The 72,089-nt window shown below is 41.0% G+C and overlaps 2 protein-coding genes across 2 annotated transcripts in view; one reads left to right on the top strand and one right to left on the bottom strand.

Moving 5' to 3' along the window:
* Nucleotides 1-14,778, bottom strand: part of LOC133621174 (PDZ domain-containing protein 4-like) — a 40,913-nt gene extending 26,135 nt beyond the window's left edge. The window contains exon 1 of the mRNA XM_061983122.2: nucleotides 12,985-14,778. Within this exon, the coding sequence (XP_061839106.1) occupies nucleotides 12,985-13,044 (60 nt within the window). The 5' untranslated portion in view covers nucleotides 13,045-14,778. The remainder of the gene's footprint in view (nucleotides 1-12,984) is intronic.
* A 40,203-nt stretch (nucleotides 14,779-54,981) lies between these two features.
* On the top strand, nucleotides 54,982-70,053 carry LOC133613718 (uncharacterized). The gene is made up of 4 exons (XM_061971453.2): nucleotides 54,982-55,336; nucleotides 55,416-55,509; nucleotides 64,708-64,960; nucleotides 68,993-70,053. The coding sequence occupies exons 1-4, from the start codon at nucleotides 55,138-55,140 to the stop codon at nucleotides 69,944-69,946; spliced, it is 1,500 nt and encodes a 499-aa protein (XP_061827437.2). The 5' UTR covers nucleotides 54,982-55,137; the 3' UTR covers nucleotides 69,947-70,053.
* The last annotated feature ends 2,036 nt before the right edge of the window (nucleotides 70,054-72,089 follow it).

Raw genomic sequence — 72,089 nt, 5'->3', positions numbered from 1 at the left:
CCAGTGCCACTCACACTGGTGAATGAATGATGGGTGGTTGTCGAAGGGGCCGTAGGCGCAAATTTGCAGCCACGCTTCCGTCAATCTACCCCAGGGCAGCTGTGGCTACAAATGTAGCTTACCACTACCAGGTGTGAATGTGGAGTGAATGAATGTTGGGTCCTCACTTCTCTGTGAAGCGCTTTGAGTGTCTAGAAAAGTGAAGTGAAGTGAAGTCAATTATATTTATATAGCGCTTTTTCTCTAGTGACTCAAAGCGCTTTACATAGTGAAACCCAATATCTAAGTTACATTTAAACCAGTGTGGGTGGCACTGGGAGCAGGTGGGTAAAGTGTCTTGCCCAAGGACACAACGGCAGTGACTAGGATGGCGTAAGCGGGGATCGAACCTGCAACCCTCAAGTTGCTGGCACGGCCACTCTACCAACCGAGCTATACCGCCCCCTATAGTGCTATATAAATATAATCCATTATTATTAAGACAGATGTAATGTTTTTTTATGCATTAATGCATTTTGTAATGCATTCGTAAATAAACGTCAATAAAGGTCTGCTTGCAACAGAGTCAATGCGAGGGCCTCTATTCCGTCCATAAAGCCCTCTAAATCAGTGTTTTTCAACCACTGTGCAGCGGCACAAGTGCCGTGAAATACAGTCTGGTGGGCCGTGGGAGATGATCTAATTTACACGGTGTGTAAAATAGAGCGTTTAATTATTCGTGCTCTGACTTCCTGATTTTAACAGACGTGCGGCATCGCAAGATAACACCATTCTCAAAAAGTGCACAAACCTTTTACAAGGCGAGAGTTGGTATCAAAGTTTCATTCAGTGAGACATATTTGGGAATTTAACTTAACATGACGTCCCACTGGGGTGAGTTTTTCCTTGCCCTTATGTGGGCTCTGTACCGAGGATGTCGTTGTGGCTTGTGCAGCCCTTTGAGACACTTGTGATTTAGGGCTATATAAATAAACATTGATTGATTGATTGATTGATTGATAATTTCAGCTATTTGGATTTAAAATATTTTCTGCAAACCAGTAATTATAATCCGCAAATAATGTGCCGTTGTTGAGTGTCGGTACTGTCTAGAGCTCGGCAGAGTAACCGTGTAATACTCTTCCATATCAGTAGGTGGCAGCAGGTAGCTAATTGCTTTGTAGACGTCGGGAACATGGTTTGCCATGATCATATAATGAAGACAACAGCGGGAGGCAATGTGAAGGTAAAAAGTTATCTAACACTTAAACCAAAAATAAACAAGAGGTGAGTGCCCCTAAAAAAAGGCATTGAAGCTTAGGGATGGCTATGCAGAACAAAACTACAACTGAACTGGCTACAAAGTAAAGAAAAACAGAATGCTGGATGACAGCAAAGATTTACAGCCTGTGGAGCAGAGATGGCATCCACAAAGTACATCCATACATGACATGACAACAATGTCCACACAAAGAAGGATAGCAACAACTGAAATAGTCTTGATTGCTAAAACAAAACAGGTGTAAGGAAAAGCGCTGAAAGGAAGACATGAAACTGCAACAAGGATGATACCAACAAAACAGGAAAAGCGCAAGACACTACACACAGGAAAACACCAAAAAACTCAAAATAAGTCACAGCGTGATGTGACAGGTCGTGACAGTACTTTGAGACAAGTATAGTAAAGCATAGTCGGTTATGGTCTACATTCATATTCAACAATTGCGACGAATACTTTTTATCGTCAATATTGAGTACAATTTTTGAATTATTTCTGCTGGGGGTGTGCCGTCGGATTTTTTCAATGAAAAAAATGTGCCTTGGCTCAAAAAAGGTTGAAAAACAATGCTCTAAATAACAATCCAAAAGTGGCAACAATAATCCATTTATATTTTGTGACTTGAATATTAACCAAGTATTGGTCATATTGTTATTATAAGCACTAACACAGACAAACTTTTTTTAGTGCTGCCGTTATGATTCACGTGTGTGCGTATGTTGACATTATCAGCTGGTGAGCTGCTTTCTCGCCTCGGAGCTTGTAAAAGTTTATTCTAGATCATAAATAATGCCTTTCACCTTGATAGTAGAATGTTGAGGACATAATCTGACTAGTTGGTCAACTTTGTCATCCATTTTAGACCTGGGAATGGTGAGAGACACAAAAAGACGCTTGGTTCCACCAATCTTTTTTCTTTGCAAGGATTATGAGTCATTCTTCATCTAAACGAGAATATATGAACATCCTCTCAGTCGCCATCTCAATGACAGCAGACATTGTAGAGTTAGTTATGATTTATTATGTTTCGGTGGCTCTCATGAAGTCTGAGTGAATAGTAATTCCTCAAAGCGAATCTCATGTTTTTTTTTAATTATTGTGCCGCCGTATGTTTAAAATGAGCAAAATACGTAAATATTACATGTTATTATGGATGTATACAGTGTGCATATAAAACATTAATGGAGGTGTTTGGATGTTTTAAGCGCTTCATAGGCAGAATAGAGCGACTCCCATAGGCTCTATTGTACGGGAATTGATTCCATCCATCCATCCATTTTCTACCGCTTGTCCCTATCGGGGTGGCGGGGGTGCTGGAGCCTATCACAGCTGCATTCGGGCGGTAGGTGGGGTATACCCTGGACAAGTCACCACCTCACCGCAGGGCCAACACAGATCCAAACAAAGGAAAATGAAATAACAATCCGAACCAATCATGTCAGATCATGTAGCTAAATAACAAAAACATACATATGCACTGCAACAATACATCCACAAAACTAAACATTAGGGCTGGGAATGATAATCTATTAGGCAATTAAATCATTATTCATTGAATTATGCTTTGACTGGTATAGAGAGAGTATGGCCAACAGTGTCTCTGCTGGTTGCACCCAAGCAGTGCACTGTCTTTTGCCTCAACCATCCATCCATCCATTTTCTACCGCTTATTCCCTTTGGGGTCGCGGGGGGCGCTGGAGCCTATCTCAGCTTGGAGGTGGGAGGAAGCCGGAGTACCCGGAGGGAACCCACGCAGTCACGGGGAGAACATGCAAACTCCACACAGAAAGTTCCCGGTTCAATCCTGGCCTTGGGAACTTTCTGTGTGGAGTTTGCATGTTCTCCCCGTGACTGCGTGGGTTCCCTCCGGGTACTCCGGCTTCCTCCCACCTCCAAAGACATGCACCTGGGGATAGGTTGATTGGCAACACTAAATTGGCCCCTGATTTGTGAATGTGAGTGTGAATGTTGTCTGTCTATCTGTGTTGGCCCTGCGATGAGGTGGCGACTTGTCCAGGGTGTACACCGCCTTCCGCCTGATTGTAGCTGAGATAGGCTCCAGCGACCCCGAAGGGAATAAGCGGTAGAAAATGGATGGATGGATGGTTGAGGCAAAAGACAGTGCACTGCTTGGGTGCAACCAGCAGAGGCACTGTTGGCCATACTCTCTCTATACGCAGTTCTGAGTCTCAAGTCATGTTCTTACTTAGTAAGACCATGGCACAAGCTTTGCTATTTCTTATAAAGGATTTACTGTTTAAAACAGATGGACAATCTCTTGTATAATTGATCCTGTAAGGGACCTGTGATGATTTGCGATGATTTTTTCTTGACTTATAAATGCTGCTACAATGTTAGATATACTTGCGACAAACAATGCCAAAGCGTCACATCATACGGTTCATGCATTGGGGAGTGAGCTTGCACACAGTTTTGGATGCCTTTAAACTCTTTTTTTAAAACTGTGGGCCATTTGTGACGCCACAGATTGACAGATTGTCAATACGTGGTCCTTTGGGTGTTGTGTTTCCCCGTAATGCAAAGGAAAGTTGGCGCGGGCAAGGCGTGAATGTAAGTACATATTTTATTTTAAACATTAACAGACTACAAAAATGGAAGCAAACAAAAGGCGCCCACAATGGCGGAGAACAAACTTGACTAATGAAACCAAAAGACTAGCACAAAGGCAGAAACTATGAACAATAAACAAAAACTTACTTGGCATGGAACTATGGTAGCATGAAGACAAAACGAGGTAGCAGGGGTGTCAGAAGAAGCATGGTATGAAAGGATAACATCACCAGGACGAGCAGCAGAAAAAGACAGTCTTAAATAGCAGTGACATGATTAGTGACAGGTGTGCGAGTGCAAAGCGTAGGACAGGTGCGTGACATGACAGGTGAAAACTAATGGGTTGCTAGGGTGACAAAACAAACAAGAGTGCACAAAGAGTCCAAAAACAAAACCAAACATGACTAAAACAAAAACATGATCAACAGACATGACACAGATGTACTTATATGGCCAAAAAACAGGTTAGAAACTGAGTTTACACAACATTTACACTGAGGCATATCCAGTATGTTTTATCTGGACCACAAGGAAGTATTTTAAATGTAGATTAGAAAATAGGTCCCCTTTAAGTTTTCCCCATGGTGCATCCTTCCAAAACATATTACTGAATTAAATCCAAAGTGAGCATTATGATACAGTTCTTGTATATATTGTATTGTTTGTGTCCAGCTGTACCTAATATTGTGGGTGTACAAGTGATCATGCCATACCCACATTCCATTAGTTTTTTGGGATACAACTTGCAGCAAGAACAATGAAAGTATTCACAGCAGGAGGTGGGTGGTGGCTATGTGGGCTGTGGAGCTACAGGGTGGAGGCGATGCAGATGGAGATGAAAGAGACCAAAATATAGACTGCTATAGGAAAGAGAGATGCTTATGGTGGAGGGAAATTGTGGGTAAACAAAACAAGCTCTTGAAATTGTTTGTTTGAATGTAAACAACGCGTGAGGTTCAGGGTTCTTGTATAGGAACACAATAGGAGCTCCTGGGAAATAACTAAGTGGCTGATGCATAATTAGTTTTCATCAGACAGCCCTTCAAAGAGAAAACGAATGTTCTGTACAACGGGGGAAGGAAAGGACTATGGAGAATTATGCTGAATATCAATGTGTACATAAATACATACATTGTTTCCCAGGTTCACATACATCTGTGTGCAACTCCGCGGTGTCCATTCAGACTAAACATGCCCTCTTGCCCACTTTGATTGCACAACAATGGATTTTTTTTCTCTCTCTCCCTCGATGCATTGCGGGCGTGAGCAGTCACCTTCTCAGAAAATCAATTCGAGTGGGAACTGACCTAGTGCAGTGCTAAGCCCTGTTGTCTGACTTCACCCAGCCTCGCAACCACGCTGATCAGGCCCACAGAGGATAGGAAGAACATTCAAAGATCCAATACATCCAATGTAATATAGGACGAGCAGTTAGTCTCCACAAGGTAATCATGTACTCTGTTTGCACCAGGTGAAATTAAATGAACGGCCAGTCAGGTGTATTTTATTTGAGAAATAAATTGTAAATGCCATGAGCCATTAAAGGTATCAACTAATTGAAGAAATGTATTATATGCTCATATAGAAAAGCACTAAATGTTGTCCAAGATGAAGTGCCACATTTTTTGGGCCGTAGGGCGCAACGGTGGTGTGACAAAATATGATTGCCTGCCAAAAATGTATATCCTTCCTTCGCGGGAGCGCGCACCGCTCGCTAAACCTGCATTGCTTGGCTTCGTCTGTCCACAGTGGATTACTATGTGTAAGACAAACACTATATATTCGTGGTTATTGTAACGCTACGTGTTTGGCATTATCTAGGCCAGGGGTCGGCAACCCGCGGCTCTAGAGCCGCATGCGGCTCTTTAGCGCCGCCCTAGTGGCTCTCTGGAGCTTTTAAAAAAATGTATGAAAAATGGAAAAATATGAAGGGAAAAAAATCTATTTTTTGTTTTAATATGGTTTCTGTAGGAGGACAAACATGACACAAGCCTCCCTAATTGTAACAAAGCACACTGTTTGTATTAAACATGCTTCACTGATTCGAGTATTTGGCGAGCACCGTTTTGTCCTACTAATTTTGGCGGTCCTTGAACTCACCGTAGTTTGTTTACATGTATAACTTTCTCCGACTTTCTAGGACGTGTTTTATGCCACTTCTTTTTCTGTCTCATTTTGTCCACCAAACTTTTAACGTTGTGCATGAAAGGTGAGTTTTGTTGATGTTATTGACTTGTGTGGAGTGCTAATCAGACATATTTGGTCACTGCATGACTGCAAGCTAATCGATGCTAACATGCTATTTAGGCTAGCTATATGTACATATTGCATCATTTTGCCTCATTTGTAGGTATATTTGAGCTCATTTAGTTTCCTTTAAGTCCTCTTAATTCAATTTATATCTCATGACACACTATCTGTATGTAATATGGCTTTTAATTTTTTGCAGCTCCAGACAGATTTGTTTTTGTATTTTTGGTCCAATATGGCTCTTTCAACATTTTGGGTTGCCGACCCCTGATCTAGGCCTTTATCGTGTCCGAAAAGTGACAGTTTGCCTTTTCTGTGGTATAAATGAAATTTAAAGGAGTGTTGTTAGTCTGTTGTTGATGTGATATAAACTCTTACTTGTTTGGTAGATACATACAATTGTAACTGTTATTTATTCGTGCACATAATAAATATTTATAAAGTGTTTGGATGTATTAATTTATGTCAAATTTTCATCAAATGTATTATTGCCTGACAAAATGTGATTCAACGTCATATTTTGATATTTAGACATTGTATATTTACACGTGCATATTCTACTAGAATACCCTTATGAGTTTTACATATATTAAAATCAAGTACCTACTGTACTTTGCTGCTGCCAAAAAATGATTTAAAGTAATATTTTGAAAGTGACACATCTCATCTCTGCATATTTTACTAGTATAACCTTATGAGCATTACATATATCAAAATCAAGTACCTACTGTGCTGTTTACTTGTTGAAATATCCTTTACAAAGCTAAAAATCTACCCAAACGACTACTTTGCTGCTGCCAAAAATTTATTTCAAGTCATATTTTGATACTGACACATCTCATCCCTGCATAATGTACTAGAATACCCTTACATTTTAAATAAATGAATACATCCAAACACTTTATAAATATTTATTATGTGCACGAAGAAATAACAGTTTTAATTGTATGTATCTTCCAAACAAGAAAGAGGTTTTATCACATAAACATCAGACTAACAACAGTTCTTTAAGTCTCATTAATACCACAGAAAAGACAAACTGTCATTTTTCAGATACGATAACGGCTTAAATAATGTCAAATACGTAGCGTTACAATAACCACAAAGATAAAGTGTTTGTCTTACACCTCGTAATCCGCTTTGGACAGACGAAGCCAAGCAATGCAGGTTTAGCGGGCGGTGCGCGCTCCCGCGAAGGAAATACATTTTTGGCGGGCAATCGCATTTTGGCACAACACCTGATTATAAGGAGCACTGTCAATGAGCGGGTCGATAATGATACAAAAAAAGATTATAAGGCGCATTAATGGGGTCATGTTATGATTATGAGCAGGTCGATAGCGATACAAAAAGATTATAAGGTGCATTAATGGGGTCATATTATGATTTTTTTCTACATTTAAAACAGTCCCTAGTGGTCTACATAACATGTTATGATGGTTCTTTGGTAAAAATGTTGCATAAATTATGTTTTACCGACCATCTTCAAAGTCGCTTTCTGACCATCTCTTCAGGATACGCCGTTTTGTGAGCTGATCTTAATTACGTGGATCTTAATTACCACTTCGACACCGTCTTCTCCCCGTGACCCGTCATATATGTTTTACCGGTGTAGCGTGTAAGGACAGGAGTCGAAGGAGAAGTGTCAAAAGATGGGGGTAACTGTTTGAATGACATTGAGACTGCTTAAATCAACAACAGAGCATTATCTCGTGATCCGTGGATCATTACTGCAACAACACCGGAAATGTGTCCCGTGAATAAACGTCCGACCGAAAATAACTACATTTCCTTGGGTGAATTATGTAAACCCACGACACCGGTAGTTTTTTTTCTGAGGTGGTACTTGGTGAAAAAAAGTTTAAGAACCACTGTTCTATATTCTCAATGAAACATCAGTTTTGGGATTGCTTGCTAGTGTCATCTGGCAGTCCACAGCTATCTCTTATGTCTGAGTGTCACACTTACAGTATCATTACACCATTTACCAAATAAAATTGCTTCGAGGTCAGTAAGCACAACCTGAAATAATCTGTTCATTAGGCACACTGTCAATTTTTGAGAAAATGAAATGATTTAAAGTGTGCCTTATAATTAGAAAAATACTGTATAGGTAACACAGGACATGAACAAGCAATAATTCATGTCATGCATTTAAAAATACTGAAAAAGGTGTTTTTAAAATAAATACCCTGACTAAAACAACTAAACCCTAAACTCAATCAATCAATCAATCAATCAATGTTTATTTATATAGCCCTAAATCACAAGTGTCTCAAAGGGCTGCACAAGCCACAACGACATCCTCGGTACAGAGCCCACATAAGGGCAAGGAAAAACTCACCCCAGTGGGTGAGTTTCTAATACTCAAACCCATCAGTTTTGCCCAAAGTGCGGCCCGGGGGCCATTTGTGGCCCCTCAATTGTTTTTCATTGGCGACACAAAACTAAAGACGTACAAGATTAGAATATTCAACAAAGAAAAGAAAAAATCGATCTGGCCCAAATCCCCCCTAAAATGAGACATGGAAGCCAAAATAGCCGACGACCTGTGATTATTTTTCGTGCATTCCATCATGATGAACGTTTGTACAAAGTAGGTGAATAATTAGATGAAATATTACACTGATTTGCTTTGTTACATATAACACAAAGCTATAATGTAGGTGTTTTGTTCAGATAGTTTAACATATATTGATTGACCTACATTGTATTGGTTTTACTATCCTTAATATACAATGCATCAATGTTGGCCCCCTACATCCTTAAATGTTTATGTATGCGGCTGGAAAAGGTTTGGACAGCCATGGCCTACAGTATAATGGAGAAAGCTATATTTACATGTACGCAGTGAACTCAGTGTGTAAGTTACATGTTTTATTTGGATAAGATATTTGTAAACACCACAATATAATATCTGATTTAAGGTCCACATTTCAACATCACAACAAGAAAACGTAACGCTAACACTCATATATAATTTGAAAATCCTTAAAACAATGAGTAAAAACATGAATGTTTCCCTTTAAATTCAAGACAGACAACTTATCGGTTAATTGAAATGGCATTTAAAAAATAAGTATATTAATTATTATGAGTGATTATCATTTACAAATCCACTGTTTGGAATTCTCAGTTCATTCATGATATTTTGATTTGAACTCACACATGCACACACAGGCGCGCACACACACATTTTTTTAAAGACACTGGTTGCCATGGCAGCAGCTTCCCTTGAAAACCGGTAGAACCGTGTCAGGAAATAAAGGTTTACTCTTTGTGTTAAGTCTAGCCCAATTCACAAGTCCACCATTCAACAGCTGACTATAAATTTTGCAAGTGGCTTGCAGCATGTTTTTGTAAGCAAGGAGGCCTTTGGTTGGCAATCGATTGGTGTGTGTGAGTAACAACCACCACCAGTGTACAACATTGCTGAGTCTAGATGTATAATGTATGAGTTTTATATTTCTCTGGCAAAGGGGCCAACTGATTTAAAACGGTTGGAATTAACCATCTCTGCACTGCTGCTGCTGGGTTGATTTCATTTGAAGACATAATTTCACATAAACACAGAGATGCATGTGTTTGAAGGGAAAACAGTGAGCACTTCAGTGATTTGATGAGCAGGATGTAATTGCCATCCCTTTATTATTGTTTAAGTAACATGACGTTTGGATTAATGATCATTTCACTGTGTATTGATGTCAAGACTGAAGTTGTAGAAAGAAACAGTCTGGTTGTGTTGCGAATAATCCACCTTTTGCAGCATAATAAACAACTCTTTTCACAAGCCATAACCTCATAACGCTGAGCTTGTCACCTTACCAAAACAATAGCTAAACAAGGTGAATTTTATTCGATGACAAATCCTTCAGGCTCAACACATACACAGTCTTCCACAGAATCCTGTTGATTTTTACAGCCTGTCTGTACGCCTCTGCTCCATCAAATCAATTGCTTCTGACACATGAGGCCAAAGAGCAGAACTAGAAGACTTTCCTGATAGTCTCCTTTTCCCTGCTCATCTCATTAGCATGACTTTGGAAGGGCTAAGTATTCCTCTCTCTTGCTTCTGGCACCAGATGCAGCCCCATTAAGTAGTCTGGGCTCCTGTGATGCTCTGGTATCCCAAATGGCACACAAAGCATCACAGATAACAACAGTGTTGCACTGCTGAGGATTGTTCATGCCTCGTGATCACAAGGCTTATGCGGGGTCACCGCATGTATTACCGAGTCGCCATCAGGAGCTTCCTCGGGCACTGCATCGCCAGACGAGCTTAGATAAGCTCTGGGGTCCCAGTTGGCAGGTGGTGCTGAGGCTGTAACCCTGGCAACCTCTCTCTCACTCACTTTCATTTGAGTGCATCTTTCACAACATAGCTATCCTGCTTCCTCTCTGGCGCTACATGCTCCATCTCCACCTTTTGGGACTTTGCTCTGCTTGCTCTGATCTTAATCCGTACAATTAAATGCTGGAAATAGACATCCCTAATTTACTATTTCAACTTGGAAATGCAACAACATGAATACAATACACAGAAAGTTAGGTACAAAAAACAAACACTTTGATCCATTTGATTATAACGACTTTAATTCAAATGTTTAATCAATGTTGCTGTTGGATAATTTTGATGAATTGTCATCAACTATAATTGTTTTTTGATCAACCCTCGCCACATCAGATATCAAATAATGCGGCTTCACCATATCGCAGATTTTTTGTTTGTTTTATAAGCATATTTTACAACATGTTTGCCCTAACATATTCTAGCATAAAATGGCTAAAATGGGTAAAAATATCAATACTACAGTAGCTTTGGCCATTAGATGAGACCAAATCAATCAGAGTGCGCTATTCAGTAACGTGGTTGGCTTAGCCTCAGGCAGCATTACTATATTGGCTTAAAAGAGCGTAAAGGTGACTGAAGGGTGTTACTTCATGTCCAGGAGGCTCTCATAATGTAAAAAAAAAACATTTAAAGGGCAGCAAACTGTTTTTTATGCTCAAGCTACGAAAATATGTCATTTATAATAAATGTATAATAAATGATTCCTCGGTGGCGACTTGTCCAGGGTGTACACCGCCTTCCGCCCGAATGCAGCTGAGATAGGCTCCAGCACCCCCCGCGACCCCAAAAGGGACAAGCGGTGGGAAATGGATGGATGGATGAATGGATGGATGATTCCTACTTCACGAAAATTCAATTATCATGGTCAAGTCCCGAACCAATTACCAGCCATAAACGAGGGATTACTGTACATGTATCATGTTTTATTTTGCATGAGCAAAATTACTCAAGAAAGAAGGGAATATATATGCACTTAAAGTACCAGTAGAGTGGAAAAACAAATTGCCTCTATATTAAAGCTAATATCAGATTTATGACACCGAACATCTTCCAAAGTTTGCGAGTCAATAGTTATGATCAAAATAGTATCAATCTCAGGGAGATTCCCGAGCCATTTTGAGCAAAAATGAGGAAGCCAGCCACGTCATTGCGTGACGTAGAGGTAGGGACTGCAGATCACTTCATCACCAAAAACAATGCGAATCATGCAGACTTTGTGAAAGCCAACAACAATTACTTTGGGAAAAATATGATCCATCAGCTTATATTGTTGATCCTGAATATAAGGAGGATGAACTACAAGTTTTAGAAGCTCTGCTAAACAGATCCAGCTTTAGTGAAACACTAAGCATTATGTAGCAGTATTACTAACTGCTAAACAAGAAATACAAATTACAAACATAATAAAATGATAGGTTACTGTACAATGTCTGCTCTTACTTCGATGACGACTGATAGGATGTCCATATCTTCCAGTTTATATGAACAATTAATCATGATGCACACAAAGGGTTAACAAGGAAACGTTTCTCTGCAGACACTGTCTTCGGTAGAATGGTTGAATGTCAAAGATGAACAATTTTTAGATTTATGGCAAAATTTTCTTAATATCCAGATGAGAGGCATATAACCAAATTACCCAAGACGTTCGGAGCGGAATATTCAAAATGGCTGACTGAATTTGTGGCATTTTGTAATAATTAGATGGTATTTCCACATACTTTGCGGATTGTAAATATAATTGGATATGGTTTGATTGGATACAATGAAACACAATTAAGGATATAAAGTCAACTTGTTCTGGTACTTTAATGTTTATATATATATATATATATATATATATATATATATATATATATATATATATATATATATATATATATATATATATATATTAACTTATTAAACACCTTTAACATCAGTTCACATTGATAAAAACACCTGTCTTTTATTTTAATATTTATTCACTTTAACATGCACTTGTTACTCCTTTTGTGTTATTTATGTGCTTTTTTTAAGATGTTAGTGCTTTGCTGGAAAAAAAAAAAACATTCGCCCAGCAGAGTGTGCATAAAAAAAGTGTATAAATGTCAGCTGTTCTATGCCATCATGTTTTTTTTCTGTGCTCAAATTTCTCATCAATTTTACCGTCTTGCATATTAATGTTTGCAGCCGGTCACTACCACATTAACCATCCATTTGTGTATGCGCGACGTGACACTACTTGGACAAACTGCTCGAAATGTGTTGCCAGGCGTTTCAAGGAGTTTGAGTCATTCTGCGCTGCAGATGGGTTAATTGCATTTAATCAGATTAATAATGACTAACGTGGTCCTGCTAGAATGATTTTGATAGGATGATACAGTGCAATGAGGTTGATGTGCCAAGTTTCTGCAGTTAATATGTGCAAATCAATTTTGGATCCCTGGGACAGAAAGCTGAAATGGTACTTCTAGGGATCCTCCCAAAAAAATATATTTAGTGATCTGTTCTTGAGAAAGAAAAATAAAATGTCAGACAGACATTAGGAATGATTACAAGTGTGAGAGCTCACCTGGAACATGACCCTGTATTGTTCTTCTGGCTTTTGGACCACACACATGTTGCACCCCATCGTGATGTCTAACCCACTGCAAGACAGCGGAGGTCCAGAGCAGTGATCTGATGAGCGGTTCTTACGCCAGAACGATTTCTTCCGAGGTCTTTGTCCGTGTCAGGGGGAGGCCCCACCCTGGCTTGCAGCGTTGTAACACTCCTCTTCCTCACCTTCAAAAACTACTCATGTGTTTTGTTCGGAAGTCAAATGCGTGATGGCACACTTATTTGTGTTCTTCGGAAAAACATGTCACTCATGTTAGTCCACTGTGGACGTGATCTTCTGTGTTATCAAAGTTTGTGCTCTTTTCAGACACATCCCTTTCCACCTTTTCGGCAAAACTGATTTGACAGTACACTTGTTGTGCTCCGCTTGGTGCAGCCCTGTGCTCTTTGCCAAGTTTGTACACTTTAAACTCTAAAAAGTCTCAAGCGGCACTTTACGTGCTGTCAAATATTTCTGTTTTCCAACAATTTTCCTATTACTCATGCACTCCTCAAAGCCTCTGGAAGAGGATGGTGAAGTAAATGTGCTCTTTTACCCTTTGGCCTTTCAATTCAGGGTGAAATGTCATGCTCTCATCTCATGTCCTCATTTTCTGTAAACACCAAATATGAGAATAATGAAACATGCTCAACCATTGTATATTTAAGCAGAAAATCCTCTTTTTTTATCATATCTGTTGTCAAATACCACCAAGTTGGTGATTATAAGGGCCTAGCTGACTGCTGCAGGGTGAGACTGAATGACACTTAATGAAATCAGTGACCTCTTGAGATGACAAATGAGACAAGAAAGTATCCTGTCTGGCCATAGAAATCAATATCTAATCACAGCCTGATTTGATTTTGTGATTGATAATTACAGAGGTCAAGTTTCTTCTGTGTATTATTGTCTGCTCTCTTCTCTCTCGTTTAATAGTCCTCACTGATATTACATTCCATGAGGATAACCTGGATTACAAGGAAGCACAAACTCAATACAACTTTCCCTGTTATCTGGGTTTTGCCCTCTGAGTCAAATCATGTTGCTTTAACCTTTTATCTATAATCCTCCTGCAGCAAGTGTCAATGCAGTCGCAGCTTGAGCCGTGTGTGAAGTGTCCCTGGCTCCGCAGGCTGCCAGGGACAAGCTATTACAGCAGTTAAGCCTTGATCAAGGCTTCACTGCACCTGTATTCTTTTCCAGAGGTGCTGTAATCCCGAAGCCTGACAGACAACCACACTCTGAGGCGCACATGCAGGAGCAAATGGGAATAACCCTCAATGAACCTCTGAGAGGAGCATGACAGCCGTAGTCAAAGTGAAGACGGAACATGCAACAGTGTCAACTTGAAAATGACTGCAGTCCAGCACCTGATTGTGTCTGCTTTAAGGAGAGCACAAACTAAATAAGGGATCAACTAAGAACATGTCCTCGCGAAGTACTTGTGCAGCTGGTAAAGTGAATCCCCCTTTCGGTTTGCAGAAGGAAAAGGTAGATCCATGTTAGTCCTGCTCTCTTCTGCCACTCAGTCCAGGTGGCAGGATTGTGTTGGAGCAAAGAAGTAAAAAGCACCATCCCTGCATGTCAGCAATAAATTTGCATCAGCAGAAGCCTCACGGGAGGAGTGAAATCATCCTCTACTGATTGGAGGATAGTTCTCTGCTTCTCGCCTTGGGCGCGACGGTAAATGCCGCCCCGTGCTGCAGCGTGGGGAACACAATAGGCGGCTGGTCCCCACTGATGGGAGTCTGCTGCCCATCAGGACTCTGCACCGAGCTGCTACTATACTGAAGCTGCTTTCTACACTACAAACGTCCTCTCTTCTTACCCCACCCTCTTTCTCTGTGTTTCCAGGGATGGGCTCTCTTTGCTAGTCCCCCCCATAATTTTGCCCACACCTCATTTGCTGTCCTCTCCCTCCTCCTTGCTCCCTCCTGCCTCTCTATGCTTTGCTTGTCTGCAGGCAAGCGAGCCAGTGCAGGGAAGCCTATCTGCTTTGTGTTCCAGCAGGACTGCACATGGAGTCACGTAGCACTGAATGAAATAAGGAGCAGTGAAGACCCAGACAATGGAAGGACAAGTTCATTGGTCTTAGTAGGACATGTTAGCGATCTACCCTGACGACAAATGGAAAATGGAGGCCTCTTGTTCAGATGGAGAGCTCCGCACTAACTCTGCATTTAGATGAGGGCGTGCACTGCCTCCAAGAAGCAGACAGAGGAAACATGGGGGGAGGCACGGTGGGGAGGAAAGTGAATAACAGGTGTGACAAACAGAATAGAAAAGAGGGAAGAAAGCCAAGTGACAAAATGCAAATGAATGTGTGGGAGAGCAAGCAAAGATGGGGTAGAAAAACACTTTATCCACAGTAATCACTGTGATTGCTTAGGGTGTGTGTAGGAGAAGGGGGTGTCGAGAAGGTGGAAGCATATCGAGAAATGTCATCCCAAGTATCTGCTTAGGCCCTGTTTACACTAAGCCGGCTAAGGTTATCCAGGGTAAATCCTACCTAACCTTATCCTTGTCCACCCACACACAATGGTCATTTAAGACCCCCTAACCCCCACCATCAGCCGGCGCAACGCAACCTAATACGCATGCGCGGAAAATGCGCACGTCATAGTCACCTCCAGTGTTGCTTTGTGTGCAAGTTCTTAAATTTAACTTATCTGAACAATATCCAGTGTTGTGGTATTTCAATTAACTGGAATCCAGTGCACTGTGGGGCTCTATAGTGAATCACACCTGAGGCATCATAAATTAATCAAATCTTTAATAGACACATGAAAGTGCACAATGTGATAAAGAACATTTTACATCAATCAAACTAGTGATTTAGGTATCTGATCAGGACACTCCTCACTCTTTTGCCTTCACTTTCATTATCCATTCGTTTTTGGTGACTTTGTATACTCTGGACCTAGAAGTTGAGTCCGCGACATACATGGCGGACAATAACTGATACAATATGTTATGTTGTCTGCTTTGCCAGTCCAAATGCATTCGCTGTTTTCCGTAGTTTTCCCCCGTCTTCCCTTGACGGCCAGGTAATACAAAGCACACGCAAATTTTTTTTAATCACATCCACGGGAGCTCGCCTTCTCGTTGTCTCTATTTCGACAAATAGACAAAGTTTTTCGCTAAGTAGAATCACAACTGACATTGGAAAGTTCTCTTGCCGTCTGAGAAGTGTTGTATCCGAAATAGCTGCAATCGCTTTCTCTTAAGGTATTCATGAGTAATTTCCACAAGCCTCTGTACATGTAGAAGAATGAGAAACACGGGAATGTCTGGATGACTTGCCTTCATATTTCCAGTGGTTAGCTCCGAGCTACGAAACCGCTTTATTGTGAAGATGGCTGTGGCGCTTTCTTTCTGATGTCACTTCCATTGTGGGCGCGGTTTTTATGGCGTCACTTCCCCAGTTTGTAAGCGATCAATGAGTCCATACAGATGATTCAAGAAATACACGGCGCACTTACCCGTGTAAAAAATTGTCCAAGGAGGGAAACCCTAAATGCTGGTTTAGTGTGGCTGAAACGGGGCTTAGACTAAATAATTATTCGTTTGAAGGGTTAAACGACTTAGTGTAGACATGGCCTAAGATTATAGTCGGATATTTATGGGCTAAATCACTTCCTTTATCTTTCCTGTGTAGGTTAGGTTGGGTCATTGGGTCATTATTTACAATTTTAGGATGCACTATTGCTGTAAGTATGTCCACACTGGAGACACCAGAAAAGTAATAGATAACATACAAAACATATATGCACTGAAAAATGATCCTATAGGCAAAACACGCGCTGTGTGTAGAGCCCCACAATCAGTGAAGAAGTGGATGTAAAATGTCAAATAATGAATGACAGGGCGATTCATGATGCCATTTTACCACAAACATATGCTTAGCCCCTTCCTGCTCCGTTATGGATAAGTACACATTTAACTATACATTTTCATTGTCTCCCATAGTGCACAATCTTAGTGCTAGGCTGGTCATTTAATATACAGGGATCAATTCACAGTGGAGGTTGTGCCAGTAACATGTGCAACTTTATTTTTTTTATCATGTAAAGTGTGTTATTTTACACAAAAAACATACATTATTGGACATTTTATTCCCGACAAATTCAGTTTAGTACAAAACATGCATCATTTAAATACAATTTGATTAAAATGTATAAAAATAGTTTGACAAAAATGAAAAAGTGTGACCATATTTTATAATTGTGGGCAAAAGAGCATCAAAATAAAAGTTTTCTTGGGGCTCCAATTTAGCCTGAGGTAGTCCTTAAAATTATTCTCACAAAAAGGAACTCACAGAGTTCATGTCTGACCTTTCTGAGGTGATTATGTAATTGTCTACCTGACAACTTTGAATTTCCTCTGCTGGATCAGTCATTTATCAGGAGTCAAGGCGAAAACATCACACATCCTGACAGGATTTATTCTTGTCTGCTTCATTGTCTGACATCTACAGCAACTCTACTAATTGTGTCACAATCTGCTATCGCCGGAGTAGGACCCCAACGCAGAGAAGAAATAATACAAATAAGAACAAAAAATCACACTCAAAAAGGAGTGAGGAAAAAACAACTAAGGATGCACACAAAAAGTGAGGAGAAACGGAAAACGCACACAAAAGGTGCGGATAGGAAACAGTTAAAACTACAGGTGTAACCACAGGAACAAGAAGCGTGAGTGGAGCCAGAGATGGTGAGAAGAACATGACTGGAAAGGTGAACCATCAGGAATCAACTTGTGCCGAGTGAATAGACTGGAGAGCGTAAAAGGGGAACTGCACTTTTTTGGAATTTTGCCTAACGTTCACAATCATTATAAAAGACATGACGTTTTTTTTTTTTTTTAATGCATTCTAAACAATAAATAAATGCGATCAAAAGTCCGCTTACAATGGAGCCTCACGATTGTTACTTTCTTTTTTTTCATCATGGATTTCTGCTCACTGCAGACTTGATGAGAGCCAACAAACATAATAAAACATCACATACTGTGCAAGGTTTGTTGTCATTAGGATGCCGACTGCTGGGATGTTCCTATATTCCCATTTAGATTAAAAATGTCTCATAATCCTCACAAAAAAACGGGGTGAGTAGAAGGGGGTAACAAGCGTTTTTTGTGTCCAGGTCCTAAATGGCGGTTAAAGTGTCCCAACTTGTCGGATTATATTCTCAGCCATCTACTTTTATGGTGAGAGGCATGATTCATGGTCTACAATACATTTGCAGGGAGCAGGAAAGCGGGGAAACAGCAGACCACTCGATGATGTAAACATATGGACAAACAGAAGTGATTACGTCGCCACTGTAAATAGGTTGTCTGCATTAGCTCTTATAATAACAATATCACTAATACTTGGTTAATATTCAAGTCACAAAATGTAAATTGAGTATTGTTGGCGCTTTTTGAATGATTATTTATCTGATTTTATGGGCGAAATAGTGAAGCTCCTTTTGGCTCCGCTGTAAGCGGACTTTTCCATCCATCCATCCATTTTCTACCGCTTAATCCCGTCGGGGTTGCGGGGGGCGCTGGAGCCTATCTCAGCTACAATCGGGCGGAAGGCGGTGTACACCCTGGACAAGTCGCCACCTCATCACAGGGCCAACACATATAGACAGACAACATTCACACACTAGGGCCAATTTAGTGTTGCCAATCAACCTATCCCCAGGTGCATGTCTTTGGAGGTGGGAGGAAGCCGGAACACCCGGAGGGAACCCACACAGTCACGGGGAGAACATGCAAACTCCACACAGAAAGTTCCCGAGCCCAGGATTGAACCCACGACTGCTCCGGACCTTCATATTGTGAGGCAGACGCACTATACCCTCTTCCATCGTGCTGCCCTAAGCGGACTTTTATTCATGTTTATTTAATATTTAGAATGCATTAACAAAAAATCCATTCGTCATCATGTCTTTCACAATGATTGTGAAAAAGCAAAATTTAAAAAAAAGTGCAGTTCCCCTTTAAGTAGTCAGGAGGAAATGGGTGTCAGGTGTGCTAAGGTGGCTCCGCCCTGTAACCCATATCCAGGCACTGTGACAAAAAGCAGAAAGGGGGCAGCAAAACTGCTAGATCATGACAGAATGAACACATACAGTAGCCAGAATAGTGTCAGGCTTGTCCCTGACAGTTTGGTTAAGTTTTAGTTTTTCCTCTGTTTGTTTTATTTCCTGTCAGCACTCTTATTTTGGTTCAGTTTCCTGTTTGTCTCTCTGAGTGCTGTCCCCTCAGCTGTGGCTGATTGGCACCTGGCCACACCTGGTGTCAATCAGCCAGCTGCTATTTATACCTGCCCTGCCCACCAGTCACTGCTGGATTATTGTCATGAATACTTGTCAGTAATACTTGTAGCTCCTACCTGTTACTTGTCTCTGTATGCCGTGGACTGGGTTCTGTCTTTTTGTTCCTAGTTCCTGTTTGCTGGATCCTGTTTCCCGTTTTCCAGTTTGGCGTTCCTGGTTTGTGTCTTTTCTTTATTTTTACTTTTGGACATTAAATAATGTTTTACCGCTCAATGCCTATCGTCATCTCTGCATCTTGGGGTTCGTCACCAACACAATGTGACAAATAGAATACAAGAATGCAGTGTTGCAGCCAGGATAATGAGACTGTGCTTGTTAATGTAATATTAACAAAATGACTTCAAAACATGACAAGTGCGCATATTTTTGTTTGCATGACAGGCAACTTTTAAATTGTACTGTTGCTCATATTTGCGTTTTTGCATCCGGTCATCTGATGCACTTATCATTCCTGATCTGTTATGTCTTCATCCCAACACAACAGGCTGGAGATAAAGTAGTGATCAGTTTGAGATTAATATGATAAAAGTAATAAATCTGCCACATCATCCTCTATCAGAAATAGCAACACATAAAGCTGCCACTCTCAAGCAGGGAGGGGTCTTCAATATCCCCCCCCCCCTAAGACAAGCAAACATCTTGTAGCACCCATGCTGCAAAAATTTGAATGAACAAATATTATGCATTTGTGAAGAAAGTAAAGATAAGTAATGTTGGACAGAGCCTGAGCAGAGAAGTTCTTCAGGGTTGTAAGGAGAGCGTTGGGGCTGATGCAGGTTATGAGAGCTGAGGAAGATTAAAGTAGAGGTTAAAGAAAAGCAAGAAAACAGTCACTTTCTTCCCAGCCTGCTTTACAGAAGCAGAGGGTGGAAACACTGGCAGAATCTTAACATCTTTCTCATTATTTATTAACAGGCTGCAAAGTACATGATACACCACAGGAAGATGCATGTTTTGTTTTTATTTTTTAAACACAATTTCCGTTTGCGTGCTGGTGTATGTGCATGTCACATGAACAGGGGTCTTTGGACTGAGCTGCAGACAAGGAGCCAACGAAGGGGCTTCATTCACATTCTGGGAGAGTTGCTGAAAGCCATTTCACAGTGGAAACTATGAGCTGCCTCAAAGCAGAATTGAGCTGCCTCGAAAAGGAGAGTGCGAGTAAATGCAAGAGTCAAAGACAGAAAAGGAAAGCCAAACAAGTGGACAATACAGTGAAAATTAAAAAATCACCAAAATGATTCCCGGGCGCGGCCACCGCTGCTGCCCACTGCTCCCCTCACCTCCCAGGGGGTGATCAAGGGTGATGGGTCAAATGCAGAGAATAATCTCGCCACACCTAGTGTGTGTGTGACAATCATTGGTACTTTAACTTTAACTTTAACTTTAAAAGGTGACTGGTGGAAAGTTGATGCAGCAGTGCTAAGTTAAAGGACTTGCAGGGTTTTTGTAAATGACATGAATTTTCACATTTGCCCAAGGCTTATTTTATGATGAATATAGTCTCCCAACATTTAGCTCTTATACAATGCATCCATTGTGTAAGAGGTAAGGTCTATTCAGGTGTACTGGAGAGGAGGCTACGCCGGATAGTCGAACCTCGGATTCAGGAGGAACAGTGTGGTTTTCGTCCTGGTCGTGGAACTGTGGACCATACTCTCGGCAGGGTCCTTGAGGGTGCATGGGAGTTTGCCCAACCAGTCTACATGTGTTTTGTGGACTTGGAGAAGGCATTCGACCATGTCCCTCGGGAAGTCCTGTGGGGAGTGCTCAGAGAGTATGGGGTATCGGACTGTCTGATTGTGGCAGTCCGCTCCCTGTATGCTCAGTGCCAGAGCTTGGTCCGCATTGCCGGCAGTAAGTCGGACACGTTTCCAGTGAGGGTTGGACTCCGCCAAGGCTGCCCTTTGTCACCGATTCTGTTCATAACTTTTATGGACAGAATTTCTAGGCGCAGTCAAGGCGTTGAGGGGATCTGGTTTGGTGGCTGCAGGATTAGGTCTCTGCTTTTTGCAGATGATGTGGTCCTGATGGCTTCATCTGGCCAGGATCTTCAGCTCTCACTGGATCGGTTCGCAGCCGAGTGTGAAACGACTGGGATGAGAATCAGCACCTCCAAGTCCGAGTCCATGGTTCTCGCCCGGAAAAGGGTGGAGTGCCATCTCCGGGTTGGGGAGGAGATCTTGCCCCAAGTGGAGGAGTTCAAGTACCTTGGAGTCTTGTTCACGAGTGAGGGAAGAGTAGATCGTGAGATCGACAGGCGGATCGGTGCGGCGTCTTCAGTAATGCGGACGCTGTATCGATCCGTTGTGGTGAAGAAGGAGCTGAGCCGGAAGGCAGAGCTCTCAATTTACCGGTCGATCTACGTTCCCATTCTCACCTATGGTCATGAGCTTTGGGTTATGACCAAAAGGACAAGATCACGGGTACAAGCGGCCGAAATGAGTTTCCTCCGCCGGGTGGCGGGGCTCTCCCTTAGAGATAAGGTGAGAAGCTCTGCCATCCGGGGGGAGCTCAAAGTAAAGCCGCTGCTCCTCCACATCGAGAGGAGCCAGATGAGGTGGTTCGGGCATCTGGTCAGGATGCCACCCGAACGCCTCCCTAGGGAGGTGTTTAGGGCACGTCCGACCGGTAGGAGGCCGCGGGGAAGACCCAGGACACGTTGGGAAGACTATGTCTCCCGGCTGGCCTGGGAACGCCTCGGGGTCCCACAGGAAGAGCTGGACGAAGTGGCTGGGGAGAGGGAAGTCTAGGCTTCCCTGCTTAGGCTGCTGCCCCCGCGACCCGACCTCGGATAAGCGGAAGAAGATGGATGGATGGATGGACAATGCATCCAGCAAGTATATTCACAACGCTTCATTTTTGCCACATTATGTGGCAATAAATACTGATAAAGTTGAGGAATGCTCATCAAACACTTATTTGGACCATCCCACAGGTGAACATGCAAATTGGGAACAGGTGGGTGCCATGATTGGGTATAAAAGTAGATCACATGAAAAGCTCAGTCATTCACAAACAAGGATGGGGCGAGGGTCACCACTTTGTCAACAAATGCGTGAGAAAATTGTTGAACAGGTTAAGAAAAACCTTTCTCAACCAGCTATTGCAAGGAATTTAGGGATTTCACCATCTACGGTCCGTAATATCATCAAAGGGTTCAGAGAATCTGAAGAAATCACTGCACGTAAGCAGCTAAGCCCGTGACCTTTGATCCTTCAGGCTGTACTGCATCAACAAGCGACATCAGTGTGTAAAGGATATCACCACATGGGCTCAGGAACACTTCAGAAACCCACTGTCAGTAACTACAGTTGGTCGCTACATCTGTAAGTGCAAGTTAAAACTCTCCTATGCAAGGCGAAAACCGTTTATCAACAACACCCAGAAACGCCGTCGGCTTCGCTGGGCCTGAGCTCATCTAAGATGGACTGATACAAAGTGGAAAAGTGTTCTGTGATCTGACGAGTCCACATTTAAAATTGTTTTTTGAAACTGTGGACGTCGTGTCCTCCGGACCAAAGAGGAAAAGAACCATCCGGATTGTTATAGGCGCAAAGTTGAAAAGCCAGCATCTGTGATGGTATGGGGGTGTATTAATGCCCAAGGCATGGGTAACTTACACATCTGTGAAGGCGCCATTAATGCTGAAAGGTACGGAGGTTTTGGAGCAACATATGTTGCCATCCATGCAACGTTATCATGGACGCCCCTGCTTATTTCAGCAAGACCAAGCCAAGCCACGTGTTACATCAACGTGGCTTCATAGTAAAAGAGTGCGGGTACTAGACTGGCCTGCCTGTAGTCCAGACCTGTCTCCCATTGAAAATGTGTGGCGCATTATGAAGCCTAAAATACCACAACGGAGACCCCCGGACTATTGAACAACTTCAGCTATACATCAAGCAAGAATGGAAAAGAATTCCACCTGAGAAGCTTAAAAGATGTGTCTCCTCAGTTCCCAAACGTTTACTGAGTGTTGTTAAAAGGAAAGGCCATGTAACACAGTGGTGAACATGCCCTTTCCCAACTACTTTGGCACGTGTTGCAGCCATGAAATTCTAAGTTAATTATTATTTGCAAAAAAAAAAAAAAGTTTATGAGTTTGAACATCAAATATCTTGTCTTTGTAGTGCATTCAATTGAATATGGGTTGAAAAGGATTTGCAAATCATTGTATTCCGTTTATATTTACATCTAACACAATTTCCCAACTCATATGGAAACGGGGTTTGTATATCTAAATATATATATATGTATATACATATATATAGCCCAGCCCCCGGCCACATTTTTTTATCCTAATGCGGCCCCGAGTCAAAAAGTTTGGGGACCCATTGTCTAGATTCAGGACTTTTTTACTATTGGTAGGAAGGCCCTGGCAAAAGTGTACGTTTTTTGAGTGCAGTTCTAGTTTTTAATGCGGTCAGTCCAAAACATGTAGTTGCAGTTTCTCAGGCTGAGGCAGACTGAGCCCATGTGAGTAAATAACAGTAGGCCCTTAGCATTTAATGTTATATTGTACAATTCGTTCATCTGTTCCATTGGATGTGGAAGTCATCCTTGCTTCCTCAATGGACTAGAGTACAATATTATATCAGAATCAGAATCAGAATCAGCTTTATTGTCATTACGCAAGGTAACGAGATTGAGGCCATTCCATACAGTGCGATGTGTGCATGCTAGAAAAACAATGTGCAAATATATAAAAATTTAAAAAATGTAGAAGTGCAATGAATATGGTGTGAAATGAATATATACATGAAAAAACAAAACAAAAACAGGGTGGTTGGTGGAATGGGTTATTGCACCGAAGAGAAGGCAGTTATGAGGGACAATGGGGCAGTCCGTTCAGGATGGTTATGGCCCTGGGGAAGAAGCTGTTCTTTAGCCTGTTTGTTTTGGTATCATTGGTATCGCAATGGTGAAATTCCAGTTCTGCAATAGTGTTTGAGGTTATGTTTACATTTCTTACTTTTACGATGTAATACACGATTATGTGATGTACATCATAAACAATTGTATATTCTAGAGGCTGTTGCAGGCTGCGCACAACAAAGAGTAATTCTTCCAGTGTTAAAGAGGTGTGAGAAGAAGAGTTGCTAAACAAAAATAATTAAAGGATATATCAATAACAAGAGACACAATGGCATTTGAATGATGCTTGTCCTTCTCGGGGTCACACGCGCGCACGTGGTTGGGGAAGAATTTGAAGGCAGGGTCAAAACAGATAGACAGACACTATTCACACTCACATTCACACACTCTAGTTTAATTATTTCTAAGTGATTTAATGACTTTTCGTGGTCGTCAAGGTCACGAGACTGCGCCTGGCGGGGCTTTAGTCCCTGTTGCCAACCCATCTTTTTGTCAAATCCTCTCTTACTGTATGTTCTCTAAACCAAAGAGTTTTAAAAAGAAGGCATTGGGGTTAAGAGGGACTGAGAGACATTACATTTAGAGATCAGGTTTTAGAAAAATAAATAAGAGCAAAAAGAGTTATTGTGGGTTTTCCAAATGGAAAATTAAATCCAATGGCGGAAGGACCTGATAAATTTGAGTAACAACACGTACTTGGCTGCGACGCGTGTGCCACGTGTCACATCGTAATTTCAGTATAGTAGCAGAAATCAACAACAGCTGCCTTCGGGCTTAGTATTCAGCAGGACTGTGAAGTCACTTAAATATTCGACTGAATTAATCGCATGACTGTCCATGAATGCAATTAATGCAAACTTGGTTGCTCATCATCTGTTGCTTAGTTGTGTCAAAAATGGACAAATAGGCCAGAGTAAGACACAAATGACACTTTTTTTCCCCACTCCATCTATCCTTACTGCTTGTCCGCATTAGGGTCCCGGGTTAGCCGGAGCCTATTAAAGCTTGCTCTGAGTGAGAGGCAGGGTTGGCCCTGGACTAGTCATCAATCAATCACAAATGGAATGTAGGATCAGTGCAAGCATGACAAGAACATGCAAATTCTTTACACAGATGGAGATTCGAACACTAAATCTCCTCAATGTGAGCTGACATGCTAAACACTGGGCCACTGTAGAGCCATTTTCTAAAGATATATTATTAATATGTGAGCAACATGACAAATGTGTCAATAAAAAGGCTCAATTTGAATATTATCATATCTCCTAAGATTCTGTGTGACAATCTTAGCTGTTAGCAATTCAGGTTTCAGCTAATGGACTTTATCTTCATTGACTTGCCAGATCAATAATTCATATCTGTAAGACAGCATTGTATTTATCAATCAACAGAGTTCACCTACTTGCCCACAGGCACCAAAGTGTACAGCATACAAGCTGTGCACACCTTGATGCACTTTGAGGAGCGGAATACCGAGAAGTCATCTCAGGCTTTGTTGACTGATATGCACGGAATCACCTGCACTTGAACACCAGTAAAACAAAATAACTTGTGATTGACTTCCGGCAGTCAGATCCACCACCCACACCGGTGAACATCCAGAGATCAGACATAGAAAAAATGGACTCATTTAAATACCCGGGTGTTCACCTCAACAATAAACTGGACTGGGCTCCCAATTTAAACGTTGTGTACCAGAAGGGTCAAAGTCGCCTACAACTCTCGAGGAGACTGACGTCCTTTGGGGTGTGCGCACCTTTTACGACACTGTGGTGGCTTTTGCGGTGTTCTATGTTGTCGTTTGCTGCGGTGGGGGCAGCACGGTCAGAGACAGGAACAGACTTAATGAACTGATTAAGAGAGCTGACTCTGTCCTAGGCTGCCCACTAGACAGCATTGAGGAGGTGGCTGACAGAAGAATGCTGACCAAGTTGACATCCATAATGTCCAATCCCTCTCACCTCATGCACAGCACTGTGGGGGCCCTGAGTAGCTCCTTCAGCATTAGATGGTTACATCCACAGTGCAAGAAGGAGTGCTACCTTTTTACCCACAGCCAGAGGTGGGACCAAGTCATTGTTTTGTAAGTCACAAGTAAGTCTCAAGTCTTTGCCCTCAAGTCCGAGTCAAGTCCCGAGTCAAGACAGGCAAGCCCCGAGTCAAGTCCAAAGTCAAGACTGGAAAGTCTCAAGTCAAGTCCTAAGTCCTGCATTTTGAGTTTCGAGTCCTTTCAAGTCCTTTTAACCACAGACTAATATATTAACACAGATTGTGTATGCTTTTCAAACACTGTATTTATTTATTAAAACAAGTGCATTTTAAATTGCAGGAAAGAAAATTGTGCTGACATTGCACTTTATAATAGCACTATTAACCAGTCATTTTAAACATTAACTCATTCCTTTACAGAACAAACCCATTAAAAAATAAAGTGCAAATGTACTTATTTGTACAAAAGTGTTAACATTGAAAAAACATGACATATACGTGAACATAACAAAAAAGTTGTACTTTTTATATGTCAGGGCCCTATGCTGCATTGCATTTGCAAAAGACCAAATTAGCCAAGAGTCTGTCAGTCATTTGTGCACGATGGGGGCGTAGTATTTATTTTACCTTTATTTTACTATTTTTGTCTTTTTTTAGGTGGCTAAAATACGCGGTGCTGCTGACCGCCGTCTAACGTTACGTGTGATATATTGACTAACGTAACCCTGCTTAAAAAAAAATCACTGAACAAAAAGTATGAATAAGGTAGTGAACTGCAACAGATTCCCGTGTTTGCAATAACGTTATAACGTTAGCAGTGAGTTTACAGCCTCACTGATTTAACTACACAGCAAATAAAAGTCACGTTACTTAGCCAATAAACGTTATCTTACATTCAAAACTTACCGTTCTTTGTGCAACTTCAAATGCCGGACGAAGTTGGAAGTTGTTGCCTCTCCATCAGTAATTTTCGAACCGCATGTGTTGCATACTGCAAACCGTTTTGTGTTGACCACCTCGTAATTTTTATACCCAAACGAAATTATTTTAGGCATCATTTTTTGTTCACTGGCGTGTGGTTTGGACATGTCTTCTTCGTTGGTTGTCCTGCAATTTGATTGGATGAATGCTGTGTGATGAAAACAAAGTAGATCTAATTTGATTGGCTGCTGTACTGACAGCACACCAGCTGACACACGCAACGCTGATAGACAAGTACACAATGAAAAATACAGAGCGCTCCCGAATAACTTTTTCATCTTTGGGTTTTGGGGAAAGTAGCAAGTCATGTCAAGTCATGTCAATTCAAAAGGCTCAAGTCCAAGTGAAGTCACAAGTCATTGATGTTAAAGTCTAAGTCGAGTTGCAAGTCTTTTTACATTTTGTCAAGTCGAGTCTAAAGTCATCAAATTCATGACTCGAGTCTGACTCGAGTCCAAGTCATGTGACTCGAGTCCACACCTCTGCCCACAGCCATAAGAGTTTACAACGCACTCATGTGATTAGTGCAGTGGTTCTTAACCTGGGTTCGATCAAACCCTAAGGGTTCGGTGAGTCGGGCTCAGGGGTTCGGTGGAGGTCAAAACACACCCGACTCATTGTGTAAATAAAAACTTCTCCCTATCGGTGTATTACGGATACGACAACAGCAGAAGTCAGACTGATTTGCAGGTGTGTAATTTGTTGTGAGTTTATGCACTGTGTTGGTTTTGTTCTTTGAACAAGGTGATGTTCATGCGCGGTTCATTTTGTGCACCAGTAAAAAAAACATGGCAACACTTTAGTATGGGGAACATATTCACCATTAATTAGTTGCTTATTAACATGCAAATTAGTAACATATTGGCTCTTAACTAGTCATTATTAAGTACTTATTAATGTCTTATTCGGCATGGCCTTATTATAACCCTAACCCTCTAACCCTGACCCTAACCCTAACCAAATAACTCTAAATTAAGTCTTTATTACTTAGCATATGTTCCCCTAGTGTCCAAATAACTCTAAATTAGATGTTTGTTACTTATAATATGTACCCCATACTAAAGTGTTACCAAAAACATATAACTTTGTCTTGAATTTGAAAAAAAACAACAATTTTATTTTTCACTAAAGAAAGGTTCGGTGAATGCGCATATGAAACTGGTGGGGTTCTGTACCTCCAACAAGGATAAGAACCACTGATCTAGAGATATAGTTTAAATGGTAAATGGGTTATACTTGCATAGCGCTTTTCTACCTTCAATTTACTCAAAGCGCTTTGACACTATTTCCACATTCACCCATTCACACACACATTCACACACTGATGGCGGGAGCTGCCATGCAAGGCCCTAACCACGACCCATCAGGAGCAAGGGTAAAGTGTCTTGCTCAAGGACACAACGGACGTGACTAGGTTGGTAGAAGGTGGGGATTGAACCAGGACCCCTCAGGTTGTTGGCACGGCCACTCTCCCAACCGCGCCACGCTGTCCCTTTTACATTGTTTTATAGTGGTTGTAACTCCCTCCAAATAGCACAGACACAATGGCTTTCTTGAACTGATTTATTTGAAGGCTTCCTTTCCCTTCAAATTCACCGTGAAAACTCGTTGGCCTGCATGCTTCTTTTAGGAGGAAATTGGGATCTTCAGGCTCTTATAGCCCAAACGCTTGAAGTCCTTGTGACACTTTTTAGTCTTTGGGACAGTCAGTCTCTCTCTTTCTGCCTTCACATGGCATGAAAAATGTTTACTCATACCCGGAAGTAGCTTCCTTACATCAGACGACAGACCAAACGAGACACTTCAAAATAAAAGTATGCCCACAAACTTAACAAAAAGGCATGACATTACATTTTTAACCATAGTAATTTAAATATAGCCTTCTTATGAACTTTTATGCATTTTGATTTGAATTCCCTTTTATGAACTTAACTTATTATTCTGTTTTTAGAGAAATAAAACAAATGATATTAATTATTAGTAGCAACAGTTACACTCCCACCAAATCACACAAATCTTAATGTGGGATTTCTTTTAAACATTTTTAACTTCAAAATAAACTTCTTCTGTTCTTATACATTTACAATGAAATTGCACTCAAGCAAAAACATGAAACTTAAACTCACTCTGCTTCAAGCAGAATAACCACCTTCTGTACAGGTCTGTCAAGAAACACTGTTTTAGTTGTGGGCTTTCCCCTTTTATCAAATGTGGTTTCACTAACCATCAGTTTTAGTTTCCTCACCCTACCATCTGACCCTGGGTAGACATCGGTGATTCTGGCCAGCTTCCATTCATTGCGTGGTGCCAGGTCGTCTTTCAGAAGGACAATGTCATTGACCTTCAAGTTCCTTCTGTTCTTGTGCCACTTTTGCTTTGATTGTAGATTCAAAAGATATTCCTTTTTCCAACAGGTCCAAAACTCATTGGCCAAATACTGGACTCGACGCCACCTCTTCTTAAGGTACAAATCTTCTCTGACGAATTCTCCAGGTGGGGGCAGTATTATTGTTGACTTCATCGTGAGTATATGGTTTGGGGTTAAAGGTTCAGGTCCGGATGGGTCATTTAAGTATTCAGCGGTAAGTGGTCTACTGTTAATGATGGCCATGACCTCATTCAGTACTGTTCGTAGTGAGGTACTGTCGAGCCTTTGCGCCGACTGGTCGAGAACAGCCGTAAGAACACTTCTTATAGTTCTAATTTGCCTCTCCCATATGCCGCCCATGTGACTAGCCGCTGGAGGGTTCATAAGAAACTCGCATCCGAGAGCCTTCACTCTTTCTTGATCCATTCCTGTCATGACTTCAGCAAACTCTCTCCTTGCACCAACAAAATTGGTGCCTTGGTCGCATCTTAGCTGACGAACATTTCCTCTTATGGCAATTAATGTTCTTAAAGCATTGATGAACGCATCAGTTGTCATATCATCAACGACTTCAATGTGTATGGCTCTTGAGCATAGACACGTAAGTATGAGACCATATCTTTTCATGTCCTTCCTTCCATCTTTAACATAGATCGGACCGAAGCAGTCTATGCCGGTGTAAGTGAAAGGTGGAGTAGTCTCTGTTCTATCTTTAGGTAAGTCACCCATTCTCTGTTCTTCAGTACTCCTTCTGTACTTTCGACACTTGACACATTTGAAAATGTGTGACGAGACGACACTGCTGCATCCTAGGACCCACCATCCATTGGCTCGCAGTTCGTTCATCGTCATTCCACGTCCTTGATGATGCACCTTCTCGTGGAAGTGCTTAATAAGCAAGGCTGTGATATGGCTGCTCTTTGGGAGTATTGCCGGATGCTTCACGTGTGGGTGCAATGCGGCTTGACTCAAGCGGCCTCCAACTCTTAAGATGCCTTCTTCATCCAAGAATGGATTTAACTTGCACAGCTTACTGTCTTTCGTCTTGAGAACTGCTTTCTTACGTTCCAAGCTCTTTATCTCATCTGAGAATACTTCTGCTTGAACTAGCTTGATGATAGCAAGTTCTGCTTCTTTTCTTTCTTCCAGACTTGTACTTTCATTAGTTCTTTGTTTCACACCTTTGTGTTCTTTTCCACGTCGTTTCAATCTGGCAATTGCTCTTACTACTCTTGACCAATCAGAGAATTTATTCAGGCGATTCAGCAATGATCTATCTTCTTCTGCCTTGGTGTTACACATGACAGCTTTGCGGAGTTCAGGATCATCTTCCTTGATTTCTCCCACCGTGCACTCTCTTATGGGTAGTTGTGTTTGCATGTTTCTTTTAGAGAAGTCTGATTCAAGGACCTTGATAATGTCCGAGGGAGTAATCTCCTTCATTTTGGTTCGACACACATAGTGTACTTCAGTTTTGAGGTTGAGATAAGGCTCCAAACTTGGTGTCACTTGTCTCAATACAATGTGATGGCTGACTCCGATGGCATCGCCGCAGTCTACATAGGGATTTCGGTGACCAATAATACTCCATCCAAGGTCTGTACGGTGGGCGTAGGGCTGGTTTTCTTTGCCAGACACGACTTCCCTGGGAAGTAAGGCTTGTGAGCAATTGTACCCGATGAGCAAACCTACTCCGCAGTCTTGCAGAGGTGGTATCTTATCTTGGAGATGCTCTAGATGGGACCATGCTTTTGCGGTTTCACCTGTAGGTATATGAGTTCTGTTCGTCGGAATGAACTCACGCGTGTAGACTGGTGGTAAGGCAATCTTCTCACCTGAATAAAAGCCTCTTACTTGCAGGTTGGTTACTCTTTGGGAGCTTACTACTGTAGTTCTTGCAGTCATAGTAGAAAGGTTAAGCTTGACTTGCTCTTTGTCCACTTCCAACGCATCTGCTACTTCACTCAGAACAAAGGTTGTATCACTTTGAGAATCCAACAGAGCATACACAAGGACCTCTTGCGTTGGTTGAGTTGTGGATGACAGCCAGACTGGGATTATTGCAGCCGTTTGTATGTTAGCTTTATGAAGTATTACTCTACATGAAGTAGCATCTTTTGTTCTTTCTTTGTTTTGGGGTGCATGAGGTCTTTCATTAGGATTTTCTTGACTTGTACTTGGTTCGGCTTGCGGTGGCTTTTGTTCATCTTTGGTTCGCTCCTCATGCAGACAAGTTGGATGCTTCTTTTCGCATGTGTCGCAAACACTCCTATTGCTGCAGTTCTTTGAGCGGTGTCCAGACTGAAGACAACCAAAGCATAAACTTTCAGCTTGGATGAACTTTACTCTGTCCGCCACAGCTTTCTCCATGAACTTCCTGCATTTATGCAATGTATGATGGTTCCTTTTACAGAAAATGCATGTCATGACATTATTTTCCTTGGAGTTTGTAGTCTTTTCATTGAAATTTGTCTGTGTCTTTTCATTAGAACTTGTGTTCAACGTATTTGCTCCAAAGCTTTGTTGTCTTTGGGACCTTGGCTTGTCGGTCTCACTTGATTTCAGTGACTGCACTGAAGTGATAGGGTTGCAGGCGACTTTAGCTTCCCAAGTTAGAAATCTGACAAAATAACTGAAAGAGGGGAATTGTTTTTTCTCTCGTTCCATTTCCATAACCTTTCGATTCCAAGCTGCGATCAGCCAATCTGGTAACTTAGAAAGGATCTTCCTGTTTTCATTACAGTCATTCAGAATCTCCAATGCCTTGATGTTAACCATGGCAGCCTCACAACTGCGGAGAAAATCTGTGAACTCTCGGAGCTCAAGGCTATCCTTAGAACCCATCTTAGGCCACGCTTGGAGCTTGTCTCTGTATGCTTTTGCGATTGTAAATGGGTTTCCGTATCGCTCCTCTAGAATCTCCCATGCAGCAGTATAGGCAGATTCAGTTCCGAGCAGGAAGTAACCATCAAGAGCTTTCTTGGCTTGACCACCTATGTATCTTCGTAGGTAGTATATTTTCTCATTCTCTTGTATATTCTTCTGGTCTATCAAAGTTTGAAAAGATAGTTTCCAGTCACTATATTTCAATGGATCCCCACTGAATATTGGAGGTTCAGGAATTGGGATTCTGTTGGCACTTAAAGCACCTGCTAGCATCTTAACGAGCTCTGCTGTACTGTCATTAGAGGTTTTCTTAACCTTTGTTACGGAAGATCTATGTGTAGACAGATGACTTGGGGGTGCAGATACTTGGTCATCTTCTTCAAATTCATCTCCTAGCACGTCACTCCGCTCTTCTTTGACACTCCCTTGATCATATATCAGCATTCTCGCCTTTGCTGCATTAAGACCTTTCACTGTCTCCAATTTCTTTATCTTTCTCCGTTTTTCCCCTAGAGTCCTTTGTAGAGCTACATGCTCTTCTTCTAGTTGAGCTTTTATTTTAGCTTCCTCTTCTTCTTGCTGTAAGCAACGTTTTCTGGCTGCTGCCTCTTGTTTAGCTTCCTCTTCTTCTTGCTGTAAGCGACGTTTTCTGGCTGCTGCCTCTTGTTTAGCTTCCTCTTCTTCTTGCTGTAAGCGACGTTTTCTGGCTGCTGCCTCTTGTTTAGCTATCTTCTTTCTAGCTTCTTCTTCAAGAAGGTTTAATTCCAATTGTTCTCTTTCTTGCTCTTGTAGCACTAGAACAGCTTGGCTTGCAGCAGCTTCAGCAGCAGCTTCTTGGCGACCCACAGAAGACTTGGTGCTTCCTTGCACTGGGTAGCCTTTCCAAATAGACATGACAGAGCTTTTACAAGTTGAGTCAAATATAGAACCAGCTTCTGGCCATTCTGTCTCTTCTTCTGGAATATTTCCATCCAGACGGTTTGCAGCTACAGAGAGAATAAAAATGGAAGTCTGTGCACACACGTCCACTTTTCGTCGTGTTTCCTGTTCTGGAGTTGAAACTTGGCGTAGCTCTTCATAAGCACTCATGACATCTGCAGAAAGACGTTTGATTTCACCAATAATGGAATTAACTAATGACTCATCCAAAAGCTCTTTTGATGATAATGGTGTCTTAGCAGCTTTAGCCTGAGCTCTCCATCTTCCATAACTGGCGTTGAACTTAAACTGAAGTGCGTTGATTTTCATAATGTGCATTCCTTTACCCTTTTCTGTTAGGGTTCTTGGTCTTGCACCTCTCCTCAGCTCTTGATTTTCCTCTTGCTGCTTTTCCTCTTCAGCACCACTCTCATAAGCCTGTACAGGTGTCAGTAGGACATCTTCCTTGTCCCTGTCACTGTCCCTTACCTGTTCTGTAGGCCCACCTGACTTTGACATTTTTAATCAATTAAATTAAACACACTTTTAAATGTTTTTAAATTGTCCAATATGTATCAACAGAAAATATTAGCAATAGAAGAAATTTTAAATCACCCTTAGATGAACTTGTCCAATGCAAATATCAATAAAATGTAGATACCTTAAATGTAAATACCTTAGAGCTTAAACAAATACAAATCTTAAATTTAACCTTTGAATATCACTTTGCAAAACACTCAAAAGATATGCAGTTTAGATCACTTCAAAATATATGCAATCAAAGGCAATTAGGAAAATATTAAAGACAATAGGAAAGCTTCAATATTAAATTAAATGGCCAATAAACTACTTTCACTTATTTAGCAAAACGCCCTTTTAACTTGGAGTGATATCAAAAAATGAAATGAGAAAAAAGTGTAGTGTCCTTAATCTAGTGTCCTTTAAATGTCTCTTGTATGACAAGGTTCTTTTAACTTAAATGAGCAGATAAGTCCAGACGTTTACCACACACTCTACAGTATGTTCATACATTTCAGTCTCTTCTTAATCACTCTTTAAGTGTCCAGTGTTCCTTATTGGCTTCTTAACAGCCCACTGAAAACTCTGTGATTACCTGTTTCTTCCTTTTGAGTGTGTGCGCGAGGGGGGAAAGGGAGGGGGGATGGGCTCTTCTACTCCGTGCTGATGGCTGCTCTGCCCATGTTGTTTTATGTTGCCGACAGTCTCAGCGTTGTCCACTGCGTCGTTGAACAGTGCGAGTTTTCACTGTAACTCCCTCCAAATAGCACAGACACATTGGCTTTCTTGTACTGATTTATTTGAAGGCTTCCTTTCCCTTCAAATTCACCGTGAAAACTTGTTGGCCTGCATGCTTCTTTTAGGAGGAAATTGGGATCTTCAGGCTCTTATAGCCCAAACGCTTGAAGTCCTTGTGACACTTTTTAGTCTTTGGGACAGTCAGTCTCTCTCTTTCTGCCTTCACATGGCATGAAAAATGTTTACTCATACCCGGAAGTAGCTTCCTTACATCAGACGACAGACCAAACGAGACACTTCAAAATAAAAGTATGCCCACAAACGTAACAAAAAGGCATGACATTACATTTTTAACCATAGCAATTTAAATATAGCCTTCTTATGAACTTTTATGCATTTTGATTTGAATTCCCTTTTATGAACTTAACTTATTATTCTGTTTTTTAGAGAAATAAAACAAATTATATTAATTATTAGTAGCAACAGTTACAGTGGTTGTAGTTTGCAGGGGATAACACAGAGGTGTTTTTTTATTGTTTTGGTCATCTTATTTGAAACACATTACAGTCTGGGCAGTCACGTTCAACACCACAGAAATCACAATCTATAAAAAATGAACATAGATACATTTCACATACTAGATTGTAGTGATGTAGTGAGTCATGCCATTACCTGTGATTGCTCATTGTTATAAATGTAAATATACATTTAATTAATTAATTAATTAGTTAATACATTTAACACTATGTGAGTTGTGTGGTCCTCTGTGTTTTTAAATGTGTATTTCTGTTTATTGTTTTAATTGGTTTTACCCTTTAAAATCGTTTTTAATCATATTTATTTTTATATTGGTTTTATATTGGTTTTGTATTTATTTATTTTGTTTTTATTCAGTCATTGGTGGAGCTAAGGATAGTATTTGAATCTTGTTTTTAATAAACATGTTTGTTGTTTAAATGTGCTATGTAAATGAAGTGGATTGGATTGAAATAGTGCTTTTTTGCAACTCTTGGACTACTGAACCACTTTTCCTGAGTGGGAGCATACTGTAAAACCAAACATATTCCAGCCAGGTGTTTTCAGCCATCTGCAAGCTATGTGATGCTTCTCCTCCCACACACACCTACTCATTTGCCCCAGGCTCAACCAAATCAATATATCATTAGCTGGGCTCTATTCTACCCCCGCTTGCTTTACCTCCCTCACATTTCATGCTGTGCAGCTCCCTTTACCTCGTCTCTCATCTTCACCCCTCTGGCCTCCCCACTCTTGCTGCAGCTCTCTGTCCTTGGAGTATTTCTCTGAGCCCAATGCTGCAAATATGAAAGCAAGGTAAAAAAAAAAATGGGAGGGTTAAAGGTGTGTCTGTATTGGGGAGGGGATGTGTGTCATCTCAGGTGTATGGAATGAGGGGCAGGCTTCGCAAAGATGTGAGGAAATACAGAAAAGTGGCATAAGGGGGGATGGGATCTTGTCTGGCTGAAAACAAATGTGTGATAGTGACTAAACCTCCACCAGGCGAGTGAGTAATAGCAGAGGCCGTCATGTCAGAAACTCTCTCTCTTGATGCTGAGCCTATGAACTCATGAAAGGCTGTCAGCATCACTGCATACTATCTGCAGGTAGCACCACGCCCCTCACCTAATGCACAACAAAGTATGTAAGCCAGGGGTGTCAAACTAATTTTAGATCGGAGGTCACATGGAGAAAAATCTACTCCCAAGTGGGCCAAACTGGTAAAATCACAGCACGATAACTTAAAAATAAAGACAACTTCAGATTGTTTTCTTTGTTTAAAAATAGAACAAGCACATTCTGAAAATGTACAAATCATAATGTTGTTGGGGGTCGCGGTTAATAGTATTCTATCTTTATGTGTCGTTATTTATACTTTCTGAATACATTATGTGACAATGTTCATCAGTCAATTCATTGGTGTTCATTTTCAAGCCTGAGGGAACTCTCCTGAAGTACTATCTATCTATCTATTTATCAAGATAAAAAAATAATATCAAAATAAAATTACAGGATGTTATTTATGTAGTTTGCTCATTTTCCTCGACTGGTGCACTAACATCATGTGTTTGTTTGTTTTTTTACATATTTAGCATCATCTATAAAAATACAAACAATTGCAATTGTGATGTCTAGTGGACACATTTAGAACAGCAGTTCCTTTTATACAAAAATTTCAGCTTTGATTGATTGATTGAGACTTTTATTAGTAGGTTGCACAGTGAAGTACATATTCCGTACAATTGACCACTAAATGGTAACACCCGCATAAGTTTTTCAACTTGTTTAAGTCGGGGTCCACTTAAATTGATTCATGATACAGATATACTGTATACTATCATATATACTATCATCATAATACAGCCATCACACAAGATAATCACCAGGGTGTATACATTGAATTATTTACATTATTTACAATTTGCTCATTTTTATACTTAGCAAACTCATCCCTACGGGCCGGATAAAACCTGTTCGCAGGCCGTACGTTTGACTCCCCTGATGTAAGCAGACATTTTCAGATTTTTTTAAAAATAACATTTTCAATTTATGGACCGCAATAGTTCCAACACCCTAACCCCGCAGCCCCACCCCCCATTGTTGTTAATTGTTCATATACTCCATCATCTGATTTTTTGCTCACTCTTTTTCCCCACTCAGAATGATGTGAGGAGGGGTGAAGAAGAGGGTAATTAAAATGGGGATGCTGTGCAGTCAAGTGTAACCAGCAAGCGGGCAAGAAAGAAGAGATGAACAAGTGCAGAACGGGCAAACTGTAATATGTTGTTTCATTTTCAGCAGTTTCCTGGGTTGAATCATTCAACTTATCTGTCCCCATTTGAATCACATCAGGCCCAGAGGTGCAGTTCTGGGATGCATGAGGGATAGAGGCAGATGAGCACTATATCCCACCTGTGTGGTTACTGCAGAAAAAAGGGATTGGCAACACCTGGGAGGGTGCAGATGGAGGAGTCACCTTGAGGGAGAAGCGGTGAGAGGAAGGAGAAAATGGACACAGCGACAATTCCATCTAATCTTTTCAGGTCATGCATGAGCAAATAACTGCTATGAACAGTTTGTAATACTGTACATCCAGCCATTGTCTATAACACTTATGCTCATTATGGAATGGGTAAGATGGTGCATATCTCTGTTAAAAATGGGCAAGATGGTCACCAGTCAATCACAGGGTAGCCTACAGACAAACAAGCAGTCCCACTCACATTCAGTACATGGAACATTTTAGTTTCCAATTAACCTAACAATCATGTTTTGGGACGTGGGAGGATTTCACATGTACCCCATGCAGACATTCAAACTCCATGACGTGTGGCCAACATAGGTCACTGTGTGGAATACATCAAATATTAAAATCTGATAAAGCATTCTCACAACATTCACAACGTTGGTGATAAACATCAAGAACCAAATAAAAAAATATAACTGCATGCATCTGGTCAGGATGCCACCCGAACGCCTCCCTAGGGAGGTGTTTAGGGCACGTCCGACCGGTAGGAGGCCGCGGGGAAGACTATGTCTCCCGGCTGGCCAGGGAACGCCTCGGGGTCCCACAGGAAGAGCTGGACGAAGTGGCTGGGGAGAGGGAAGTCTGGGCTTCCCTGCTTAGGCTGCTGCCCCCGCGACCCGACCTCGGATAAGCGGAAGAAGATGGATGGATGGATGGATAACTGCATGCAGCTTTTCTGACAGCATAGAACCCATCCATCCATCCATCCATCCATTTTCTACCATTTTCTATTCTATACTTAAATCAATCTTTCATTGAGGTTCGAGTTCCATAAAGATATATCTAAATTCATGCGTACAGTGGTGACAAAGGAAAAGCTTTTGCTTAAGCAATTTTCTGTCTGGAAAATGTGTTAATGTGCATTATTTTGAAATTATAACAAAGACTGGACAGTCCCATATTAAACAACAGAGCCATCTAGTGGTGAAATGTATATTAGACGTGACACCAACCCAATATGATTGGGAATGTGGGGTAACTGTGATGGCCTTTGACTTGGAAAAACTATTTTACTAAAATATCATGGGGAAAGTTTTACACAACCGTTTTCAAGTATTGAAGCCCTCCATATGTTTGTAAAGTTTGTAAAAATATAACACTAATATCAACAATTGAGCAATATGAACAACACACACACACACACGCACACACACACACACACACACACACACACACACACGCGCACACACACACACACACACACACACACACACACACACACACACACACACACACACACACACACACACACACACACACATTCTTGTAATTGTTACCTTCTTGAGACCTGAGAAAAACGCCTACCTCTTTAGGACCACCCTTTCTAGATATATAAAGATTTATATTTACAACATTAATCATATATACATACTATGCAAATATAAAAAAGCTTGTTGTGAAAAATGAGTTGAAATTTCACAAAAAAAGGTCACAATTTCACAAGTAAAACTTAGAATTTTGGCATTTTTATGATAAAAGTCGTAATTTTACTCAACGCAAGTCAAAATTTGACAATAAAAACTGAACATTTGTGCAATATTATGATAAAAGTTGGAATTTTAGTCAGTAACAGTCACAATTTTGCAAGAAAAGCTAAACATTTTGGCAATTTTATGAAAAGAGTCATAATTTTACTCGACAAAAGTCACAATTTTATAAGAAAACTTTAAAATGTTGGCAATAGTATAATAATAATTGGACGAAAGTCATGATTTTACTCAAAAAATGTCACTATTTTACAAGAACAACAAAAAAATTGGCAATATTGTGATAAAAGTCAGAATTTTATATGACAAATGTCACCATTTTGCTTTAAAAACTATTAATTTTACATAAAAAGGTAATAATTTTATGAAAAATGTTTGCAACATTACAGAAATAGAAAGAATATGAGAAATTGTTCCCAATTATATAAGAAAAAAGTCGACACATGGTGAGAAAAAGACTGCTTTTAGTAAAAAAAAAAATATTTTTATCTTTTGTTTTTAATTGGTTTTTAATCTTCATTATTTACTTCAAGTTATTACAGTATGTCTCTATACACAAATTTAATTATTTTTTTTATTAATTTTGGCTTACAAAGACATGCACCTTGGGATAAGTTGATTGGCAACACTAAATTGGCCGTAGTGTGTGGATGTGAGTGTGAATGTTGTCTGTCTATCTGTGTTGGCCCTGCGATGAGGTGGCGACTTGTCCAGGGTGTACCCCGCCTTCCGCCCGATTGTAGCTGAGATAGGCTCCAGCGCCCCCCGCGACCCCAAAGGGAATAAGCGGTAGAAAATGGATGGATGGATGGATTAATTTTGGCCAAAATGTGGTGCATTTCAATTTCTTACACACACTTGTTATTACATATGTTCGCCAGATGGGGAAAACTTCAAATGTTTACACATACTTGTTATTTCATATGTTGACCAGAGGGGGAGCACACACATTCAATTTGAAAAATCCCCCTTTTTTGGGACCACCCTAATTTTGATAGATTTCACCACCAGGGGTGCAAATGAGATATTCTCTATTAGATGCAATGGTTTTCCGTATTGGGACCATGATTTCGTTCCTAACTTCTTCACCAGTCATCATATGGAAGGTACTTTTCCTTGTTGATGTCTCAAGAAGGGTAGAAATACAAGAACACGCACACACACACACACACACACACACTGGTTTTTAATTGAAATGGGGACCAAGTTTTTCATCATCACTTGTGGAGACAAAGGAAAATATATATTAGTTTTAACTAAGGATGGATACCATACAGAATTATAGTACTATTAATGCCAGGATAACACATGTTTCACTTTTCAAGAAAACTAATTTAAACTTTCATTTTTACTTTTTATTTTGAACAACATTGAACATAAATAACATTAAAAAAAACTGTTCTACTTCACCAGTCTTGCTGATTATCTCATAATCTACTATTTTAGCTGCAATCTTCTTTTTTAGGCCAACAAGCACAAGTCTGGACAGCAGAAAAGAGTTGAGAAGAAGGCCATTGTAGGAGCAGCAGAGCGGGGCCCAGGACATTAAACATTTGTTTCTAAGAATGATGAGAGAGAAAACCTACTGAGTGTGGCTGAAACAAATAACCTATACACTGTAAAATGTATTAGCAGTCCTAACTCAAAAGAATAAGTTGAACAAACTTATTGTCAAAAAAAATACTTTACTTCATTATATCTAGTAAAATGTACTAGAAACCACTTGACTACTTTACTATTGTTTTAAGTACTGATAACTCACAATAATCTAATTAATATTACAACTGGGTTTAAAAACCGCTGCAACTACACTAACAAGCCAGTAGTTAGCAGAACTACATACAACAACAAAGGAGCAGTTAAGAAAACAGAAAAATAATATTGTACACTTTCCCACCGTTTGGAAGACCCGAGACTCAGAGACTCGAGACAAGAGACAGGACCGGGATGAGAGAAGAAGAAGCCAACGTCGACGACACACTCCTCCCCCACTCGCCAATACAGGTACATCTGAACTACAAGGTAAGTTGTCATGTAGATAACAAATGTTGACTTAATAGTTGTTCTGAATGATATTAGCAAGGACTTGGCGTTTCCTTTGCTAACTGGCATTTTTTAGTGTGGGCGCTGCACCCGTGAGACAAGTGGATCGACAGGACTCTGATTGCTGACTTTGTGGAGTGGTTTTAGGCAACCCATCTGCTTCTTATTGTGGACAAGACCAAGGTGCTGGTCATAGACTTCAAGAAGAAAATGACCCCTGTGGAGCCCATTAACATCCAGGGCCGGGAGGTGGTAGTAGTGAGGCAGTACAAGTACCTGGGAGTCCAATTGAACAGCAGACTGGACTGGAAGGACAACAGCAAAGATGTTTACAAGAAGGGCATGAGCAGACTAGGCTTAGGTTATTTAATGTGTGCAGCAAGCTGTTGGAGATATTTTTTCAGTCTGTTGTGGCCAGTGCCCTGTACTTTGCAGTGGTTTGTTGGGGGTGCAGCACCAGCAAAAGGGACTTAAACCGGATTGACAAACTGATCCGGAAAGCCTGCCAAACTATTGGCATGCAGTTGGAGGCGTTTGTGTCAGTGAGGGACAGGAGGACACTGGACAAAGTGTTTGTGTCAGTGAGGGACAGGAGGACACTGGACAAAGTGTTTGTGTCAGTGAGGGACAGGAGGACACTGGACAAACTGTTCGCCATCATGGACAATCCTGCCCACCTACTCCACCTGACAATTGAGGGACAGCGGAGCTTATACTCCAACTGGCTCCTTCAGCTTCGTTCTCACAGTGTGCGATTCAAGAACTCCTTCATTACGCACTCCATCCAGCTGCATAATCACTCGCCATACCGCAATATATATTTGTCTATTACCAGACCGCTTACTTCTCTTTGTTTATAATGTATATTTTCTGGTGGCTCTACTTTTTTTTATGCTGCCTTTTTTTTACTGCAGCTGTTGCATATACTGTAATATTGTACATGGTAATTGGGCTTTGTTATATATATATATATTGTATATATTATATACTGTATATATAATATGCAAATATTACATATATGGTATATTTATATCACTACTATGGTACATTTTAGGCTACTTTATACCTTTTGTTTTTCGCCCTCTTTTTGTGCCTTTGTGTGCGTTATCCTTTCCATCCGAATCCTTTCCACTCTTTGTAACTCTGTAATCATAAAATATTTTGCTCAGTTGAATTTCTGCTAGTACAGTAAGTGGTGTTGTTTGAAATTAGTTTAACATGCCTCGCCTCAGCTGTGTTTGTTATTTGTGACATTTGATTGTGCAACTATACATGCATTGTTAATGACCTTTGGCTGTGCACTTTTCACTGTGATAATTTCCTGAGTTTAAAAATCCATACATTTTTGATGTTTCTGTTATTATTATCTGCTTGGCATCTAAAGTGAAAATCAAATGATTCAAATTTCATAGAAGGTTGTATAATTATATTGATGTTGGAATTGCATAACAACAGGTTTTAATGCTTTTGTGACCATTTAGTTGGTTGAGAACTGTCTAATTCGGAAATAATTTGTATTTTCTTACATACAGTAGAAACGTACTGTATTTCATAGCACAAACTAGAAGGCAATAAAGGAATGCTATAAGTTGATATAACTGTACTGAGGCTCTTTATTTGAAATGCTAAGGGAAAGCTAACATATTTTGGAAGCATAATGTTTTGGCAGTTATGGTAGTATGGTTTACTTAATATTTTGAAGGCAATCGGCTTCCATGGTTTTATCTAGTAAATCATACTGTTGATTTTAGTAGGAATAACTAAGAAATCCCAAGTTGCAGTTTAAGTAAAGCTAAATTAAATAAATAAATAACCATGAATGAAGACAGAGTTTATAGCACTTGAAATCATTAGGTTGTGTAAACTTACCATTCCTTGTAGCCAGTACTTAATCATGAGTACTCCTAACATAATTTCTTAAGTATTCTAAACAAACAATATTTTAGTGACTTAAACTCAAGTGAAATAGTACTTTACTTAAAAATCATTTGTTAATACAACACAAATATATATATTCAGGTCAACTATGGTCATAATGTTACTTTACTTAGTTTTTTCAAGGAAATCGGTTTGTGTGCTTTATTTTAAGTAAGGTCAACTAATTGGATTTTACAGTGTACTTGTTCATTCATTTAGAGTCTGTAACATTACATTTGAAGGGCACAGGCTGGACTCTGGAGCCTATGTTAGCTGTCATCTGGCTGCGCTACACTCTGGACAAGTCGCCAGTTCATTAAAAAAAAGTCGTCAGTTCTTTGTAGAGCAACGGTGTGACTGTGTGTTACACATATATTACCGTTGGACAGTGCTCCAGTATGCGCCCATCAGATGCTGCATTGAATTTTATTATGACACATTCAAGTTCTACTTAGTAATTACAAATGTTTGCAATAATAGTTATTAAACATTACTAATAATTGATAATTACTGAGCTACTGAATAATGACCTTCATTAGATGCTTGTAATTAATAATTATGAGCATCTGACGAAGGTCAGTTACGTTACCATGTTGTGTTCAATGTGGTCTTGTAAAATGTACTATTAGTGGGAGGTTTTATAGCCTAAACACAAAAAGTTAAAAGACAACTAATAATACATAATTTACATAATAATACTTTGACTTGTTAAATGGTAACTCGTAAAAAAGGAAACAAATTGGCTGTAGTACAACAGGCATCGTCAAAAATACCAAAAAAAAGAACATTGAAGGTGGCTTAGAGGTGCCCACAGTGATACTCTTTCAAGGGGCTCAGAATTCCTAGCAATGTCCCAACACACGCGCACACACACACACACACACACACACACACACACACACACACACACACACACACACACACACACACACACACACGCAAATGACACATTAGGTATGATCAGTTATTAGTATATTAACATTTCAGCTTTTTCTTACACAATACACATTTTTGCTCTATTTTTCCATTTTTAATGGTTTTCTTAGTTTTTTTCATGTTTTTGTACTGTTGACCATTAGAAATCAGCCCACTTGGGTTGCCGCACTTTGGACACCCCTGGTGTCTTTCACTGGAAAGGCAAAGTGTTTGTAAGCAAAGAAAGAAGGTCTGCAAGCTCTGTCTTCTTAGCATCAAAGGCTGATGTCGCATGCTTCCACGCCTCGTCTTTTTACTCTGCCTGGGCTTGTGGAGGGTCACTGCATGCCTGGATCTCTGCTCCTGTGGTGGATGTACTTGCATTTGTGTGTACCGCATGCTAAAGAGGCTGTTTGCAACATTTACACAGATGCCTAGTGGGCGCGAACTTTCCAATGTATTTTACACGTTATATCCCGCCCTCTAACGGCGTCTCGTACATATTTACGTTCGTATGTTACACATGCACGCACATTAGCTTAAGGTGTTGTTAGCTAATAATAGTAATTTGGATAGCTAGCGTTAGCTGTCATTGAATCATTACAACACCATGACTGCAAATTGTTTGTTGCTTCTCTTGGACTACTTTTGTATGTGTGCACGTACGTGTTGACGAGACTGGGTGAGTTACCGCAGTAAATAGTAAATACCAATCATTGTATTCTGGCCGGTAAAAATCTTTATTACATAAACTTTGTAATTGTAAAAAAAATAGACAATTGTCAAACAAATGTGTTCTTTTAAACCACTGATGGTAACATAAGCTAGTTGATGGTGTTTTGTTTTTTTTTGCTTTGGAAAAATGTTACTGTGAGGAAGTTCAAAGTCAATCAATCAAAGTTAACTTCCATCCATCCATCCATTTTCTACCGCTTATTCCCTTCGGAGTTGTGGGGGGCGCTGGAGCCAATCTCAGCTACAATCGGGCGGAAGGCGGGGTACACCCTGGACAAGTCACCACCTCATCGCAGGGCCAACACAGATAGACAGACAACATTCACACTCACATTCACACACTAGGGCCAATTTAGTGTTGCCAATCAACCTATCCCCAGGTGCATGTCTTTGGAGGTGGGAGGAAGCCGGAGTACCCGGAGAGAACCCACGCAGTCACGTGGAGAACATGCAAACTCCACACAGTTTACTTATATAGCCCTAAATCACGAGTGTCTCAAAGGGCTGCACAAGCCACAATGACATCCTCGGCTCGGATCCCACATCAGGGCAAGAAAAAACTCAACCCAATGGGATTACAATGAGAAACCTTGGAGGGGACTGCAGATGTGGGGACCCCTCATCCCCCCTGGGCGACCGGTGCAATGGACGTCGAGTGGATCTAGCATAATATTGTGAGTAGTGTGAGAGTCCAGTCCATAGTGGGGCCAGCAGGAGATCATCGTGAGCGGAGACAGTTCAGCAGCGCAGAGACATCCCCAACTGATGCACAGATGAGTGGTCCACCCTGGGTCTCGACTTTGAACAGCTAGCGAATCATCTGCTCCCCTCTCCACGAAGGAGAGGGGGGCAGAGCAGAAAAGAAACAGCAGATCAACTGGTCTAAAAGGGGGGTCTATTTAAAGGCTAGAGTATACAAATGAGTTTTAAGATGGGACTTAAATGCTTCTACTGAGGTAGCATCTCTAACTGTTACCGGGATGGCATTCCAGAGTACTGGAGCCCGCAGACTTTTTTTGGCTCTGGGAATCACTAATAAGCCGAAGTTCTTTGAATGCAAATTTCTTGCCGGGACATATGGTACAATACAATCAGCAAGATAGGATGGAGCTAGACCGTGTAGTATTTTATACGTAAGTACCGTAGTAAAACCTTAAAGTCACATCTTAAGTGCACAGGAAGCCAGTGCAGGTGAGCCAGTATAGGCGTAATATGATCAAACTTTCTTGTTCTTGTCAAACGTCTAGCAGCCGCATTTTGTACAAACTGTAATCTTTTAATGCTAGACATAGGGAGAACCGAAATGAATACGTTACAGTAATCGAGACGAGACGTAACGAACGCATGAATAATGATCTCAGCGTTGCTGGTGAACAAAATGGAACAAATTTTAGCAATATTACGGAGATGAAAGAAGGCCGTTATATTAACAGTCTTGATGTGTGACTCAAAGGAGAGAGTTGGGTCGAAGATAATACCCAGATTCTTTACCGAGTCGCCTTGTGTAATTGTTTGGTTGTCAAATGTTTAGTTGGTATTATTAAATAGGTGTCGGTGTCTAGCAGGACCGAGTTGCAAACAGCACTTTAAATTCAATATCCCTCTGTATTGAAACATTAATAAAAGTCCAACAAAAAACAAACCAAAGCAAATTCCTGTAAGAAACAAAGTAAATCCAACAAATCCCTTTCACACACCCATAATATTAGCACACAATACATTTCATAGGATAATTTGTGTTTTATAACCACCCAGAATACACTACATATAAGTGATGAAGGAAATAAACTTTTATCTTTATTAAAGACTTATTCTGGCGATAGTGTCAATAGTGTTTCACACTTTTTTATGACAGGGCTGTCACTCGCAACATTCTTTGGCCCCATGGTGCATTATTTGCAGTCATACTGTTACGTGTACAGGAGGAAGGAGACGGCACAAACAGGAGGGACGTCGTTTAGCTCTATTTATCATATGTATATATATATATATATATATATATATATATATATATATATATATATATATATATATATATATATATATATATATGTATATACATATATATATATATATGTATATATATTTATACACACAATAGAATGGAGTGTGTAAATAATCCAAAATGTGTGTGTGTGAGACTATGTGTAGGACTTAACTGAGTGTTACCGGGAGTGTTGAGCGAGAGGTGCGGAAGTCCAAGCTCGGAGGTCCGTGAGACACACAGGAAGTCGGGGGCTATAGCGAGGTGTCAAAGTCCGTGTCCAGGCGAGAGGTTGAGATCCAAGATGCTGCCAGGGAACCCGAGGGAATGCGGGGAGACGAGACACACTGCTTGTGACGTGGAAACAAAGGTAGGCTGCAGAGAGGCGACAAGGAGGAACACAAGACAATTTGATCACGAAGGGGGAGAAAACACACAGAGAGCAAGAGTGCATAGAGCGAGATTTTCGGCTTACTGTACTGGAACAGATGTCTACGTTCTGGCCCCGGATAGCAGGTTGTGCAGGCTTAAGAAGGCAGGTCTCATCATCAGCTATAGGTGTGTTGATTGCCGGCGATTGATTGCAACTGCTTGCTGGCACGCGCCTGGCGCCGTCTTGGAGCTGCGCTCAGGAGAGCGCACAGATGAATGCGCACTGGAATGCACCCGGGCCGTACACATACTGATTTTAAACTAGTACAGAGAACCAACACGTGGGATTCTTTGTTGGTGCACTCAATTAAGCAGAATGATACGCAGCAGACAAACAGACCAGTTTGTTATGTACAATGTTTGGCCGTACAATCAGGGGCGGATTAAGAAACTTTGGCCCCCTGGGCCTGACATGGTCTTGGCCCCTCAACCCCGCGCGTGCACGCGCACGCGCACACACACGCACGCACTATGCAAGAAATACTGTATACTGTGAACAGACATGCACACTGTACTGTACAGAAGAGTGCACATACTGCACACACACTATTAGGTATACCACACAGACAAGCACAGGTTTCACACAGACACAGGTAGGGGGAGGGGATAAATGGCCTAAAAATAAAAATTTTGGAAAATGATTACGCCCACTTCAGTGATGGTGCATTGGGTCATTTGAGAGATATTATGTATTGGAAGTTGGTACCTATCATGAAATAAACCCCCCACCCCACCCAAAAAACTAAATTGGACATGATTTTGCCCCCTTTTCCTCCCTTCTATCATTAAAAATAAAATAATATCTTAGGAAAACACTTTGGCATAACGGCAGCTGTGCAGCAAATTGAGGCTCAAAGTCTGTATCTATTTTGTGGGAAAGCTTGAGGAGGAGAAGGAGAAAGGTAAAATGATAACACATGCATCGGAGAGCACCACAAAGAAAGGTGTAGGCCAGTTCATGGTACAAGAGCTGCATGCAGGTCAAGATAGCCCATTTCCTCTGCCTGTCTTACCCATTCACCGAGAGACCACTGAGGACATAGAAATGCAAGTGGATATGGGGTTCGAAATACTGGCGTCGGTCAGAGGAGTCAATGTGGAGGATGTTTATAAACTTGTAGATGCACATATGACTGACAGCACAGAGCACAACAAAGGCTTTTCAAAGCTGTTGGCAGAGATGAACAACTTGGAAAAACCAGCAGGGCAGATCTTTTGTGGCACCCACACTACACTGGGCTTCAGCAGTGCCATGAATAAAGTGATGCGGTTGGCGGAGGCCGATATGAAGATGGAGCAAGTGCTACAGAGTTTCATGGTGGATCTGGATGTAGACAGCAAGAATGCTATAGTGGCTGGACAGGCACTGGACATGTCCTGAACTCAGTGTCAGACGTGGCTGCCGAATACTTGGATGAAGTGAAGCAGCTGACAGATCTCATGCTGCCCCATCTGAAGACTGTCCTGGCCAGGCAGAGGATGGACTATGGGATGGATGAGGAGACCTTCCCAATGGACCCTGTCAGTGAACAGGCTAGTAACATTGATGGCACCCCTGTGCACAACATTGGGATGGAGAGACAATGTGGCAAGGTGGACTACAGACTGAAGAAGTTGGGCACACTGAACGCAGTCAATAGGTCAATAATTTTACAGAAGAGCCAGGAGCTTCAGAGGTTTCAAGGCAGCAGCACAAGCAAAAAGAGAGGTTGAACTCAACTGGAGTAAACTCATGAAGGCAAAATTCGAGAGTTGGGCTGACGAGAAACAAGAGATGGCTCAAAGACAGGAGAAGAAGAGACTAGACATGCTGGACACACTGAAATCTTTTGGTGGCCCCTTCACGATAGTGGGGAAGTTGAAAAGTTCCTTGTCGATGAAAGTCTGAACAAGAATGCAAAGCTGCAGAGAATGAAGCTTGAGGTTCAGTTTGCCAGAGAAAGCACCAAGCTTCTGCCTAAAGTCAATCCTATCTTCAGAATCCAGGTGACAGACAGTTCCCAGAAATGGCGAAAGTGCAATTCTCCCAGTCATAATGGATACTTAGAATTTTATGGTGGTGGTAAGTATTCATGAAAACAGGTAGCCTAACATTAGTGAATGGGTGAATTCTGGAAATAACAACCTAAAAATCTTACACAGTGCACCTTTAAGCAAGGGGTTTCTTTCGTGCTTTCAATTTCGCAAAATCATCCACTACATCATTGAAGTCCAACTCTCTTGTCAGCTCACTCTCAATTGCCATTAGAGATAACGCATTTTAATCATTCTTGTGCGCAGCTCATTTTTGACTCTTGACAAAAGAGAGAATGAGCGTTCTCCCTCACAGTTACTGACCGGTAGAGTGAGAAAAATATGTAGCGCAATGTATGTATTAGGAAACATAGGCTGTAGTCCAAAATGTATTATTGTTTTGAGCAGTCCTGAAGGGGTCCTCTCCTCATCAGTGTTGTTGAGCTGTATAAAAGATTTGAACTGTATAAGGTCCTGTCCAAGACTTTCATTGAGGTCAGATGAGTATGATTCAGTGAGAATCTTGGCCTTGTGAAGGACTGAAGCATTGGACTCTGTATCCAAAGAGAAAAGGACACTGAACAAATTGTTCAGATGTTTGTAGGCCTCCAGACGGTGATTAAGGCTTGAACTCAGTTGATCAATAGAGGCAATAAATGTCTCTATTTGAAACAGTTGCCTTCCCTCAAGCACAACATCTGGGGATGCTGATTCATCAGCAAACTTTTTACGTTTCTTCGTCCGTTCAACCCTGTAAGATGGGGTGCCACCCAACATGTTTAAGGTTTTCTGCTCAAAATGATCAAATAGATCTCTTTGGGAGAGAACAAAGGTGCGCAGCGATTCCAGCAATCTAACTGCTGTACCAAGGTCCATGTCTGCTTTTTGAAGTTGCAGACTTGTGGCCTGAAATCTGGACAGAACAGTGTCCCAAAAGCCTGCCATGAAGGCCATCTCAAGTGAATCCAGCTTCCGCACTAGACTGTCAGCTTCAGTTTGTGTGTCTCGTTTCTCTGTGTCATCAGTGGAAATACCCTGTAGTGCTGCTCTTATTTTACTGTAGTTCTGCCACAGTGCTTTGGTAGATTCTGCACGGCAACTCCAACGCGTGTTCGATAAAGCTTTAAGTGTGAGATCTATGTTGGAATTGCCAAATACCCTGTCCCATCGGTGTGTGGATGCAGTTGTGAAGTTGTAAATAGACTGAATCAAGTCAAAATACTTAGAGACTTCATTTCCACATCTGTCAATGCTGTTGACTCCCACCAAATTCAAAGAGTGAGCTGCACATGGAATATAGTGTATTAATGGGTTGCTTTTCTTTAAGTGAGCCTGCAACCCATTATACCTCCCTGACATGTTGCTGGCATTATCATAAGCCTGCCCCCTGCAATTTGACAGCTCTAACCCTAGATTTTCCAACACAGACATGACACAGTTAGCCAAACTTTCACCTGTATGGCTAGTAATGGGCTCAAAACCCACAAAGCGTTCAACAACACTGCCCTCTTTGCTAACAAAACGGAATATCAATGTCAATTGGTCCACATGAGATACATCTGGGGTTGAATCCACAATGATAGAGTAGTATTTGCTTGCTTGCAGTTCATCTGCTATAGCCTGTTTGATTTTTGCACCCATCAATTCAATGAATTCCTCACAAATGGTGGAGGACAGATATGAGGTATTACCTCGACCCATCTGCCCAAACTTTCTATTGTGATCCTTTAGAAAGGGATCAAATTCAGCCAGGACCTCCAGAATACCAAGGTAGTTCCCATTGAGAGGAGACCCTAACGATTCATTTTTACCCCTAAATGCAAGGCCCCTTTCTGCAAGGAATTTAATGACTGCAACAACTCTTTGTAACACCTGCCTCCAATAGCTGCTCTCTGCCTGAAACTGTTTGAACAGGTCTGCATCAACTGTGGCACCTGTGGCGCGGTTCAAGACTGCTTGCATGCAGGTTATGTGCTCAGCACTTCGCTCATGTTCACCAAATCTTTCTGAGTGTTTCCAATCACAATAGCCTGTCACAGAATGCGTTTTTGGGGAAAACAGTTTGCATGCAAAGCAGTAAACATTACCAGTAGAGGGAGAGTACATCATCCACTCTCTTTGTACTCGTTGTCCATTGGGCAGGTGTGAAGTAAAATGTTCATTGTTTAGGCATCGGGTTTTGCCTCCTAGCCCACTGTTCCTCACAGAAGCTGGATAATGGCTGTGACGGCTGTGAAATGATTTTGCACCTCTTTGAATAAGAACTTCCTTCATTGACTCAGTGAGGGTATCAGCCCATTTAGCGGGATCACTAGGTAGAGTTGTCACTGTAGATGGTGTAGAAGAAAGATTCAACTCATTTTCTATGCTGTCCAGAGGTGCAGTGACCTCACATTCATCCGAGCAACTGTCTACTGCTGAGTTGGTTGAATCATTAGCATCCGAAGCATTTGGTTCAGTGCGTACACTTGTAGTGGTCTCAGGATCTTGGGAGCTACATGCTAGCTCAGGTGCATTGCTAACCTTAGCTGAATTTGCAGTAGCATTTATAGAATTGCTTTCAGCAGATGTCTTTGTACTGAAGAAGCTGGAGATATTTGGAACACTCTAAAGTAAAACTGATTCCTTTTTTTTCTTTTCTTGCTGAATTTTTTTTCTAGCTCCTCCACTTAGACGTTTATGATCCATATTTCCCTTCTTTCTGTGCACATTGGCTCTTTGCCTATCACAACAGCTTAACCAACTGTGTGTGTGTGTGTGTGTGTGTGTGTGTGTGTGTGTGTGTGTGTGTGTGTGTGTGTGTGTGTGTGTGTGTGTGTGTGTGTGTGTGTGTGTGTGTGTGATGCAATTTTCAAAACTAGCAATCTAGCATTAACAGTCAAAAGCAGAAATCAGCTGATTTCTATAAGAACTGATAACAGATTTCCAATCAATGCTAAACTCAGACAGCGAAAGTCACTAGATGACGTTTTGAGTCGCCAGTCATGTATGGCCAAAAGTCTCTAAATCGAATGCCAACGTTGCTTAATCGCCAACACACTGGGACTCACTGAAGGACTGACAGTGAATAAAAAAAGATGATTAAGATAATTGTGTACTTTTCTCTTCTGATATTTTCACTAAGGACCCCAAGCTATCTGCATGCAGCAACAATGTCTGACAGACAGGAGAGCGGAGTAGTCAGTGATGAATGGCAAGGGAACAGACTGATTTGTACTGAGGAGAAAGAGAGAGCCAATTACAGTGAAATAAATTCCAAAAGAGCCAAGTGACTAGCTGAAGGCAGGGACAAATGCCTTGGAGTGACCAACAAGAGTGCAAAGTACCAAATGGCAAAATGTGGGAAGACCAACAGGCAGATCTGCTTTTACCACTTATCTTCACAACCAAAAAGTCGCTAAATGATGTTTTCAGTCGCTAGCCAGGTATGGCCAAAAGACGCGAAATCTAGCGGTAAAGTCGCTCAATCACACTGACAGTGAAACAAATAATTTTTAAAAAGATAGTAATCGTACAATGTCTTGTACTTTTGTCTTCTTTCTTAATATTTCTCAAAGGACACCAAAATGTCGCTATCTGCAGGCAGCTTGCTAGCTATGATGGCAGCAACAATGTACCTTAGAGTGACTGACCAACAAGAGCTCAAAGTACCTAATGGCAAAATGTGGAGAGACAGACACAATAAATTGCATTAAGATGAAGAGAACTGTTGCTATTATTAATTTTAACAACAACCAGAAAGTCGCTAAATGTCACCAGCCAGGTATGGCCAAAAGTCGCTTAATTGGCCACACACAGTAACAGAGAAACAAACAAACAAAAAAAAAGATCATAAAGATAATAGTTGTACAACTTTGTGTACTTTTGTCTACTTTCTCAATATTTTCACAAAGGACACCAAAATGTTGCTATCTGCAGGCAGCTTGCTGGCTATGATGGCAGCAACGATGTCTGCCAGACAGGAGAGAGTGGTCAGTGACGATCGAATCGAGAAAATGACAAAATGGGTCAAAGACCAAAAAGTTATTAACTGACAGCAGTGACAAATGTCAGACTGTAAACTTTTTTGAAAGAAAAGGACAAAATGGGAAGATGCTGATAATAACAGCAAAATGGAAAATATAAGAATTTCCAAGTAATGCTCAACTCAAGTGTGTGTGTGTCGTGTGTGTGTGCGCGTTAAACTTCTTGTGGAATGATTTCAAATTATCTCTGAGTCTGAACTGAGGGAAAGGAAACCAAATTTTGAGCAGTCACTCACGAGTTCAAAGTACCAAATGAGGAGATTCTAAAAGAACAGACCGGTTTATGAAAGACTCGATGGGGGAGGGGCACAGCTAAGAATACTTGAGTGAGATTCTGTGATCCAAATTCGAGATAGAGCTTTTTGATAATGATAATTTGTCAGAGTAAGGTTGTGTAATCAAAATTTGAGAATGAGCTTTGCCAATCAATCAAGAATATTTGCATTAAGTTCTGTGATCAAAATTCAGAAACAACCTTTAATAATTGATAAAGAATATGTGAGTGAGGTTGTGTGATCCAATTTGAGAATTAGCTTTGATAATAATGATTGAGAGCCTCTGGCCCTCTGTGGATCGTGGCCGCGGGGCCAAGTTGGCCTGGCCCCTTGGGGCCTCTGACCCTCTATGGATCGGGGCCAAGTTGGCATGACCCCTCGGGGCCTCTGGCCCTCTATGGATCGTGGCCGCGGGGCCAAGTTGGCCTGACTCCTTGGGGCCTCAGGCCCTCTGTGGGTCGCGGCCGCGGGGCCAAGTTGACCTGGCCCGTTGGGGCCTCTTACCCTCTATGGATCGTGGCCGCGGGGCCAAGTTGACCTGGCCCCTTGGGGCCTCTGGCCTTCTGTGGGTCGCAGCCGCGGGGCCAAGTTGGCCTGGCCCTTTGGGGCCTATGACCCTCTGTGGGTCGTGGCCGCGGGGCCAAGTTGACCTGGCCCCTTGGGGCCTCTGACCGTCTATGGATCATGGCCGCGGGGCCATGTTGGCCTGGCCCCTTGGGGCCTCTGGCCCTCTGTGGGTCGCGGCCGCGGGGCCAAGTTGACCTGGCCCCTTGGGGCCTCTGACCCTCTATGGATCATGGCCGCGGGGCCAAGTTGGCCTGGCCCCTTGGGGCCTAAGATTATTATTTTTGCAAAAGTAGTTTTGCATGCGTCGCGGCCGCGGGGCCAAGTTGGCCTGGCCCCTTGGGGCCTCTGGCCCCCTGGGCCTGGGCCCGATAGGCCCGTTCATTAATCCACCTATGCGTACAATAGCAGAGAACTGAGACAAAAAATGCTGGCCATTATTTTGGGCGAAAACCAAATCATATGAAAAGTGGAATGATTTGATTAACGTGGACAAGTTGAAAAACGTATTCGGGTGTTACCATTTAGTGGTCAATTGTACGGAATATGTACTGTACAGTGCAATCTACAAATAAAAGTTTCAACCAATCAATCAATCAATGGAGTGCACAAAAAACGTACATGTACAGTTCCATCCCTAATATTAGTGAAAATAACCACGGAGCAGAATTGAAAAGTGCCAATTTCAACAGACAAGTATCAATCCGATGCTGACCCCACCATTGGTATCAATCTACTCGATATTTGGATCGATCCGCCCATCTCCAACAGCCACAACGTTTGTGAATTTCTGCCAGTAGGTGGCCTCGGTCTAATGTGTGTCAAACAAAAATAAACCCACAGGGAATACAGTGATGTACTGGATTGATATTTTTGGCATCCTAGCACACAAAGAGGGAGTCAATAGAACACCGCCCTTAATATTCACAAGAAAGTACATTAAAGCGCCCGTTGTTATCTCGCAGTAGGCTAATACTAGCTCATGCTAACTTCCGGTGGTTGCGCGCGCCTCTTGGCAACGGAAGCCGAGCTCCACTAGAGCCGAGACACACTTCCGCAACCGAAGCTAAATAACTTTTAAACGAAAATGCCTGTCTGCTGCGTGCTGGGGTGCAAAAACAGACAACAATCCGGCAAAAAACTAAAATTTTACCGAATACCAACAGAATACAGACCGTTTCAGGCCAACCGACGTCGTTTGTGGCTAAAAGTGATCAAGCAAGTGAATGGCAGCACAACGGAGCTCAAAGAAAGTGCTCGAATTTGTGGCGCCCATTTCCTATCAGGTAAGCACATTACTTGGTTAATTTATTGTATTTCCAAAAGAGTCGTGGAAGATGATGACAAAATGCGTGTGATTTGCAGGAGAAGCATCCATGGACCACGACAGTCCAGACTTTGTGCCTTCTGTGTTTACATGCATGAAGCAGAGCCCGCGCCCCAAGAACCAAAGCACAAGGCAAGAAAATATAGTTGCTGATTAAATCATAAATACTTACTGGATGTAGAAATAATGGGGTTATAATTGTAATCTTGTAGACGTTCACTCAGCGGGTGCTAACGTTTAAATATCACAGTTCACTAGTTACAGCCTGACTACAGTGTTATTATGTCAGTGCAGTGTTTGAAAATTCTCACAAAAGTTACAGCTATTTAGATAAAACATTTTTATTTATGTCTAGAGATGTTACATGTTTTTTATATCAGTGGATCAAAAGACAGGTCCCCCTAAACAGTTTTTAAGTTCCCTTATTTATTATTATGGTTGATTTTTTTTTAAGAGATCATCCATCCATTTTTTACCGCTTGTCCCTTTTGGGGTCGCGGGGGGTGCTGGAGCCGATCTCAGCTGCATTCGGGCGGTAGGCGGGTACACCCTGGTCAAGTCGCCACCTCATCACAGGGCCAACACAGATAGACAGACAACATTCACACTCACATTCACACACTAGGGACAATTTAGTGTTGCCAATCAACCTATCCCCAGGTGCATGATCAGTTGATGTGCATTTGACACAAACCAGCACTAACCCAGGATTTTCACTGGATGAGTAACTGCTGCGGACTCTTTATGTGTCCATTCAGACAACGTGCGCACGGCGCCGCCATAACAGTGCCATACCGCATCCCTGAACTTCTATTTCTTTTGGTCGCTTATGTGGGACAGGACATCATGAACATACACAAAATAAATTAGCCATATTACTTTCAAAATAAAATACTCCACGTTCAAGGTGGCTCGTAATTTACACTTTGAAACGCTCTAATGTGCTGGGACGGACTTTGAAGTCAACTTGTCCAAAGGATTTTAGATGTAAATTCACCTGGTTGACACAAATAGATGAGGACATGCTGATTTTGGAGGTCCAAAAATCAAATAATCATATTACAGGCATATCCTGGAAAGCTATATGGTGGCCTGATATGGGGGCCTGGGAAGCAAGGGAGTGTTTAGTGGGAGTTGAATGAGATGTGTGTGTGCGTACGTTCATACAAGGCTCGCTAGGGACGATACTGTTGTGTTGTTCAGTAAATAGAAAAGTAAAGTAGTCGTTATGCAAGGCAAAACTGTCATCTTCTCTATGAGTCAAGTCAGGGCCCGCAAAGATGCCCGCCTGTGAGTACTGATGTACGGCGATGCTCGAGATGTTCCGCAGTGTTGCTGTTCAGCAGCCGTTACGTTACGTATCGCAACTAACGATTATTTTGATAGTCGATAAGTCATCGACTATCTGAATGATTAGTCGACTACAGTTACTAAAGCTTACACATTTAATTTTCTTTCGACTTCTAAATACAGCTTATGTTACTATAGGCATGTGCTTATGAACAACAAAGATGACTAAGTGATGTATAAAAATTAAAATCACTTTTACAATGTAGTCCACCCAGAAAGGAAAAGGCAAAGTGCTAAAAAACAACAACATCCATCCATCCATTTTCTACCGCTTATTCCCTTTGGGGTCGCGGGGGGTGCTGGAGCCTATCTCAGCTACAATCGGGCGGAAGGCGGGGTACACCCTGGACAAGTCGCCACCTCATCGCAGGGCCAACACAGATAGACGGACAACATTCACACACTAGGGCCAATTTTAGTGTTGCCAATCAACTTATCCCCAGGTGCATGTCTTTGGAAGTGGGAGGAAGCCGGAGTACCCGGAGGGAACCCACGCAGTCACGGGGAGAACATGCAAACTCCACACAGAAAGATCCCGAGCCCGGGATTGAACCCGGGATTGAACCCAAGACTACTCAAGACCTTCGTATTGTGAGGCAGACGCACTAACCCCTCTGCCACCGAAAACAACAACAATTAACCATATATATGTATTAAATCAGTTAAAATAGCAGCAATGAAAACAAACAAAACACAAAATCTAACTTCATCAAAAAGAAAAGCATTTTGTGATGTTTAAAAACCTGCACATTGGTATATTGACTATTGATTAACTTCTGGCAGTTTTAGCACTTTAATAGTCTCAGCGTGTAGAATTGCATCTTTAATAATTCTTCAAATGTTGGCTATTTAATAGATTGTATGTTTAATCTTATGACACCTCCGCATTGGTGCCTGTCTGTCTGTATGTGTACGTTTGTGTACGCTTCGCATTTGTTAAAGTGCAAGTTTTTACACAATTGCAAATTTACCGTAGGCTGCTTTAAAATGTACCGTATTTTCCGCACTATAAAGCGCACCGGATTATAAGGCGCACCTTCAATGAATGGCATATTTCAAAACTTTGTTCATATATAAGGCGAACCGGATTGTAAGGCGCACCTATGCATCCATTCGATGGAGCTGCGCTAAAGGCAATGTCAACAAAACAGTCAGATAGGTCAGTCAAACTTTATTAATAGATTACAAACCAGCGTTCTGACAACTCTGTTCACTCCCAAAATGAATAAACAGCTGTTTTATTATTTTCCCCGAGGTAATGTCAGTGATGTGGTGTTTTGTTTATTTTTTAACAACGGCAAGGTATAACTTGTAGTGCAACATTTATATCACATAGTGGAGGGGAACTTTTCCCTGATTCAATAAACACGTAAAAAACAGTGATACTGTTACTGTAAATCAAACGTTAGTGCAATCACAATATAGTAACACTCCAAATAGTGCAGCGCAATAACAATATATCAATAACTCAACGTTGCTCAAACGTTAATGTCACACAACACAACACACAAAATAAACATGTAATGCTCACTTTATGAAGTTATTCCTCATCCACGAATCCATGGAACTCTTCTTCTTCAGTGTCCGAATTAAACAGTCGGGCGGATACGGCATCCAACATCTCTGTCTCGTCGAAGTCGTCATTAATGGAGTCAGTGTCGCTGCTGCTCTATTCCCGTGTTCTACTGCGTGACTGATCGTCTTAAGTATAAACTCTGCGTCGTAAGCGTGTCTCTTAATAGGAGCCATTTTGGGGTCTTTACATAAACAAACAAATGGAAATTAAAACGGCACGCCTCGCGCAGTCATATATCCCAGCATGCAACGCGCGCTTCTTCTACGAGGGCGGCTGCTTACCGTAGAAGAAGAACTTCTTATTGTACGGGGGAAAAAGAAGTTGGCGGCTGTTTACCATAGTTGCAAGACCTAAACTTTATGAAAATTAAGTTTTGGTTTGTTGTGGCTCAATATTGGTCCATATATAAGGCGCACCGGATTATAAGGCGCACTGTCAGCTTTTGAGAAAATTGGAGGTTTTTAGGTGCGCCTTATAGTGCGGAAAATACAGTACCTACTTGAATCGATGTAGACAAAGTTTAGCTGGCTGACTTTGGCTAAAATGATAGTTAAAGTTATTTTTTTACACAGCTTCACCTCACACTTGTTAGCTAGCTAGCAAAGTACAACCTGACACTCTTTCCATGGCTGAGACCATGTCCTCCCTCCAGATGTCCGACGTCGTGCCTTCGCTTTAAATGCTCGCTTATCACAGATTAGGGCTGCACGATTTTGAGGAAAAAAAACATAATTGTGATTTTTCTCTCTAAAATTGCGGTTTGATTTGCTATTTTTATATTTTATACATACAACTGTGACATGTTACTTTTAGACTGCCAACATATTCTTGTCTCAAAGTGCCACACATTAGAACAATATGCAATAATTTACTTCAAAAAATATTTGGCTTTATGGAGACAGACCAAAGCGTTGTTCTACATAATGTGCGTAAACTGAATAAATAAAAAACTATACAGTGATGATAAGGTAATGTAATCATAATATATAATAATAATGCAGGTAACCATTTAAAAGGATGTAATAAATGTTTATTCCTCCTTATTGTAGGATTGTTTACCATTATACTGTATTTGGAAGGTAAATGACTTTTTATACTAAATAAATACACAAACAAATATTAAATGGACTCATTTTGTTAACCTTAATAAATATTGAACATATTAAAGTGCATTTTTTCCCCATTTGGAAAAATTAGGTCTGGTGTCATCTTTTTGTCTATTGCTATCATGTGATCACGGCGGCATTTTCGCTTGTTCGTTCGTGTTAATGGGCTCATTTCGCTCATCCTATTTGAGGCTGAAATATTCCCAAAACAGGACCTTGAGCTTTATAATCGTATATTTTTTTTCTTAATTTTGTGTTGCTTTGCGGGACTTCTCACTGGCGAGTCGCAAAGCTCTCTGTACTGTAAGTGTGTTCGCGGCGGCGCCCCGCTCTCGTCAACTTCATTACTTACTCTGATCAAATTCATTGCTTCCAAAATTGGTTTCAAATGTGTAGTAGATTTCAGCACTAACAGGTTATTAGAATGTCTATTTTCCATCCATTAATTTCTTTATTAAATGTTTAATTTATTATTATGCATTAATTAATTCTTATTCTTAACAGGGGAACCACGATTCTCTTTACAAAGCAAGTAAAATGATATTATTCCTATTTAATAGTTATGATAGTTAATTAAGGATTTATCAGGATTGGTGTATTAGTTTAGTTTTTAAATAAAATCTAATATGGCAGTCAACCATCAGTTTTGCTCATTTGACCGCTGGCTGGAGAAAATCCAGATGATGTTCCAGAAACGTAGACATCTTCTTTGTCTTTCTTTTTAAATTAAATAAAGCAACATCACAAAGTACTACTCAGATATTAGTTTTAAAGATGTTTTAATGTAATTGTGAACAGAAATGTTTTCTATAAAAGGCCTGCCTATTTTTTTTTTAAATTAATTTTAATTAATCCCTTAGCTCTACAATGTAGCAGTTGAATATGTTTTTAGAATTAATTTGTAAATGGTTGTACTTTGAAATGTAAATGTTGATATAATGTGGAATATAATTTAAGATAACAATGTATTCCCCTATTTTGTAATACATGTATTTGCAATTAAGGCAATAAACTAATCACAACAGCGGTAGTTTGAACACAATGTTTATTATTTATACAAGTCAAAATGATATTTTACAATACAATAAGACATACATTAAGACTTGAGTCAACTTATTTAGGTCAAAAAAAGAAAATGTATAGGCTTTATCTCCACACGCTAAAAAATGCTTCATGCATTAAGTTGTTTGCACAGCCAGGATTTGAGGCTCTCTCTGGGTAACAAACGGAAGAAAATCTCGCTCAAAATTACAAAAGTCAACGTCTAGTATTTTAACACAAATTTAGGTTACTCATGTTACTCAGTTTGTCTGATGTTAAATGTTTTAAATAAATAAATGCAACTATACTTACGTTTTAAAGTCGCTCTTTTCTCTCCTCGTAGACAGGTAACAAAGTATTGTTCCATATGGAGTTTAACCAAATATCACGACTATATCGAGAAAAACATGGATAGTTTAAAATGCATATTAAATTTATGTACCGCTTGTACTACATTCTCAAAGTATGGCTAGGATAACACAAAGATATCATATAACTTAAACTTGATTTAGACCCCTACGGTCCTGTCGTCTTCTTTTACGGCGTTTTACCTGCAAGCCCTAGTCCAGTAAAACTGCTTCCAGGAAAACTTGTTGTAAGCCCCGCCCACAGGTTTCCAATGTAGTGAGTCCCCAAGAAATGGTGACTTGAGTCAGTCCTAGGAAATTTCAGTGGGACCCAACAAAAAGAGGCTGTTTGCAACATTTACACAGATGCCCAACGGCCGCTAACTTTCCAAAGTATTTTAAGCATTATATACCGACCACTAACGGCTTTTAGCATGTATTGACGTAACTGCAAATGTGTGACATGCGCATTTGCTTTGTGTGTTGCTCGCTAATTATAGCAGTCTGGATAGTTAATGTTAGCTATCAGTGAATATATATTTCATCATGACAACAACATGTCTAATAATTGTCAGTTGCTTCTCTTGGCTCTACGTAGGGGAAGGAGGGGGAAGAGCCCCCTGAAATAAATGTCTTGCTCCCTCAAATCTAAATGTTTGAAGTGCGGGGCGGTATAGCTCGGTTGGTAGAGTGGCCGTGCCAGCAACTTGAGGGTTGCAGGTTCGATCCCCGCTTCCGCCATCCTAGTCACTGCCGTTGTGTCCTTGGGCAAGACACTTTACCCACCTGCTCCCAGTGCCACCCACATTGGTTTTAATGTAACTTAGATATTGTGTTTCACTATGTAAAGCGCTTTGAGTCAATAGAGAAAAGCGCTATATAAATATAATTCACTTCACTGAAGTTGAGAAAGTACATTTTAATATACCAACAAAATGTATATATTGCAAATTGACAAAATTATCCGCAGTCGCGCAGAAATAAACTGAAAAAGGGACTCGTTACAACACTCGTATGATATCATCATCCCTCTTTTCTGCCCATTACCTGTGTCAGGCTCCGCGAGTCCGCGTGCACAGGTTTCCAGTGTCGATGAATTAAAAACAAGACGAAAAGTTGTCAGAAACCAAATGCAATCCTATTTAATTTTGTCTTGTAAATGGGTGGGACAAGTTTGGGATTTATCCAATCAGTCCTTTAATAGCGTACAGTATGACAGAGGGTGGGAGTTAGCGACAATGGTGGGCAATCAGATGTTTTTCATTTTGAGATGAGGAAATTCAAGTTGAATGTCTCACCGGCGGCGCCAAAACAAAAATGCTTTGCTTACTGACCGTTAATAAACAATGTGAACTTCCTCACTCTGCAAGTGTTTACATGCTTAGTGGTCAGAGAACACAATGAAATACATAGAATCTAAAAGAACACAGGGAACGGTTGGCTCCCTGTTAGTTGTTATATTAAAACACAACTTGAAAAAAACATTACTATGTCTAGAGTTTAGGCAGTGCTGTTAAGTTTGTATGTCTAAATGAGACTATGTCTACACAAAGCCGGATAACCCCTTAAACGAATAATTATTTAGCCCAAGCCCCGTTTTAGCCACACTAAACTATCGTTTAAGGTCTCCCTCCTCGGACAATTTTTTACACGGGTAAGTGCGCCGTGTATTTCTTGAATCTCCAGCTCTTAGCTTTGTATGGACTCATTGATTGTTTACAAACTGAGTTCGGAGAGGAAGTGACGCCAGAAAGGCCGTGCCCCACACAGGAAGTGACGTCAGAAATAACACGCCACAGCCAGCTTCATAATAAAGCGGTTTCGTAACTCGGAGCTAACCACTGGAAATATGGAGGCGAGTCATCCAGACATGCCCGTGTTTCTCCTTCCGTCTGTACAGACGCTTGTGGAAATCACACATGAATACCTGATACCTTTATAAGTTATTGTCCGGCATGTATGTCACGGACTCAACGTCTAGGTCCAGAATATATAAAGTCACCAAAAACGAATGGCCAATGAAGGTGAAGGCAAAAGAGTGTGGAGTGTCCTGACCAGATATCTTGATATCCCAAGATTGATTGTTGTAAAATGTTCTTTGTCACATTGTGTACTTTCACATGTTTATTAAATATTTTATTAATTTATGATGTCTCAGGTGTGATTCACTACAATATATACCAGCAGCAGCTTAGGCTCAATTCCAATACCCTTCCTCCACCCTTGTTTTTGCCCTCCCTCTTTGGTTTTGCGCGTTCGCATCAATCAAGAGGCGTTCAAATTATCCATCAGGTAGAGGGGAAGGGCGAAGTACTTCCCTCGAAGCGAAGTGAGTAAACAAACATCTGTCGCATCTGCCTTACGTCACTGCTGGCAAAGGGAAAGGGTTGATGACGTAGTGAGACTTGATCGGCGTTCGTATGCATAGGGGCATATTTGCAAAACTTCGCCATGGCACTAGATGCAAGAGCCAAGGGAGTGGGTCGAGTAGTAGAGGGGAAGGGGAAGTGGGCGAATAAATAGAGCATGCTTAGCAGCTTAATGTACGCCCCAAAAGTAAAGAGGATACATTTTACCAAGGTATGCCTATAGGCTACTGTCTCAAATGTTTCAGATTGCCATATAACTTGGTACATATAGTCCACAATATGCAAACACAAATGAGGATTTTTTTTATTATGTGATTTGGCTGTCTCCATACGTTTCACATTGCCATGTTGTGAAAAGGAAATTCGCAAGTTTATCGTCAGAGAAAAAAATCTTCTCTGCCTTCAATCGTCTCCATCTTTGAAAGGCATCCCAGATATAAATCCTCCTTTTGTTCCTGGCTTTGTCATGAATAAGTTGAGAATCGTTACTACGCCTTTTAGATGTACTAAGGTCTGACATGTTCAGTAACTTAAGTAACTGGCAACCTGGATGTGACACACTCACAGACTTTCTAATTGGTCGAACAGTAGAGGGCGGGACATCGAAATGATAACAATAACAAGATTTCGGGGCTGTAAATCTAACTTTGAAATGAGCATATCCCGCCTGAAATACTGTTATCAGTTATAGAGGTATTTGAAAAGAACATGATTTATTAATACATTTTGACATATCAGGGCCATTTAATGATGACTTGACATGAAATTATTACATATGGCTCCTTTAAAGTACTAACTTTTCCACTATTTTTACACTTTTTTCTCTTATTCCACAGCCATACACCTTAGTCATATAACTTGGTATGTCAAACATGCTAAGTGTTAGCATGCTAACTGTTCGCATGCTTACATTATTACACATGCTAAGTGCTAGCATTTTTATGTTAGCTTTCTAATGTTTTATGCTAGCTCTGTAGCTCATTTTGTACGATTACACCTAAAACACACGGATTCAGACACTCGGCACCATCCTAAAAGTACGCCGGCTTACGGCGACCCACTGGCCAGAGGTCCAGGGCACAGATGGCAGGCCCATCAAAATTTCCGCGGGAATTTTCTAGTTATGTATTACCATTTCATTAGTGGTTAAATTGGACTCAAAAAAGTAATGGCAATAATATCGATTATCGGCAATAATTTGAAGTCAATGTATCGTCAGGCAAAATTTGTTATCGGCCAAGACCTAAGTGCAGTTCCCCCATCCCAAAGATGAATGAAATCATAATCGATTATGTACAAAATCCATAGTCTTTGCCTGTGTATACTTTGATGTACAGTACTGTGTTAACCAGAGTTACAAGCACCGATTTTATATACTATGGTTTGATAACAGAAATTCTAAGCATTCATACTTATTTCACTTAATAATTGTGTTATCATTACACGTTTCCTGGTCCATCTTGCAATAATGACTAATAAGGATGATAATGTTAACTGTATATTTACTAAAAGCAATTTTCTTATATTCCTATTTTTTCAAGGATTTTTGGGCGTAGAGGAAGAAGCCAGCGTCACCAAGCAGCAAATATAATAGAGTCAGAGGAAATGCCAACCAAAGCTGATGAGCCTGAGATTCAGGGGTCCTCTTCTGACATTGTCCCAATGGAAATGAATGGAAGTGAACCTTATGAGCCTGAGATTCAGGAGTCCTCTTCTGACCATGTCTCACTGGAAATGAATGGAAGTGAACCTTCAGAAGAGATCCAGTCACCATCAAACACAAAATGTTCAAAGGTCAATCTTTTTATATTTATCAATGATTTAAATATTTTACAAAGAACCTCCAAAGTTGACTGCTGAGAATATAAATCCACTTTCTTCATGGTACTTTCTAGTGGATATTCTTCATCTACTCCATTATCCTTTTAGAAAAAAAGTGTTGCAAAAAAACAAAACTTGTAGGGAAAAAATTTAAAAAGCGAAATGCAGATGTACAACTAATAGGGGTGTAACAATTGATCGATTTATATTCCTAAATTTCAAGTATACTGATCTGTGCAAGTTGGCCATCCGGAAGATAGGTATCAATCCAACATTGATTTAAACGGCAATATATTGATTTTATAGATACTAGCAAAAATAAAACATTACATTTAAAAACGGCAGACTTTATATAAAGCATAGCACTTTTAATGATATTGACATTAACGTTAAGTCTGTCTGCCCATCTGTGGCGTCATCAAAATTAAAATGGTGGATACCTACGGTGGTCGATAAAAGGTCATGACAAATGCAAACGCAACAAGACAATACCATCAATTACAACACAAAAACTTCCAGCTGCAGCATGATTGCAAAACCCACAACAAATAAAAATGACACAGCGGAATAATATAAAGCCACAACTTAACTTTAAACCACAAAGGATTCGACAGACAAAACGGAAGCGACAGTGGAGCAAGTTCACCAACACACAGGTTGAGACGGAAGGTTAAAAACAGTGTAATGGACATACTATGTTAGTATTATTGAAAAATTAAAAAAGTAGAAAAGAAAAAGTTATTTATGATTGAAAAAGCTGTCACACTTTACTTTCTTTTCAAACATCTTTGGCCATTTGGTTCTTGTTTCGCCAAAACTTGTCCGCTGTCACTACTGTTATGTCTTTATGTGTTTAATTTGGTGGTTGCAGAGACAAAAATAGGAGTTTGGGGAAGCCATGGAGAACGGCTTCAAAGCGGTTCTGGACCACCATCTGTTGCCTCAAGAGGGGGAAGCAGTACACTGTCAACACTGTGTATAGTGGGGACGGTGTGCTGCTAATGTCGACTTGGGATGTTGTGGATCGGTGGAAGGAATACTTTGAAGACCTCCTCAATCCCACCTACACATCTTCCAATGAGGAGGCAGTGCCTGGGGACTCAGTGGCTGGCTGTCCTATTTCTGGGTCTGAGGTTGCCTAGGTAGTTAAGAACTTCCTCGGCGGCAGGTCCCCTTTGGTAGATGAGATTCCCCTTAAGGCTCTGGATGCTGTGGGGCTGTCGTGGTTGACAAGACTCTGCAGCATTGCGTGGACATCAGGGGCAGTGCTTCTGGATTGGCAGACTGGGGTGGTGGTTCCTCTATTTAACAAGGGGGGACCATAGGGTGTGTTCCAACTATTGTGGATCACACTCCTCAGCCTTCCCGGTAAGGTCTATTCAGGTGTACTGGGGAGGAGGCTGCGCCGAATCGTCGAATCTCAGATTCATGAGGAGCAGTGTGGTTTTTGTCTTGGTCGTGGAACTGTGGACCAACTCTATACTCTCAGCAGGATCCTTGAGGGGGCATGGGAGTTTGCCCAACAAGTCTACATGTGTTTTGTGGACTTGGAGAAGGCATTTGACCTTGTCCCTTGGGAAGTCCTGTGGAGAGTGCTCATAGAGTATGGGGTATCAGTGGCGGCCCGCTCCCTGTATGATCAGTGTCAGAGCTTGGTCCTTGGTCCACATAGCCGGCAGTAAGTCGGACCTGTTTCCAGTGAGAGTTGGACTCCGCCAGGGCTGCTCTTCATCACTGATTCTGTTTACAACTTTTATGGACAGAATTTGTAGGCGCAGTCAGGGCGTTGAGGGGATCCGGTTTGGTGGCTGCAAGATTAGGCCTCTGCTTTTTGAGGATGATGTCGTCCTGCTGACTTCATCGGGCCAGGATCTTCAACTCTTACTTCATCGGTTCGCAGCTGAGTGTGAAGCGACTGGGATGAAAAACATCACTTCCAAGTCCGAGCATATGGTTTTTGCCCGGAAAAGGGTGGAGTTCAAGTACCTCAGGGTCTTGTTTACGAGTGAGGGAAGATTGAATCGTGAAGGTAAAGCTGTCAATTTACCGGTTGATCTACATTCCTATCCACATCTATGGTAATGAGCTTTGGGTTATGACCGAAAGGACAAGATCACGGGTACAAGCGGTTGAAATGAGTTTCCTCCGTCGGGTGGCGGGGCTCTTCCTTAGAGATAGGGTAAGAAGCTCTGTCATTCGCGAGGAGCTCAAAGTAAAGCTGTTGCTCGTCCACATCGAGAGGAACCAGATGAGGTGGTTTGGGCATCTGGTCAGAATGCCCCCCCAAAGCCTCCCTAGGGAGGTGTTTAGGACACGTCCGACTGGTAGGAGACCACGGGGAAGACCCAGGACACAGTGGAGAAACTGTTTCCCAGTTGGCCTGGCCTGTGGAAACGATTCCAATATTGATTTTTGCAAACGTCATTTCAGAGTTTTTGATCATGATGTAAAAAAAAAAAAGTGGTTAAAACATCAAATAAATGCAGAAAGAGGTTGCTACTATGTTAAGTCTGTCGCTCTCGTCAAGTGGATCCAAGTCAACAACACAATCAAGTTTGCAGAGACCCCTTTTTCAAAGTTCGTATGAATTCAAATTGTTTATGGTTTATTTACTTTTTTTACTATACAAAACTCAAAACCAGTGAAGTTGACACTTTGTGTAATTCGTAAATAAAAACAGAATACAATAATTTGCAAATCCTTTTCAACTAATATTCAATTGACTAGCCTGCAAAGACAAGCTATTTAATTTTCGAACTGAGAAACGTAATTTTTTTTTCAAATAATAATCATTAACTTAGAATTTAATGGCAGCAACACATTGCAAAAAAGTTGGCACAGGGGCATTTTACTTGTGTGTTACATGGCCTTTCCTTTTAACGACACTCAGCAAACGTTTGGGAACTGAGGAGACCAATTTTTTAAGCTTTTCAGGTGGAATTATTTCTCATTCATGCTTGATGTACAGCTTAAGTTGTTCAACAGTCCGGGGTATCCTTTGTGGTATTTTAGGCTTCATATTACGCCACACATTTTCAATGGAGGCAGGTCAGGACTACAGGCAGGCCAGTCTAGTACCCGCACTCTTTTACTATGAAGCCACGCTGTTGTAACACGTGGCTTGGCATTGTCTTGCTGAAATAACCTGGGGCATCCATGATAACGTTGCTTGGATGGCAACATATGTTGCTCTAAAACCTGTATGTACCTTTCAGAATTAATGGTGCCTTCACAGATGTGTAAGTTACTCATGCCTTGGGCACTAATACACCCCCATACCATCACAGATGCTGGCTTTTGAACCATGCGCCTACCACAAAAATACAAGAATGTGAAATAATTTCACCTGAAAAGCTTTAAAAATTGGTCTCCTTAGTTCCCAAACTTTTGCAATGTGTTGCTGCCATTAAATTCTAAGTTAATGATTTAAAATAACATTTAGTTTCTCAGTTGAACATTAAATATCTTGTCTTTGCAGTGTATTCAACTGAATATAAGTTGAAAAGGATTTGCAAATTATTGTATTCTGTTTTTATTTACGATTTACACAACGTGCCAACTTCACTGGTTTTGGGTTTTGTAGAAGGAAGAGTTTTTTACCAAATAGCTTGAAAAGTCTCCTTCAGTGATGATGACTCTTAAATTCTGAAAAAAACATTCCTTTTTAAGAGTGTGTGACATTCAGCAATTTTTTCGATGATACCTGGCTTGTATAGTCGCCACTAAACCTTAAAAATATTTTGACATCTGTGCTGCGAAAGTTAAATAAACAGTAGCCATATTGAATGTGGTTGCAACCCAGCATTTAACCCATTTTAATCTTTCTTGATCCATGCCCTACGCTGCACGTTTTTTGATTTTAAATATGTTGATGTAGTCCTGTTAATTATTTTTGTCCTGCTATTTACTGTTTAGTGTGTTAAAATGACTGCTGGGAAACAGTTAAATATTTTAATTGATAAAAATGTCACTCTCTGTGACACACACTGTGTTTGTGTTTTGCAGGCTGAACAAACACTGACTGAAGAGACTGACACTGAAATTAAAGAAATTACCTCAACGCCTCTCATGAAAAATCCATCATGCATTTTGAAACTTGAAAAAAATAGTCCTGTAGTCCTCCTGAAGCGCATACTTACTCCACTTGTGCATGAAGAAGAAAAAGAAGATGATGAAGAAGAAGAAGAAGATGATGAAAGCTCCTCTTCTAGTAATTTTCAAGAGACATGCCCCTATAGTCCTTTGGCACCGCCAGATGCGCCTTCCTTTCCGTGCAACATGTGTGATCGAACTTTCACGGACAACCATCACCTGAAGCGGCATAAACTGCTTCACGTCAAAGATGGCAGAAAGTGTCCAACATGTGGTGTACTTTTCTGTCAACTTCACAGACACACATTGTTCGTACCACGGCTTGAAGAGTCCTCAAGTGAGTCTGAGGAAGATTCTTCTGTCAGTGAGTCGGAGGATGTACCTGAACCAACGGAGACTGTGGATGAGGCCGAAGACTTTAAGAATTCCTGGGAATTTATTCCCCTGTTAAAAAACAATCTTTCCATCAGTGAAGCCCACGCACCAACATCAGACGCAGAAATGTTTATTGAAATGCCGCTAGAAAACATCTGTGTTCCCTGTCCAGTTTTGCCAGAAGCCAATCCCTCTGACAACAAGACTACCAAACTACCAGAACCCGAAGCCTTTGTGGAACCTTGTTTACCTCCACCCCAGGAGCTTCCCCCTGCCCTACAGTTGTTTTCGCATCAGTTCCTCACCTCAGCATTTTTCCAGGTTAAAAGAAACTATGAGTATATTTTTAGCAAGAAAATGGATGACTTTTCCACGGTTCGTTTAGGAAATAATCCCTGTGAGACAGAGCTGGACCTTTCGTCATATCATATGCTAATTGATGGGAGTGTTAAAAAGATGCCAACTGCTTTCGACCTGCAGATTGTGATCTAACCAAAATATTGAGCGACAAATTTGAGCTCTTTTTACTGGAATGTATTTGACAAATGTCAGAACTATTACAAACCTGCTGCTTTTTTTTTATTATTAAACTGACTCACCTCTAATGCTGTTATTTTTTTTATACCCAAAGTCCCTACCACCTATTCATATGTGATCAGACGGAATGTATTTACTGTACATCCTCGTAAATAATTCGGTTTGTAACGGTGCACAACTTGTAACATTTGGACACTATAGAGCTCTGGCACATGACATCACACACAGGGCTGCCTTAAGTATGGGGTGAGGGGGCGTCCTGAGGTTGAGGGGGTTTCCCCCCTCCACCCCACAACCTCAAAAAACTCATCTTTCTGACCCCCTGTTCTAAAAACACAGTTTTTTCAACAGAACAGCAGCAATGCAAAAATTAATCCATTCTAAAAAATAATTGCGTTCATGAATACATGTCTGCGATGAGCACATGCACGTCTATGCGAATGTAACAGAGGCCAACCAACTTCCAAGAGAAGAATGCTGTCGGTCTGGGAAATTGCCTTTGCTTTTAGCTCAGTAGTCAGGACGCTCGCATCTCACACCGGTACCCTAGGTTCGTACCCCGCTCGGAGCAGTCAAAATCGGTGGTTCCTGATTTGGGTGGGGGCTCCTGGGCATCAGCCCAGGTAAGCCTTCGCATTAAGGTGTCATGGTCATACGTCCCAGCATGCAACCCACGAAAACAAACACCATATTGAAATGCAGGCAACAAACACGAGTGAGATCTTTATCAGTTGTTCAGACTATGATAGATATAAAGATAGATTTCTTTGTATAATTAAATACACTGTGAAAAAAAAAAGTGTCAAATTTACAGTAAAATACCAGCTGCTGTGGTTGGCAGGAATTCACCGTAAAAAATAGTCACAATGAATAGAACATCACGGTATGCTGATATTGAATCTGTTAAGTTTACAGTTGATAACTTTTTGCTTACCGTAAATTACTATGATAAAAACTGATAAATTGTTGACCTGTTTACAAAAAAACTATTGAATTTACGGTAAAATACTCGCAGCCGTGGTTTCCAGGAATTTACCGTAAAACAAATTAGGGCCAATTTTAGTGTTGCCAATCAGCCCAGAGAGAACCCACGCAGTTAGGGGAGAACATGGAAACTCCAAACAGGATGACCCTTAGCCTGGGAATTGAACCCAGGACCTTCTCACTGTGAGGTACAAGCGCTACCCACTGCCTCGTCACCAATACTAGTAACCGCAAATACCTGTGTTTTTGAGACACTTGAGCGGTAGATGAGGATTTTAACTTGAAAGTATTTGCACAACCTTTCCACTGGACAACTCACATCAAATTCCTTCAAGTGAGCTATTAGAAATGAGCCTCAAGACATGGCAGAACAGTGACACACGGTGCTTAGCGCTTGTGCCTCACAGTGAGAAGTTCCTGGGTTTGATTACCGGGCTAGGGGTATCTGTGTTCAGTTTGCATGTTCTCCCCGTGACTGCATGGGTCTCTCTGGGTACTGCAGTTTCCTCCCACCTCTGAAGACATGCACCCGGGGATAGGCTCATTGGCAACACTAAAATTGACCCTAATCTGTTTTACGTTGAATTCCTGCCAGTAATTTAACGAAAATTCTGTAGTTTTTTTTGGAAACGGGTTAACAATAAATCATTTGTTTTAATGTAAGCAAAAACAATTAACTCAATTCAACATCAACATATCGCAATGTTACATCGTGACTGTATTTTTTACGGTGACTTCCTGGCAACCACAGCTGCCGATATTTTATTGAAAAAAATTCAGGTTTTTTTTGTTTTTTTTAACTGTACAACAAAATTTTATATAAAGCACAGGATGAAATGGGGGAGCATTTTACTGTATTCCCAAAGATCTCGAAGTATGTCAGAAGTGTATTACAGCCATTAAAAATGTGAGAAGCGATCCAAATGATGGAATTTAATAAAACAGCTATATAAACTGCACTGTCACACTGTCTCAGCTCTCTTTACCAAAATATGAACATCACCGCATGATGCTGTAAAATTCTGCATTGCTGCAACCAACGATTATTTTGATATTCAACCAGTCAGCGATGATTTGGATGATCTGCTGGACACGTTTGAGTCAGGGACAAAAT

The sequence above is a fragment of the Nerophis lumbriciformis genome, linkage group LG01 (genome assembly GCF_033978685.3).
Source record: "Nerophis lumbriciformis linkage group LG01, RoL_Nlum_v2.1, whole genome shotgun sequence".
Taxonomy (NCBI): domain Eukaryota; kingdom Metazoa; phylum Chordata; class Actinopteri; order Syngnathiformes; family Syngnathidae; genus Nerophis; species Nerophis lumbriciformis.
Note: the sequence above shows the minus strand (reverse complement) of the source record. Positions and strands in the feature narration are given on the sequence as shown.

Excerpts from the sequence above, each read along its gene's own strand:
- LOC133613718 (XM_061971453.2), top strand. The coding sequence starts at position 55,138 with ATGCCTGTCTGCTGCGTGCTGGGGTGCAAAAACAGACAACAATCCGGC. Across the intron at positions 55,510-64,707 it reads CCCAAGAACCAAAGCACAAG|GATTTTTGGGCGTAGAGGAA; the intron begins GCAAGAAAATAT and ends TATTTTTTCAAG. Across the intron at positions 64,961-68,992 it reads CAAACACAAAATGTTCAAAG|GCTGAACAAACACTGACTGA; the intron begins GTCAATCTTTTT and ends TGTGTTTTGCAG.